Raw genomic sequence first — 72,089 nt, 5'->3', positions numbered from 1 at the left:
ATGGTTACTCTTCTCCAGTCCAACGGCAAGTTAAAGTTAGTTCGCAGCTTGGCGGTGTGTGAGGAACCATCTCCCCCTCCGATCCGAGAACTGCCACATGAACAGGTAAACGTGTGTGTGTGTGTGTGTGTGTGTGTGTGTGTGTGTGTGTGTGTGTGTGTGTGTTCGGAATAGCATACTCCTTACCTTTTAGGACATGTGACCTAGTTTACTTAATTCACATACTGTTTATAATAAAACTAGCATGCAATGTATGAAGCCCCTTAGGGGACACTGTGATGGTAAAAAGAAATGAGATTATTTCGAAATTAGATTATTTCAGAAAAATTATTTCGATGCTTTTGCGTTTTCTTGCAAACCTTTTGCGTTCTCCAGAGAAACTTTGCGTTCCCCTGAGCAACTTTGTATTTGCTCGCAAAACTTTTGTGATGGAAATAATATGAGTTGGGAGGTCAAACTGTATTTCGGTGCTTTTGCGATCAAATGCAGAGTTACTTGGAGGAACGCAAACATTTTTGCGAGAGTGCAAATGTTTGGGAGAGAATGCAGTTTTTCTTGGGGAATGCAATAGTTTTGCGAAAGAACAGGAATTTTCTCTGGGGAACAATAGTTTTGCAAGAAAATGACATTCAGGGGAATACCTTTGTGAGAGGATGCAAATGTTTTGTGTAGGAACAAAGTTTCTTGGGGAACGCAGTAGTTTTGCGAGACAATGCAAATTTTCTCAGGGAAGCGCAATAGTTTTGCAAAACAATGCAAAGTTTCTTAGGGAACACAATAGTTTTGCGAGACAACGCACATTTTCTCAGGTAAACGCAATAGTTTTGCAAAACAACACAAAGTTTCTTGGGGAACGCAATAGTTTTGTGAAAACGCAAAGTTTCTTGGGGAATGCAATAGTTTTGTGAAACAACGCAAAGTTTCTTGTGGAATGCAATAGTTTTGCGAGACAATGCAAATTTTCTCAGGGAAACGCAATAGTTTTGCAAAACAATGCAAAGTTTCTTAGGGAACACAATAGTTTTGCGAGACAACGCAAATTTTCTCAGGGCACACAATAGTTTTGCAAGAAAACACAAATTTACTCAGGAGAACACAATAGTTTTGCGAGACAACGCAAAGTTTCTCTGGGGATATCAATACATTTGCGATATAAGGCAAACGCATTGAAATATAATTTTTTTTCCTCTCATCTTATATTATATCATCATTCCCCTTAAGGGCTTCGCAAAGCACACAGACTATGATCAAACCGATTAACCATTGTCCTTGCTCCAGTGCGTCCCACATCAATAACGCTGTCAAAACATCAGCGCTGCTCTTAGTTATAAAGACTCTTACGCGAGTCGATTGCGCGTGTGCACGTTTAATAGAGCTGTGCGTTTATTAAAGGTGCGCGTGTGCGCGTCCCCAGCACAGGATTGCTTTCATCCATCATCTATACCAAATACAATTTTCCTGTCTCAGCTGCCTAGCTCAGTGGATTGCTATAATTGCCTGTTCTTATCCAAACCCCATTTTTGTTCTATTTATTAGGTTAGTGTGCAGCTCAGAGCCGCTATTAAGAAGCCCAGAGCTCGCTGCAGGCGGTCAGCACCATCAGCTCTTTGTATACGAGGATGTAACTTTCTTTGCACTTTGGTTATTTCATAGGGAGGTTATTGATGGTAATCTGCTAAAATAGGTATTTTGTAAAAAGGGTTGTGTAATTCAATCGCATATGTATATATCACAATTCTTTTTTCACAATGTTACATTAATACTTGTCAACATGAATTTTAAAAATATCTTAATTTACTATTTACTCTTGAAATTATGAAAAAAGGTAGCCTTTATATATATATATATATATATATATATATATATAATTAGCTTTAATATATCACATTCATTCTTCATTTTTATACATTATATTTTATACATTTATTTATAACACTAAATAAATCTATACAGAAATTATAGCCTTTATGTAGATTATATTCATTTATATATTTTCATCATTTTTATATAGATAACATTTATCTATATATTATCTGTTAACACTTGAAATAATAAAAGAAATTATATTTAAATTCTATATAAAGATTTTTATATATATTCGTCATATTTATAGTTTTTCAAAAGTATTGTTAATTTTTTTTAAATTATTATTGATGTAACATTTGTGATGTAAACAAAATACATTGCATGTGCAGATCAATATCATTGTTGACTTGCATTTTAGTTTTCAGTTATTTTTTATCAAGTATGTCAATATTTGACTAAATAATATTTCAGAGAATACGATGAATACAAGAAGCAGACAATGTTGATGTCATTTGACAACCTTGCTTTTTAAAGACGTTTCTGTTATAAAAACGCAACAATCAGCTGTGTTTCTTCTTTTTTTTTAATCAGAAGTCATGCGGTGCAAGAGCAGGTGAGGAAGAAAAGAACTCAAGGTCTTTGTGGACGAACCGTCTGAAAGACGAATAAATGTCCTTAATCAAGTTTACGTCCTTGAACGAGTGAACGAGACTTCCTCCCTGAGGAAAGAGGGTCTCTATTCATAGACCTTTCTCATCTCTCTGTACCTTGTACCCCCCCCCAACAACCTGCTCATTCACGATCTGTCCATTCGTCTTCTCTCTCGCCGTCCCTCGTGTAGCGTGACATTTTTGTCCTCATTCAGGGTGCTCGACAGTTAATTCAGGCCTTTCTTTCTTCTTTGGAGGACAGTGAAGAGAAAAGCTAGAGAATGAAAAACAGTGCCTAACGATTTATAGCGAACATGAAAGGACCCAAAAATGAAACCTGTCATTATTTACTATGTACAAAATCCAAACTTATATGATTTTCTGCCCTCTGTCAAACTGCCATTTTCCTGTAAAATAGAAGTAAATGGTGACAATGAGTTAAAGGGTTAGCACAGAACACGGAAGCCCTGCCGTTACTGCCTATGTGTGGTTCTTAATTTGTGTTGCAAAGATGAACAAAGGTCTTACGGGTTTGGGACGACATGAGGGTGAGTAATTAATGACAGAAAATTCATTTTTGGGTAAATTTACCCTTTAAGCTTTGAGAATTAGCTTAAAATAACCATAAACATAGTACATATGACTCATGCATGATATTCCAAGTCTTCTGAAATTATACGATAGCTTTTTTGTCAGTGTTGGAGCTTAACAGCCCTGTTTCCCGTTCACTTTCATTATATGGAAAAGAGCAGCATGAACATTCAGCTAAACATCTCCTTTTCTGCTCCACGGAAGAAAGACAGTCAAAAGGTTTGGGATCACAAAAGGGTGGATAAATGATGAAAGAATCATAATTTTAGGGTGAACTATCTCTTTAAAGCCACTGCTGTTCATTTGGCTGGCTCTTTCTCTCGCTCTGTTTGAAATGAAGCGAGTTTTAGCATCGGAGTGAAGGATCATGGTGGGATCGAGTCCAAAGCTCACAGAAGGGCAGAATGATCTCATAACCTCCACAATCCTTCGTGGTTCTCCTCAGGGGAGTTTGTAAATCCCATTCATGAAATATAAATTCATGTGCCGTAGAACAGTGTAAAATACCCTCTAAACCCAAAAGCTGTGCACCTGAATGGAATATATTTACTATAATGAACATAAACTGCTTGTACTATCACTATCGAAAGTTTTTAACTGTTATAAGGTCAGTTGAATACAGTTTACTATAACATAATAGAATGAACAATGAGCATCTTTTATGAGCAAAATGAAAATGTGTAAATCGTTTATAAAGTGGGATTGAATATCAATCAGTGGCTTTAATCCTATAAAGGCCTGGCTGATATAACAGAGTATCACTTTTTTTTTTATTTATCTTTTTTTTTTCTTTTCTTTTTTTTGTAAAGTTTAAGTTTTTGTGTTTGAACAAAAAATATTTATTTATTTATTTAGCACTTTGTGAAAGTTATTTATTAATATTATTATTATTATTATTATTATATATTATTATTGTGTAATCATATTATTATGTATGGAATTTGGTGTGTGTGTGTATATGTATATATATTTATTATTGGTATATATTATTGTGATATTTAGCTTTTTATTTACTTATTTATTTATTTTTTCTTTATTTATGGCCAGAATTGTGATCTGTTACTAATCTTTTTTTTTTTTTTTTTTTTTTTTTTTTTTTTGTGCTATTATAGTTTAGGGTTTATGTTGAACTTTTTTGTTCTTTATTGTGATTGTTATGTGAGAGAAGGCAAGTCTTTATTACCTGAAATGATTACAAGTCTTCTGCTAATTCTCTCTGCAAAGTATTTTAATCAAACTCCTGTGATTAGCTGCAGCTAAGGGAAAGAGATCATAATTAACTTTAAATTACCCTCCTCGCTTCATAATGACAAAAAGGAGCTGATGTTTGTCTTCTAATCATCAAAAATGTTTGTTTTTGGGGGTTTTTAAGAAACTTGGGAAATTTGAACGTTAATGTGTTTATATCAAATATATTGTATATAAATAAAACGTTTTGCGATTGTTAATATCTTATTTCTAAATCTGTTTTTTTTGTTTGTTTGTTTGTTTTTACAGGAAAAGATTCATATCGAGCTCAGTCAGTCTTTTGAAAAAGACGAAACGTCCATCAAAATTGAGGACAGTGAGAAAATCTCAGAAAAGCCAGAGAAAACAGACCGACTGTCCAAGAAGACACTCTCAAGAGGTGTGTGTGTGTGTGTGTGTGTGTGTGTGTGTGTGTGTGTGTGTGTGTGTGTGTGTCTTTGTTTTTTTGGCAGAGGAGGTGTTTTCTCACAGGCCAGATGGATGCAACAGAATGTGTGTGATGAATCTCTCTCCATCTCTCTCTCAGATCCCAGTCAGGAATACACAGACTCCACGGGAATAGACCTCCATGAGTTTCTGGTCAACACGCTGAAGAACAACCCCCGGTGTGTGAAAATCCCCCCGCCGTCTCATTAACACACCCTCGTCTGAACGCTACTGCTACTTTCTGTCCATTCACTGAGCTCTTTTTTTAAAATGTGATTTTTATTTCTAGAGTAGGTCACTGTAACACTTTATTTCAATAGTCTACTTTAGACATTCTACTGACTATAAGTAACTTTGCAACTACATGTCAACTACCAGTCATTAGAGTATTAGTAGGTTGTCTGCATAATATCTGCTAACACTTCATTTTGATGCTTCCCCAACAGACACTCTACTGACTGTCTGCAAGTAAGTTTGCAAGTACGTCAACTTATTCTACTAACCCTAACAGTCTACTAATACTCTAGTGAGAGTTAGTTGACTTGTAGTTGCAAAGTTACTTATAGTTAGTTGACATGTAATTGCAAATTTGCTTATTTTTAGCTTACATGTAGTTGCAATTTTACTTATATTTAGTTAATTTTGCCATTACTAATAGTTAGTTGACTTATCTAGGGGTGGGAATCTTTTGGTACCTCATGTTTCAATTAAAATCGTTTTTTGAGGTCATGATTTGATTAAAAATCAATTCTCGCTTTTGAATCAAATTTCGGTTCAGTATAACCATAGATTTGATACTGTTTTGTGTTACGTTTCCTATCTGACTCCGGTAGACAAGTTTAATAGGTCTTAAAGAAAAAAATCCTTTCATATGGCTTTCAATGACATAAATCTCTCAGATTTTATTAAAAATATCTTTATTTGTTTTCTGATGGAACAACATGAGGGTGAGTAGTTGATGACAGAATTTTCATTTTTGGGTGAAGTAACACTTTTAATATTTCTATTATTAAAATGTATAAGAAAAATCCTGTTTTACACAAGTCTTGCATCTCTTCTTGGTTGGTAATGTGGATCAAAGCAGAGCTTGTAGGCACACATTTGAATATTCTGCCACTTGTGTGTTGGATTCTCATCAGGTTGATGAGCTGTGATAAATGCTAATGAACGCTGTTCTTACAGGGACAGAATGATGCTGCTGAAACTCGAGCAAGATATTCTAGACTTCATTAGTAACATTGAGTAAGTTGAGCCAAAAAACTGAAGAACAGTTTATACTGATATGTGTGTGTGTGTTTCATATATATATATATATATATACATATATATATATATATATACATATATACATATATATATATTAAAAATAAGATTCATGTATCAGCTTTTAATTTGAGATATCAGCCATGTTATTTATGCACATCAATATAAAATATTATGTATTATAATATGTAAGTTGGTTGTTTTTTTTTCCACAGAAGTCAGAAGAGGAAGTTCCCCCCGATGACATCATACCACAGGATGCTCCTTCACAGGGTGGCGGCGTATTTTGGGCTGGACCATAATGTCGATCAGACTGGGAAATCAGTAATTATCAACAAAACCAGCAATACTAGAATGTACGTGTGGATTTAATGGTTACTAGCCTCAGTTGTTATAACTATGAAAGTTTTAATGTACCTTTTTTTTTTTTTTCCCTCTCACAGACCAGATCAGAAGTTTTCTGAACACATTAAAGATGATAAAACGGATGATTTTCAAAAGCGGTACATCTTAAAGAGAGATAACTCCAGCTTGGACCAGGATGATGGCAGGGTTAGAAATATATACTAACTTAAATACATTACTTACAAATAAAAACATTTAAATCAATTACTTACAATTTTTCATTGAAATAATCCAACAACCAACAAATAAATACAATAACTTGCATGATACGGCAGTCATGAAGATAAAGTGTATGTGTGTGTTTTTAGCTGCGGATGCGTCTTAAGGATGACAGACGGAGTAAATCAATAGAGGAGCGAGAGGAGGAATACCAGCGTGCCAGAGACAGGATCTTTGCCCAAGACGTGCGTCTCCTTACCAAGATTAAACACATCTTAATATAAACCTATTATTTAGTATTGTTATTTGTTACTTATTATAAACCACAACTTTATGTTAGAAATGTCTATCATTTTTAATATAATAGTTTATTTGGGCACAATTAATGTTTTGTACTTTAACTGCAATATAAATGTTAGAAATTTAGTTTACTCTACTTCATTAGAATTTATTTAGTTTAGATAAAGCTAGAAAAAAATTGTTACAAAACTAGCATTTTAATTCAGTGTTTTTGTTTATACTATACTAATAGACCTTATTGTAAAGCGTTACCTATATATTTATATACGTTTTGTTTTGTTTGTTTTTTTCTGTTTTTTTTAATGCGTGTCTATATTTATCTGCAGGGACAAGAACATTTCCCGTTTGATAAAAGGTAAATATATTACACGCAGTTAATAGTGAGTTATATATGGGAGCTTCTTTGTTGCTTTCTTGTTTGTCTGTTGTCTTATATATCATAATTGTAATGCTTAAATTCCCTCTAGAATTCAAGAGGACATGACTTTCATTAACACTCAGCAAAGACGACAAATATTCAGGTAGTTTTTTTTTGTGTATTTTGTTTATTAGCTTAATTACGTACCATTTATGAGACAACTGGACAACTGACAGATTATACAAAAATTACAATATGCAGATTGACTATGGTCCCTGATATATCGTGCATCCCTAGATGTCTGTGGTTTTTAAATTAGTCAATATAATTTTTACAGACTACAGTTTATGTCAGAATTACCGTAATTAGGAGACATGAGATTCTGCTCCAATCGATTGACTTCATCAAACAAATGCTTTGTTTCTATGGCAATGCTCATAAGGCCTATTCAGTATTGTACTTTATACTTAATTGCTACATATAATTCATACTGTGTATATATATACAAATATATAACACAATGGCATATCAAACAGAAATCATTTAGTATTTTTTAGATTTAGATTTTTTTTATTTTAAGATTTAGATTTTTATAATTTGCTCTTTTGAGTAAACAGTCACCATGTTTATTTATCGCTGGGCTTTAATCCATGAGTTGTTGTTGGGTTTTTTTTGTTTTTTTTTATAGATTGAGAGACGGGCGCTCGGGCAACAGTCGTCAGAGCAGCTCAGAGAACGAGCTGAAATATTCGGATCCTCGGCCCTGGAGCAGCACAGATTCAGACAGCTCCCACAGAAACCTGAAGCCCGCTATGACTAAAGCCAACAGCTTCAGCGGCATCAGCCTGCTGATACGAGGAGACAGTACGGCCAGCAGCAAGAGCATGGGGAAACTGTCTAAAACCAGTAAATAACACACCCTCATTCACCTAGCTGTCTAACTGGGGACTTGGCAATAGACTTTTGTAGGGATGCACGATATAGAAGATTTTGGCTGTTTTGTGTGCTGCTTTGCGTCAACATGAAAACAAAACAAAGCCTGTTTACTTTCTAAGTCATTTTCAAACGATTCATAAATTTATTCCAAAGACAAACACTTCATTAATCTTCCATCAAAATATAATTGTTCCTGCCTCTGAAACGACTTTCCGTTTCCTCTGACATCACCAAAGCCTTATTGTAAGCCCCTCCCCTTCATCTTTTCATCAAAATGTAATAATTGTTTCTGCCTCTAAAATGACAGTTTCCTCTGACATCATCAAGGCCTTATTTTTAAGCCCCTCCCCTTCTTTTCATCAAAATGTAATAATTGTTTCTGCCTCTGAAACGACTTTCCGATTCCTCTGACATCGTCAAGGCCTTATTTTTAAGCCCCTCCCCTTCATCTTTTCATCAAAATGTAATAATTGTTTCTGCCTCTGAAACGACTTTCCGATTCCTCTGACATCAAGGCCTTATTTTTAAGCCCCTCCCCTTCATCTTTTCATCAAAATGTAATAATTGTTTCTGCTTCTGAAATGACTTTCTGTTTCCTCTGACATCATCAAGGCCTTATTTTTAAGCCCCTCCTTTTTAACTTTTCATTAAAATATAATTGTTCCTGCCTTTGAAATGACTTTCCATTTCCTCTGACATAAAGGCATTTTAAGCCCCTCCCCTTCATCTTTTCATCAAAATGTAATAATTGTTCCTGTCTTTAAACCGACTCATCAAGGCCTTATTTTTAACCCTTCAACTTCCTGTTATATTAAAATTAGAGATGCACCAATGTATCGGCTAATTATCGGTATCGGCTGATAAAAGCTATTATTATCACTATCGATTGTTTAAAAACTGCTGATGATCAGGGCCGATTATATCCTGTCAATCAAAAGGGTGCGGAAAGACGTGTTCAGACTGCAACTCATACATACTTTGTGTGAAGAAAATCACTCTTGTGTTGAATTTTAACGCATTAACAGTTTGAAAATAGTGATGTTAAAGCAGGCTCTTTTTGACCCTATGAATCACCTGTAGTTCAAGCCAGGGTTCCCAGGTCTGCGTTTTTTTTCCTACATCAAATATTATTTGTAGCGCCTCCCATCCAATAATCGCAAAAAGATTTGTGCTTTATTACTTCTGATAAGAATTAAAGTTTCAGTTTTCAAATTCTGTCCATTTTATCATGAAAATCAAACAATGAATGGTGTTTTGACGCTCTTAAATGTGACGCGTTAGATCGCTGTAATGACTCAGTTCAGGCGGCAGCTCGGAGCGCGAGTCTTTTCTTCCTCTTTAATAGTTATATCTCGAAAAACATGAATGAACATCAAAGGTATGTTGAAATATATTGTACAACTTACCAGAATGTATTATGGAAAGACGTCAATAAAACAGCTTGTGAACAATATGTCACATCATATCACTTTTACCTCAGGAATGTTTTCCAATGTTCACAGTCCCTTAGCTATCTACATATAAAAAAAAAAAAAACACTAGAGAGGAGCTTATTTACTGTTTGTGCAAATTTGCCATGAAGACAAGTGCTTATGAAAACTACCTTATGTCATACTAAGTTTTATACATTTCAGTTTTTATTTGAATGTAATTATTATATCTGAAAATAAACAGCAGCTGAATATAATAACTCTGCTGTTAATTGTAACCTTTAATATTGTAGTGTACCAAATGAGAGGGTTCCCTGTATAGTTTGCAACATTATTTGGGAGAGATTTTTTTTTTTTTTCCTTGAGAAAAACCAAACTATCGGTATTGGTATCGGCCGATATCATTCTGAATAATCGGCTATCGGTATCGGCAGAGAAATTTAGTATCGGTGCATCTCTAATTAAAATGCTTTTCACCAACCAATGTAATTCTAGATGGATAAAATCAAGTCCATAATTTATTTATTTATTTGCGCTGAATATTGTTTTACTCGGAACATGTCACATTGTGTAATTAAAATAAATTGCGAGCGCCAGTTCGTGTTGATTTTAAAATAAAGTGTTCACGTTAGTGTCGAACGTACATTTAAATTCAGGCATTTACAAGTTTAAAGCTACATTTATAGCTGAAAACATTATAATTAGTTTAATTTGAGTAAAAAAAAAAATAATAATGTCTGCTATGATCCGCTTTTAACATCAGCCTAATCAGACCGATACAGATGGTTTAAAGTTAAAATTTAAAATGACAGATTATACAAAAATTAAAATATGCAGATTGACTATGGTCCCTGATATATCGTGCATCCCTAGATGTCTGTGGTTTTTAAATTGTCAATATAATTTTTACAGACTACAGTTTATGTCAGAATTACCGTAATTAGGAGATATGAGATTCTGCTCCGATCGATTGACTTCATCAAACAAATGCTTTGTTTCTATGGCAATGCTCATAAGGCCTGTTCAGTATTGTACTTGATAATTAATTGCTACATATAATTCATACTGTGTATATATACATAAATATAAACACAATGGCATATCAAACAGAAATCATTTAGTATTTTTATCTTTTTATTATTATTATTATTTGACATCACAGTGGTCAAATACCAGTCAGTAAAGAGTTTCCAACTTCCAAGTTCAACAAAAGTTTTTACTCTTTGGAAATTTACTGTTATTCCAACATGAACCCTAAAATACAAAATTTTAAGACCTTTTTTTATTGTAGTTTTTGAGATCTTATCTAGTTTGTCTTGTTCAAATACTAAACATGAACTGACCATGTGTATTTTCACTTTCACTGTCCCAGTCCTGCTTTCCTATGCTCAGCGTTTGGTTCTTTTGAAGACCTTTTTTTTTTGTTTCATCATTTCGTGTTCATGCTTTAAGTAGCCGTGCATTGAGAGTGTGAATTTCTTGTGTGTGTGTGGTGGAAAGAATCTCTCTGCCCTCTTTTTTTCACCCATTTCATGTCCATCGAGGAACAGCTAAGAGAACACATTCATATTCAGAGCCGTCTGCTCTCGGGGTTCATTGATTATTTATGCTCTGGCATTTAGAAGCTCAAGGACTTGACGCCAATATATATTTATCACTTTTAATATTTAATGACGCAGCTCTTCCGTTAAGCAACCGCTGGATCGCTCCTCATGCCCAGTTACATATGAACAGCCCTCCGAATGATCACAAATTGTGTTGCTGTTATCCATCAGTGGTTTATCCATATATAAACTCATCAGATAAGAAATTTTGTAGTTTTTTATTATTTTTAAAAACATTATTCACTAGCAAAAAATCCCTTTTGTAAATTTTGTTTTATTTATTTATTTAATTCCTACCAAAAAAGTCACTTTTGTGGTTTGCAGACAGATTCATAGTTTGTTTCATTTTATTTTAGTTTTATTTTATTCTAATAAAATTTCAATCAGTAGTAGTAGTAGTAGTAGTAGTAGTAGTAGTAATGAATAACCATTTATTAATAAAAAATATCTGATCAAATTGATTAATAATAAAACAAAATTAATTTAAAAATTCTGATTATTGAAAAGATCTGTAGGTACTAGATGAATCTTTTTTGCCATGATTTTTATTTGGACCACCATGCATGGTTACGTTTCCTACTTCATATCTGTTTTTAGCCCCGCCCATCATCCCCTCTTCATTCATTACCTCATCTCCCACCTTGTATATGCTAGTAAAAACTCTTTCGCTCTTCACCCTCCTTCAGGTTCAGACTCTTCTAGTAGCGTAGGTTCCTCTTCTGGGTCACTCTCTCGGCCTGCTCAGCTGCCGTTACCCGCCCCCGTTCTACCCCAACCCGGTCGGGGCTTCACCGTGGCCCCTACGGCCCCTCTTCCGGCCGCGCCCATCGGGTGCACCGCACCCGCCCCGGCCTCTCAGAGCGCAACTACTAACTCTAACATTAATACTAACGCTAGCTTCTACATCGTTCCTCTGGACACCACCGCCATCCCACCAGGCAGCGTGCTGCTCAATCCACAGACAGGTGGGTACCTCCTGACCAACATTTACTTCAAAGGATGGAGGTTACGCTGCGTATTCGCGATACTAACTTTTCTTACTAATTCATTGTTGAGCGAATGAAGTCAAAATTCAAATTTAGCTGTTTGTTTTTCTAACTGTGTTTGTTGTTTTGTCTCATACAGGTCAGCCTTTTGTTAACCCTGATGGCAGCCCGGTGGTCTACAACCCCGCCATGACATCACAGCAGGGGCGGGGCCAGCAGCCCATGTCTCTCCCGCCCCCTCCTCCTCCACCTCTTCCTCCTCCCCCTCAACCTCAGCCAGCCAATCACCTTCTAGCACAGGTCAGGAAAATATATAATTGTACTTTTTTTTTATATGTATTAAATAATTATTATATTTTATTATTTATTTCAGTTTAATTTCTTATCATTTTTTAAATATTTTTATATTTAAATCATTTTATTTGATTTAGTTTTATTTTTCTTATTTTTAATAATATTTTTGTATTTAACTAAAATAAATGAAAAATTGTTTTTCTTATTTTTAATAAAATTAAACTTATTTAATTTAGTTTAATGTATCATATTATATATATTTTTAATTTTTGTATTTAAATAATTATTTTTTTATTATTTAATTCAGTTTTAATAATTTTTTTTCCATAACATTTAACTTATACAGTCAAAGAAATATTTAAAATATTGGTTATTGGCCATAAATTGTAAAATAACAATCAGCTGTCACTTTCCCTCAAAATTGTAGTATGTTATTAATGATTTATAATTAATTTATTTTTTATTATAATTCTCATTTCTTCTTTTAGTTATTATTTCTGTTTCATTTTATACATAAGTTAGGTTATCATATTGGTTATTGTTTATAACAGAAATTAATATAATTAATAATATAATTAAATATGGTATTTATTATGTTTTGGTAATGTATAGTTTTAATCAGTGATATAACGGACATTTATCACTTAAGGTGCTAGCGAAATTGCATTTTGTAATCTTGAATTTAATCTTTAATTTTTTTTATAATCAGAACGTTGTTTTATTTGCTTTGTTATTGCTCTAAGACGTGATTTCCGTTCTCATTCATTGTCCTTCTTTTCCATTCAGTTCTATTTTGTTCTCTTCCTCTTTGTCGTTGTCCTCTGATCCTGTCGTTCATCCTCTCTTCCTCTCTCTCTCTTTCTCTCCGTGTCTCTGCAGTCGTCTGCTCAGCCTGTGCAGTTTGCTGCGGTTTCTTGTCCTCCTCTCCTGCCTGCTGCTTTCACTCAACAATACACTGTGGTACTTCTCTCTTCCTTCACTAGCACTCCATCATAGCACCTGTCCTTCTGTAAACTTCACTTTTCTCTTCCTTTGATTTATTAAAGAGGCCATATCTTGGAAAGCATGGACAAAAAATATTTTGTAGATTTGAAATAAAAGTTCTATATATACGATACTTGCATACAATTGTGAATAAAAAAGTTTTAAATAATTAATTTACTTTTTAATTTGTTTACATTTTTGATTTTATATTTTATTTATGAATTTACTTATTATGTTTTATTATATTTTTAGATTATTGATTATATAGATTATATTATTGTGTGTGTGTGTATATATATATATATATATATATATATATATATATATATATATATTATATATATATATATATATATATATATATATATTATATATATATTAATTTATCTATTAATTTTTTCTTATGTTGAAGTTAAATATACAATACAAATAAATATTATTACAAAAGTGTAGAATATGGCCCCTTTAATATTTTGTCCTCTTTTTCCTTTTTCTCCCTTTTCTTCTTTTTTCTTTTTTTCTTTTTCTTTTTGAAGGTGGGGGGGGGGTGTTTATTAACTTCCATATTCTGTTGACATCCAGTTTGTGATCTCAGTGTGTCACAGGATACCAAAGAAACTCTGTTCTCGGTTTATGTCTGTTCTGTCAGTTTTATTGATTAATCTCTCCAAAGTTTCAAAACGAGACCCGTGTGAGTTGATGTACCCAGCGGAGCCTAATGACTGAATTGGGTCACTTCTGTCATATATCTCACTGTATGACCTGTTTCTACCAAATATAACACCCTCATTAACAAATTCAGACCACATCAATAATTAACAACACCAGATGTTGTTACTACTTTAATAAAAAGATGTCTGGCAGTGGTGATGCCAAGCAGGGTCTCTGGTCCTGGTGGATGAGGGGCCGGACTTTGATCTGTGCTGGTTTTTAAAGCTTAAAGTCCTCAATGTGATGCCCTGGTTTAGTTTTGATAGACTCCCATCTCATGACACCTTCAGCATGTGATCCACTTCAACTTTTTCAAAAATTTCTCCTTTTGTTGTGTAATCAAATGAAGACAGACTCTTGGGTTTCAAATTAGAGCGTTTTCATGATTTCCTCCTACATAGCTGTGTTAGTTGTAGTCACTTTTTTCTTATTTTTTATATATATATATATATATATATATATAAACTGATCAACTGATCTTTTTTGATCCACAGATGTTGACTACTAGATATATATATATAGTTAGTCACTTGACGCTGGACTTCAGTCTTTTAAAGTAAAATTGACATGTTTTGTGTGTGTGTTTGTACATTAAAACAGCAACAGGATGGTTTAAATACCCAGTTCAGCCAGATGAATCTAGTTCGTCAGCCTTCAGGTGACGCTCCGGACCCCCACACAGGCCTCTACCCACAATCCCTGGTGCTCCAGAACCATCCGTCCAGTGGCTACATGCTTCCATCAGCAGGACAGCCCATGAGCAGCCATGCCTACCCCCATCCCACACCCGTCAATCAACCCGTCCTACAGCCGCACGGATACATACAGCAGCCCATGCAGCAGGTATAAACGCACGTTTATGGTGCATTATAAATTATTTTTGACTTTGGGGGAAAAAAAAAATATATATATATATATATATATATATATATATATATATATATATAATGTGTGTATATATGTATATGTGTGTGTGTATTAAAACCACATTTACAATAGTGTAAATTATAAAATGTTTATATAGTGTTTTTCTCACATAAATAATTTTCTGAAAGTAAATACCATTTATTATAAAATTAAATAACTACATTTTATAGCATTTTTAAGTAGTTTTTTTTTTTTAAATATATGTATAAATGTAAAATGTATTATAAAATCAGATTTTATAGTTCTATAAGTAGTTTTTTTTCTCACATAATTTATTTTTAAATTAAATATTTATTATAAAATTAAAAAACATTTTTAACATTTTATTTGTGTGTGTGTATGTATGTATGTATGTGTATGTACATATATATATATATATATATATATATATATATATAATAATTTTTTTGGAAAATTGAATTTGTAAAATATATTAAATTGCATTTAAAATAATGTAAATTATAACATTTTTATTTAGTGTTTTTGTCTAACATAAATATTTTTTAATTCAATATATATTATAAATGTTAAAAAAAAATACTCTTAAAATATATATAAATGTAAAATCAGTTTTTCTCATATAATTTGATAAAATATGTAATTAAGGATTTACATTTTAAATCATTTCTATATTATTTTTTAATAAAAGTTTTTCAAATAAATGTATAAATGTAATCACATTTAAAATGTAGATTTATATATATTTATATTTATATATATTTATTTATATATATATATATATATATATATATATATATATATATATATATTTATATATATATATATATTTATACCTGTGCAGCAGGAATAAACAGACATTTATGGTATATTGCACGCATGATATGACCACAGACGTGTGTGTGTCTGCAGGTGTCGGCGTGTTACTGTGCTCCGGGTCAGTACTCGCACTCAAGTCAACACTACAGAGCAGTGACGCCGGTACACTACAGCGCCCCCCAGAGTCAGACACTGCCCCCGCAACAGACAGGTACAAACGCAGCTTCTACACGCTCACTACCTTGGGCAGTTATGGGCAGTAGACTGTCAGCAGAAACAGGGCTTTGTGTCGGTGCGTTCTGATTGGAGTGCTGGGAGACGGGGCCGTGTCACTGTATGAGATTCGTAGTCATTCTCACAGTGAACCGGTCTCTTTTCCCAGCCCTCACTCCTCAACTCTGACCTTTCCGCTTTGACCTCTGACCCACCACTCTTCTGTTATCACTGGACATTGTCAATATATTCATAAAGCACATTTAAAATCAACAGGTCTTGAGCCAGAGTGCTGTACAGCAGAAAACAAACAAATCAATAAATAAGTGATTCATTACCCAATCACCAAAGGCTATATTCATTACAAATACATAAATATTTATTGCCATATCACCAAAAGTTATATTGATGACAAACAAAAAATAAATAAATATTCATTACCCCATCACCAAAAGCTATATTCATGACAATAAATAAATAAATACTGTGAATAAATAAATAAATGGAAAAGATAAAAAATTTAATGTTGAATGTTGAAAATGAAAGGTTAAATTTACTGAATGTCAATTTTGTCTGTTTCTACAGGTATATTTTTAGTGTTTCCAAAAACAAATAAATTGTAACAATTTATTGAAATAAGTTATATTTCATTATTTTTAAATTACAATTATGAATTTCTCCCAAGTATTTATAAATATTTAGCTAATTGTTATTACTCTAGATATCAAGCGACATAATTGCCATACATTTTTATTAACATAGTGACATGCTAACAAGCTCTCAGAGCACCTTAGCAACAACCACATAGCAACACCATGGTAACCATGCAGTGCAGAGTGGGCAAGATCACTCACATTTCCTTCTGAAAATGTAAAAAATTGGTTAGAAATGAAATGGGGCATTTAGTTTCTTTAATGGGTGAGTCTGGATGTCTCGTTTCTAACCTGTAAGAACTGTGTGTGTGTGTGTGTGTGTGAGAGAGAGAGAGAGAGAGAGAGAGAGAGAGAGAATAAATCACATCTCGTCCACAATGACATTGAAAGAGCCCCTTTCACAAGCACTTCAGTGTGTGGGGGGGCTTGTATGGTCTAAATCGACAGGCTTTTATTCTCTTCACTTTGGCCTTGCAAGGGCAGGTAAAAATAGCCGTGTACTCACACGCACAGAGGAGGAACGAGCCATCCGTTCATCTGTACTGGATCTGATGAGAGCTGAAGTTAGAGAGGAATGAGAATCACTCAAGTTTAGATGGTCTGTCATTGTCCACCGTAAAGATCTCAGTCTTCACAAAATCCCTACTAGCCTTCTCTTAAAAAAATGAAAGAGCATTATATATTTATAATTTTATTATTTTATTTATATGTGTAAACTGATCATTATAAATCTATATTATATTTTCATATTACATATATTTTAAACATATATATTTTTATGTGTGTGTATATATATATATATATATATATAAGAGAGAGAGAGAGCAGTTTTCCAAAATATCATCTATAAAATGTGTAATTAAATATTGCACGATTAGGTTTTCCATTTTTAATATTACTGTTAGTATTATTGTGTAAAAAACGATCTCTCACACACACACACAATTATTTATTTATAATAAAAATAATTATTATTGATCATTACAAACGTGTGTGTGTGTGTGTGTGTGTGTGTGATTGCAAAAATAAAATTTAAATTATATATATTTAAGTTAATAAAATTAAATATTGTGATATTACATATTATTATTATTATTATTATTATTATTACTATTATTATTATTATTTAAAAATAATACAATGCAAATTTATATTAAATATAAATATTAAAATAATTAAATATTTAGATTTTTTTTTAAATGTATTAAATGGAGATTTTAAGTTACATATTTAAATATTAAATATTACAATAATGATATTATGATGTATAAAACGATTATTATAAACATTATCATGCTGGCTCATAGATATTAATTAGGTGCCACAACAGTTACCCATACGTTCTAACCGATTTGCTGGAAAATGCTGGTAAATAACAGACATTATTATTATTATTATTATTATTATTATTATGACCAACTATTTTGCAGACATCACAAACTTATATATCTAATTTTCTCACTACTTGTATTTGATGCCACAAACTTTACTTCAGAAGCTGTCCTGACTGCCTCAAACTGCAAACGGTCATGCATTAACGTCCATCTGTTCCCGCTCATTTCCACACCAGCCAGGGTCTTTTACTTCATTTCACATATTTCAGTCTTTTGTAATTAAACTGCGAATTTAAAAGTTGTTTACAGCTTTAATGTTGTGTAAAAAACCCTCTTTGTTTTTGCACGTTGTCCTTAATGTTTTACTTCCAGATGTTGTTTGTTCGTCATTTGTCGGATTCGCTGTTTATGCTAATGAATTGCTGTCTGAATGTCATTTTAGGTTTCCAGACGGTCATGCCCGGTCAACCCCCCAGCTACCAGGGCATGATGGGAGTTCAGCAGACTCAGAACCAATCGCTGGTCAGCTCTCAGGGCGGAATGGCCAATCAGATTCAGAGCGTGATGGTGCAGTATCCCACAATGCCTCCATATCAGGTCAGTGCTGCATTTTATAAATTAATTTTTTTTTTCGGTATCTGTGAGTGATTTTGATGAAGTGACGTGTGCATTTGGCAGGTGTCTGTGCAGCAAGGTTCTCAGAGCGTTCCGCAGGCAACCTATCAGCAACAGATCATGCTGCAGGGACAGACCAATCAGGTGCCAGCGCCCTCCGGCAACATGCAGGTGTATTACAGCATGCTGCCGCCAACACAACACTCTAGCATCAGGTAACACACACTGAGATGCATCCAGTGCATGTCAATGCATTTAAAAGTGCTATTTGCTTTCAACCAATCAGATTCAAACATCACTAAATGTGATAAGGCCTCTAGTGTGTCTCATGCGAACTTCCTGTGTGTGTTCAGCTCGACCGTTGGCTTCCTCCCGCCGCCGGGTTCAGAGCAGATGTCGTTTCCCCGAGCGCCCTCCCCCTGCGGCTCTCAGCCAATCACAGGCCAGCAGTGCACAGGTATCACAGCCTTTTTCAGTATATAACTATCCATAAGGTTTCAAATTAATATAAAATCAATTTAATAAATAAAAACAACATATTCCCGCACTTATGCACACGTGTGTGTGTGTGTGTGTGTGTGTGTGTGTGTGTATATATATTTTATTGTTTGTTTTTTCTAAATATTTCTTGATCATGCATGTAAACACTTTTTCTCTTTTTTTTTTTTTTTTTTTTTTTTTTTTAATTGTGAAAACTCAAACTCGCTTCTAAAGGTTAATGTTTATAGCTCAGTGTCATTTACTAACATAACAGCAGGTTTTTTTAATTAGATATTAAGTCTTCGCACATCTCTCGGTTAATAAGTTGAGCACATATAATGAGCTTTGAGCAGTTTATTTCTCATTTTCAAAATGTTTTACTTAGCCGTTTAATTAAATGTTGTTTACAATTCTTGTTTCTGCTCATGCCTTGCGGGCATCTGTAAAGAGTTCATCACACGTTTCAGAAGCTGCGAGAAGAATCAGTGTTTATTTGAATAAACCTCAGTGTTAATGAATGCTCAGCTGGTGTGTGTGTGTGTGTGTGTGTGTGTGTGTGTAGATGCGGTGATGATTATGTTGCTGAAGAAGAGGGTGTTTTTAATGAGGAAGAGGCGATACCCACACACTCTTTGACCTTTCACTGTTTAATAAAGTGCTTTAATTGGCCGGTGTGTGTTGCCTGGTATCGAATAATTCAGTAGCAAGCAGTGTATTTTCAACACCAATGATAAATATATATATAAATATATGTCTGCTATAGTGAAGCTCTTAAAGGTTAATAAGAATAATATTATGTGTGTGTGATAGTGCTATATGATATGTGCAATGATATTAAAAATAATAGAGAACAATGTGACGTCTAAAAGTTTTAATAAGTCATTGGTAACACTTTACAATGAGGTTCATTAGTTAACATTAGTTAACTACATGAACTGCACTTCTACAGCATTTATTTACCTTTATTAATGTTAATTTCAACATTTACTAATACATTAAAATCAAGTGTTGCATTTGTTAACATTAGTTAATGCACTGTGAACTAACATGAACAACTGGATTAACAAATACAGTAACAAATGTATTTCTCATGGTTAGTTCATGTTAATTAATACATTAACTAATGTTTAACTAATGAACCTCATCGTGTTCTTAAGTGTTACCAAGTCGTTTGACTGATGATTGACTTCGATCAGTATTAATAGTGCAATATATTTGTATAGAAATTATATTTATTATATATAATAAAGTATATTTTTTGTTTTATCTACTGTGTGCAATAGTACTATATAAGACATACAGAAAATATAATTATAATAATAGAGAACCATGTGACATTTATAAGTCTGTTTGACTGTATCAGTATTAGAGAAATGTATTCATATAAATATTAATATTTATTAAATAGTATAATTATTATTTTAATAATTTACACACACACATATATATATATATATATATATATATATATACACACACACTACCAGTCAAAAGTTTGGTAACATTACTATTGAATGAAGTCTCTTATGCTCATTAAGGCTGCATTTATTACATAATAAATACAGAAAAAACAATAAAATTGTGAAATATTATTACAATTTAAAATTATGGTTTTCTATTTTAATATACTTTAAAATATATTTATTTCTGTGATGCAAAGCTGAATTGTCAGCATCATTACTCCAGTCTTCAGTGTCACATGATCCTTCAGAAATCATTGTAATATGCTGATTTATTATCAATGTTGGAAACAGTTGTGCTGCTTAATATTATTTTATAACCTGTGATACTTTTTCAGGATTCTTTGATGAATAAAAAGTTAAAAAATATATAAGAGACTTTATGCAAAAACATTAAAAATAGTAATGTTTCCAAACTTTTGACTGGTAGTGTATATATACACACACACACACACAGTGTATATGTATTTTAAAAAAGTTAAACATTTCTATTTTATTGCATTCTGTAATTTAGATTATTAAAACATTACTGTTTTCATTTAAATTTTTACAATCCATAATATATATATATATATATATATATATATATAATCTTAAATTTTCTATTTTTATTATGCATATTATATATTTTAATATGTATTATAATCCCTTCACTTTTCCAGTGGTTTAAGTATGTACTGAAATCTGTAGCATGCATTGCGTCTCTGTGATGTGATTTTCAGCTGTGCCTCCACCGCCTCCTCCTGGTGGAGTGGTGATGATGCAGTTGAGCGTTCCTCCCAGCCAGCAGCCGAGAGCCCCATCTCCACCACACTGGAAACTAAACCGCTACTACAAACCCAGCGATCTTCCCCCACAGGACGCCACGCAGGTACAAACACCTGCGTCAGATCCCATGTGACGTCATTCTTGCATGACGCAACATACATGACCCCTCTCTCTCTCGCATTTTTTAGAATAATCCGCAGCAGCTGCTAAGCCCCTCCCCCTCTCCGGCGCAATCTCCTGTTCCCGCCCATCTGGCCAGTCTGAAGGGTCCTCGTCCTGGCCACGCCCCCTTTCCCATCATGCCCCAGTTTTCCCGCCCTTACGCTCCAGGCCAAGGTGAGCCAATCCGAGTGAATCTAAACCGACTAGCTCATAGCTGGTTATTTTTATTACATTTCTGGCACATTTTGGTATATATCTTAGTATATTGTGGTACATTTTGGTGTAAGTTTAGATTTGGTTCATGTTTGTGTGTTCACAGGTGATGGCAGGTATCCTCCTCTGATTGGGCAGCCGCTCCAGTATAACCCTCCCATCAGACCCCCACTAATGCACGGCTCTCATGTGGTCAACCACCACCATCATCATCATCTTCATCACCACCAGGTTGAACACACATACACACACACTGCTCTCACACTCATGTTCAGGTGATCTAACAACATTACTGTGCATCTACCGTCATCTTCATCACCATCGCCATGTTAAACATGGGTGTTTCTTGTTCTTCACGCACATCAGCTCACGTTCAGCTCTTTCTCAGGGTCCTGTGGGTATCCGGCACAGCGGCCGCAGTCGAAGACCCCCAAAGAAATCACTGTCTACTGACATGAGCACAGGAGAAACAGGTACGAAAATATGAATTATGAAAATACAGATAAATATTCAGTTAAGTAAAGATACATTTTGATACATTGCAATGATTAACCTGATCACTAAAATACAACTTTGCAACTAATTTAAAATATTTAGTCTGTTTTTGAAACATTTTCCCTTTTATTAAATGTTTTTATTTAGTTAAACCTTTGAGGACATTTTTAGCAAATTTGTATTGTACACGTTGGATGACGTATTGAATATTTTTAATCTTTTAATTTTAATGTAAAGTTAAATTAAGTGTGAAAGTGTTATGAAAGATTTTAGCATATATTCAGCATTGGAGTGTGTAAATATGTTCAAACTGTCTGTTTCAGTTTATTCTAAACAATGATTGAATTATCTTATTCAAAATTTAAAAAATAATAATTATAATAATTAATAACTATAAAAAATATTTTTTAATAGTAAAATGCTTTTGATAGAAGTATTCCTTTCAGTGTTTAGTTAAATGTGGAAATTATGGAAAAAGTACATTTTTCTGAATAAATACATAGATCTTATTAAAAAAAAAAATAAAAAAAAAATATATATATATATATTCAAATGTAGTGCAGTAAAATTAATTTAATTAAAAATTGTAATGAAATTTATTTTTGGAGCTGATCCTATATGTATGCATTGTATCACTATGATTTTTGTTATACACCATCAGTTTTTCAATAACATGTTTTTTTGTTTGTGTGTTTTTTGTGTGCATCCAGACACTGGCCGTGTTTTGGAGGTGACGGACCTTCCGGCTGGCATCACTCGAGTGGAAGCAAACTCTTTACTGGCAGAACTGAGCAAAGTTGGCGCTCTCATAAAATGGCTGCCCGAACCTCCATCCCCCAACCAATCAGAGGGAACGGACGTTACGAACTCTGGCCCTCCTAAACCGCCCCCTCACGACCTGGCGTCCACGTACACCATCCTGGCCTTGTTCCCGACGAAATATGCGGCGCAGAGCGCGCTTCAAAAACTCAACAGCTCCATCACCAAATTTAAACTGAGAACTAGCAAGGGACATAATGAACAGCACACGCTCGCCAGATCCAGCTCTCAGTGAGGCCGTGTCCCTCCCTCTCTCCACCAATCACCACCATTGCCTCAGACTCAATTCCTGCCATTTCAGTCACGCTTTCCTGGTTTTGTTTGTTTTTTGTTTGTTTGTTTTTGCACCACTATGGTTTGATCCAAACGGGTTTGTTACTTTCGAATGGGGTTTTCACGCTAGTTTGTTTAAAAAAAAAAAAAAAAAAAAAAAAAAAAAGAGAGAACATTTCGAATGTTGTAGTTGAATTGTTCTTTCACGGTTTCAGAGGAAATTGAATTATCTAGCTTTGTTATTTAAACAAAACCGGAGAATGTTGTTTGGGTTTTTTTATTGCAAATGTCACAAAACACATCATAATGTTCTTACGAAATTTTTGGCCATTTTTTTGTTAAACGAATGGAAACAAGCAACTAAACATGTTACAACTGACCCATGAACAAAGACGGGACACAAGGGAAAACTTCGACCTGTGCCTTTGAGCAGGGACGCGTTGTTTACACTGAACAATGACTAAGCCAGAAAAACAACGTCCAAAAATTTGTAATTTATACTGTAGCCGAATCCAAATAAGCGAGTCATTTTTTTTTTTTTTCCTTCAGCCGAGTGCCAGTTTTTGGCTCTCCAGTATGTGTACTGAGTGTTTTTGAATTTTTAACTTAATTTAAACATTGATGGAAATGACACAGTGGCCAAACAGAAGATTTTACCGCTTTCCTTCTCATTTTCTGTCTTTGGGGCGAAGGACAACAGTCCATTTATGGGTTTTTAGAATTCTTATCTTATTAAAAGTCACTGGAATAAAGGTTTGCACTCTCTCTCTCTCTCTCTCTCTCTCTCTCTCTCTCACATCTCTTTCCCCTTTTTTCTTGCATTTTTTTCCCCCTTATTTTATTTTGGTTGTGAGATGTGTGGACTATGAAAGGCTGTAAAATGTTTGCTGGAGCAAGTTGTTTTTATCTCAGTTTGAAACCAATAAATGTTTACACATAACGTTTTTTCATGTCCTAAATGTTTTTATTGGCTATCGCGAGGGGAAATGAAATAAATTTTTATGTTCTGTAAGCAATTTTTTTTTTTTTAAACATTTATTTCAAATACATTTTATAATTACATGTAAAGTGTAATTATTAAATATTTTATTAACATATATTTTAACATATTTTATAAATTTTAATTATATATATATATATATAGTATTTTATTCCCAATTTATATAAACCGTTTATATATAATTATATGCATCCTAAATTTAAAATTAAAAAATATCTTTTATTTATTGATTACTTAATATATTTTATGAATTTGAATTATATACTATTTAAGTTAGACTAAATTAAAGAAGAAAACATATAATAAAAACTTGTGTTAAATTAGTGTGCTGTTATAGTGCATTGTGGGTATTAAATGTCTTAGGTCCATCTAAGCTGGTGCAATTAATTCCATGTCAAAACTGAGCTCTTTTGGTATACTGGGTTTCCTGTGAAAACGACCAAAACAAAACATTAGGTGAAATCTGAAAAGTATGTTTGTTATAATAAATGACAATAGTTTTAGTTCTTCTAAAGTAGACCTCTTTAGTACACCTCTAAAAGAATCACATGTCTGTTTTGATCCATTATACCAATATATGTATATTATGTATCCACAGTGCATCTCTCTAATAGTGATGTTTGCATTTTGGAGCCTCACAAAATGTGTTGTTGTTGTTCTAGAGTTATTTTTTTCCCCCAAAGGTTTGATCAGCTGTTGAAGGACAGAGATTTAGCCTGGTAAGTCTTGCTTTTCAAGTTAGCCCATAAATGTTTACATTTATGCAGAGCAGATCTTTTATCCAAACCAGTTTACACTGCATTGAAGGTATCAGTTTCTCAGTGATCAGAAGTCATGATTTGAGCTACAGACACAATTAAGCGATGATTGATTCCTGAAGATTCAGGGGAGAACAGGGTGTGTACCAAACATAAAGATAAGTGGCAAGATTGGTTCCCAATGCCAAAATCAACGCTCTGATTAAAAGAGAGAATTACTTATCAAAACAGTGAAAAAGACGTTAATAGAGAAGTGGAAATAAAAGTAATTGGGGGTAAGTTAAGGTAGAATATTAGAGTAGGGGTAGACGCCATTTTGAATTGAACGGGGATGAATACGAGGCTGTGATTGATAGACACGCGCTGTATGAAGGTACTAGCATGTAATTTTCACAACTCAGAACTTTCAAAATTATTTCGTAGAGTTTTGTCTATATTGAACGCACTGTAATCCTATCCCTCACAGCCTCTTTTTCATTCCTGTCAAAAATAATTCGTTAGTGTACAAAATAACCACTTTTTTTTTTTTTTTTTTAAAGGATAGTTATTTATTCATTTATAACTATCATGCTTTTGGCTAAAATGGCTTTAAAAACGTCCAATATTGACCAGGACAAAATACTGCAATTTCTCAAACACCATACATGCGTTCAAAACGGTATAATGACGTTATAACGTAAATAACCGAAACACACGCATGTGCTATATAAGCAGAAAACAGGTGAGGTAAAGACGCTAAGAGAATATCTATATTATATAATATAGCCTATATTGTTCTTGTGCTTGTGATAAGTTGCTAAATGCTGTCAAAGTTCTTGACCCTCATTCTTGAATCCAGATCCACAAAGACGGATGTTTATTCATCATGGAGGCTCACAAAACTCCACGAAGACCTGCTCAGACAGGCTGCGGAGACAAACAGGATGTTCAGTCAAGCCCAGATTACACCGGGGGATCCGCGGAAGTTTTTGTTCACATGCCTGTCTGATATCAAACAAACACGTGCTTTCATTCAGACATCCAGCGGAAGAGCCTGACAGAATGTGGGCGGTTTAACGGAGCAGCTCTTGAACTGAACTGATGATGCAGGTACACGCTTCTGTGTGTCTGACGCGGAAACTTTAACCTGGGATTTTAAAACAGGAAATGCTGATGAATGTGTTTGAAAGGTCTGTTAGCATTATAAACGACTATACAACAGTACCACAGTCAGAAGTGCATATAGGGGTCAATGACAAATAAAGATGTCAGAGTTGATAAAAAGGAGAAAGCGTTTAAAAATCTTGTTTAAACGTGCCATGTTCAGAGAAATGTAGTTTTTTAATTAAATAACATCACACATCAAGTAAGAATAAAATAATTAAATTTATGTGTGTGTGTGCGTGTGTGTGTGTGTATATATATATATATATATATATATAATGCATATGCATATTTTACTATTTTAAATATTTCATAAAATATAACAAAATCTGATAATATCTGCATTTTATGATTTTATATAAATGAACGCATGTATAATATAATTAACAATAATCATATTTTAATAATTTCAATGTTTTAAAACATTTTTATTGTTTTAAAAGAAAATAAAAGAATTAAGAAATTTGATAATAATAATAATAAAAATAATAATAAAAGACTATGCCAAACTAATAATATTTTTAAATATTTCATCATTATTTTGCCTATATTACATAGACCCAAAATCTTAAATTTACTTTTAATACTTTTAAAAACGTTATCAAAGACATTTTGGTAATTTCGGAATAACAATTGAATAACTTATAATAAAAAAAAAATCGAGAATCATGTCATTGACCCTTAAACAAAATAGATGCACTATACCTATCCACCTATTTATGAATCAGAAAGCTACAATAGAGAGACTAGACAGAAGAAAAGAGCTGAATTCAGAGGCACGCAGTACATTATACTGTAACTCTTCAACGAAACACCAGAGGACGCCATTGTACTAACATTGAGACGTTACACCGCTGTTTACTGCATAGGCTACTGCACACTAAATTGTACAGGAATAATATGAGAAACTGTAGCAGTAATTGTTTCACGCGATATTTTATTGTTACACGACGTTGCATGTTTAATTCAGCGCGTGACGCCCGTCATTAAATACAGATATTTTGTGTTTTTAATGTAATGTTGTGTTAACCTGTCTTAACTTTTGGCAGCAGAATCGCATAATGAGTCACGAAGGACATCGATCCAGCTTATTCATCACATCGATGGATATGGTAGCTATATATTTAAGTATGTTCTGCTTTGACAAATGAGTCATTATGGCCACTTTTATTTTCTAATATCATAGAAATGCAGTACTAGTATCTTTCTCAAACACATTTAAGAATCATAATCTTTGTTTAGGCTGTTTTATTATGTCTGTGTTTGGCTCATTTACATGTGATTAAGACAGTAGGTGTTGGATACAAACGACCTCATCACTCAGAACTAATAAGATTTTAATAACACCCCATTATTAATTGTCATAACAGTTTTGTGACTTAAAATTGTCTTTCCATGTTCTAAATATGCTGTTTTTCTTTTACAAATTACACTAAAGCTAAAACTAAATTGTATATTAGGATCATAAATGGGTAATATCACTGTTTATATGAGCACAAAGTGTTTAAACCTCTATTCCCTGGTTTTCTGTCATATAATTGATGCCAGATGGAGAATTTGTCAGGACAAAATATGGGGCAGCGGCTCCCTGCCAGTCGAGAGCAAGTGTGTGTCCCGCATAAATTAAGCGACAAGCCTGTCTTGCCATTATAGCAGGTGTCAGGAAAGATGTTTGCATGGGACGAGATCAGAAAAGCGATGTTTAGAGCTCAGAATAATTGGTTTGGGCCCGGACGGTGTTCACGGTCTGTATTTTTCAGGATTGAAGTGTTGTTTATTTGGATTTGATGGATAGTTGTGCCACGCCAGTGGCTGTGGGCCCAGAGGAAGAGGACGAGGGTGTGATGACAGACCAGCTGTCGTACGCGCTCCTGTCGGTCAGAGCCAATGGCAGGACGTGTTTCTACATGCCCAGACATGTTCACCTGATACTCAGTGTGGCCGGCGTATTTCAGTTCTCACTGATAAAGATGATAGAAACGCTTAAATAAAAAATCACATTTGAAATTCACCTTATATTCTTGTAATTATGAGAGAGAGAGACAGACAGATAGATAGATAGATAGATAGATAGATAGATAGATAGATAAATAGACTGAACCTGTCGTTGTAATCAGTGTAGTGCTTTAGCTTCACCAGATAATTACTTGTAGCTTGACCCTCTGTGACCCTGTTGACCTTTGACCCTGGTTCCACAGGGGTCACATGTCAACTGTCCACCTTGCTGCAGGACAGCTCAGGCATCTTGCTCACAGCTGTCCAGAAGCGTGCATTTCAGCACGCAGCTGAATATCAAATTCAGTTTAGAAATAGACTGTTATGTCTTTAATAAGATAAATATTGTCATTTGAAAAATGAACCACATAAAAAACAAAGCTAGGAAACTGACTCTTTGTTGACCTCAAAATAAAAATTAAACATAATTTTTTTTTTTTTTTTTTTATAGAGATAAAGAATAGATAACATCTATCTGTCTGTCTATCTATCTATCTATGTATCTATCTGTCTGTCTGTCTATCATAGGTCCATCAGTCTGTGCTCTGTGACTCTCAAATACTGTTACAAGCCCTTCATCGGGCCACTCCATGTTGCCATAGCAACGTGATGGAAGCCATCCCAGCTATACAATTTTAAGGGGGAGGGGGGTAATCATAAGAGGTTTAGGGCCAATATTGGACACAGAAATAACCCCCGCGCGCACACTCCAGTGCCGAGGGTCCTGTTGTTCGGGGGCCTCTCCTTCACTCTGGGGGTCTTTCATCTCACTCAAGGCCTCCACCCCATTGATATGTTTCTCCCTCTCTCAAATGTTGAACAACCATTGCTGCCCCCACCATCATCCTAATTGCTTTTGTCTGTCCAAGGCTCTCATCATTTCTCCATTTCTTTGACTTCCTCTCCAACATTTTTGTCCCTTTTCAAAACCAGTAGATTCTTTGTGCTGTAGTCCCCTTTTTTCTTTAAAAAAAAGAATCAGATATGGACATGGGGCCTCTCGGATGATTGTGTAGGTCAGAGGTCTTAATTCACTGTTCCTGAAGGTAACCAGCAGAAAAAACGTATTGTTAATTTATTATTTATTTACTCACATTGATTTTTGAAGGGAGAGGTCGCACTTAACTGCAGAAAGGACATTAAAGGTTTTAAAAATCAATATTTGCGTTAGGTTGTGGAAATTGCCTTTGGTGCTTTTATATATATATATATATATATATATATATATATATATATATATATGTATATATAAAATGCTTATTCAGTGCTTCAGATTGCCTTGGCTTTGTGCGGTGCTGCCTTAGAGTTTGGACAAAATTAGGAGTACCTTCTGTTTTGAGACACCTTTATGTAAGGCGAATATTGATCCCTGCTATGAATTGGGTAGAGTGTGCGACCACACAGGGATTTGCGCCAAAGTAAAGTGACAGCTGACTTGATGATGTGAAGCAAATAGTTAAAGTTCATGTTTTTGTCCTTGAAATACTATAATACTGTAATAGTTAAAAGACATAGCTAAAAGTGAGACTATGTGTATCGTAACTGTATTATTCTGCTTGGTAAAAATGTATTATCAAAGTTCCTTTAAGACAAGTCATTTCACTCGGCGGCCATCTTTGAAACGCCTCTCGGGCATTCAAGTGCAGCTCTTATCTCTTTGAATGGGGAAACATCAAATTTTCCAAAGCTGTTTGCCAAGTTTTCGATTAAATTTCATATTTGAAATCAATGAAATCTGACAACAACTGTCTCATAAATTTTGTTTCTAAACGCTCAAATCATGACAAAAAATGGTATTTTTCAGGCTGGATCAAGCTAATGCGCATGCGCAGTTGTAAGCGCGCGTCTTTATAGGAAGCACACGTCTGTTTCTGTAGGAACCGGAGCTTCTAACGGCCACTGCAGTGACGCGATGACTACCAATCAGCGATTGGCTCTTATTTAGAAGGCGGGACTTAGTTCGTATTGCGCGTCACACTTTCTCCCATTTAAAACAATACGAGTGACACGTCTTGTGTTATTCTATAGTCTTTGGTATTATGCAGTAACTTACAATATTGCTCTGAGCGTGTGACCGTGATTCGTGCGCATACATGTCAGTCAGTGTGGCATCGCATGTCAAGTTCGTAGAGAGCTTTATTAAGTCCATTTTAAATTCTGATTTCGGCCGCCTCTGGAATAGGTCAACTCATAGATATTACCCGAGACGTTCAAGTAAATCCGCTAGAAATTCGCACTAATTCAAAGATGTGCATTTATTGCATGGACGGAGAAAGCACGGGCGCCTGCAGGATTTCATCTGACTGTACGCACAAAGGGTTTTTTATTTAACACTAAAAAGTTAATTAAGCATATATAGTCTAACTATTACGCACCTTTCGGACCATCAGTGACAACAACGGTATCACAGAACGAGTGTAGCCTACTCTATCTCTAGACGTTTTAAACATTCTGAAAACTCCAAAAAGCAACAAAATTGTCAGACATCCATTTAGCGCATGTTCACGAAGGAAAACAACTGAAAAACAGCGCTGGTTGTTCTCTCGATACTGTATGTTTGTTTTACTGACTGAGAAATCACTTCAGGTGATTCAGTGAGAGAGCAGTCCAAACAGATGCGAGTGGATTCAGACCGTTTTGCAAACACGTTTGACCAGTTCAAAATTTAGAACATAGGCTAATTTAAGCATCAAAAATATGTGTGCATTTCAGTTACACAGCTGTTAAAGTGAATGTACGAAGCGGAGCAAACTTTTTTCTTAAATATCCACAATACAAACAAATTGTTCATCACTACAGCAACAGTAGACCCCCGTTACTATAGCAACACCCCCCTCCCAAACCGGGCCTTGCACATCAAGTTCGCTCAAGGCCTCGCACCCCCTTGCGACGGGCATGGGTAGAGTTATTAGGTTGGTCCTGCTCTCACTCAGGTCCTCTTTTTGGGGTAAATGCACTTGCTGCAGCCACTGTCTCAATGTGCAACGGCAGGTCACAGATCAGCTGCAGGGGCTGCAATTTATCTGCTGTGGTTACTCTACCTGCCATATCTCTCTATCTTTCTTTCTCACGAGCCATGACGGTTTTTCAATAGGTTTGATAAATTAAATGATTGATAGATCAGAGGTAGTTTGAACATCTTCTCCTCTCAGGTTTTGATAGATGCAATCCCCCAGGTGCTGGTGTTTATTGGACTGAGTGATGGCACACTCTCCTCATTGCCTCAGTTTTTTTCCACTCAGTCTGCACGGAAATCCCGCAGAGGAAAAAAGAGAAATGAAACTGTTCCCTGAGGTAACAGATGGGTAAAGATGATAGGAACCATTTCTTTCTGGGTCGTAATACATCTAAAAGTCCATATATCAAAAGCACATACAAATGTCCTGAAGCCCTTCACAACAATACAGCTCCTGAAGTTTATACTGCTTTCCTAACAGCTTTTGGCTCAATCAACCACCTCTCCAGAAGAGATTTCATCTGAGACATCACTAGTTGCTTGGAAAACAGCTCCCACTGATGCATTTGCAGGCAACTGGCAGCTGGCCTGGATGGACAGGATTTTCCTGCTATGCTAATGTCCATAGCTGCAGGCTAACAGTTCTAGTATAATGATGCTAACACGCCAAAGCCATATGGAAAAACAAAGGCAGGAGTTTTACAGAGAATACCAAGCACAGTATGCATCAGTACAAAGGGGTGTGATTCAGATGACAGATTTTAATGAGAATTCCTGACAGAGCACAAACACATTTTGGCATTTTGTTTTGCCATACAAGGTACGACTAGAACATGTTTGGAAAGGATTGCAAGCTTACGACTTAGCAGATGTGTTTCAGTGCACGGTGTATACATATAAAATATGGTTATTTAGCATTTTTAATTAAAGTTTGTGTCAAATATCTACATTGGAAGTGCGATCAAATAGAAAATGATAACATTGTGGCTGTAATTTCTTCGGAAATGTGAGGTAGTCTACATAGTATAAGCCTACTCTTGTGTAATTCACATTTTGACTAAACAAACAGGAAATTTGGGTATTTCATGCTTATAAAAAATTAGCATATTGCGCAGAGTATTACAACTGCAGAAATGGTAAATGTAGCATCTGAAAAATGTGCCTCTGAAATCGCATACTAAGTAGTACATTTGATGAGGAACGAACCTCTCGACTGCTAAAAGAGTATATTCTATGTAGTATGAATGAAATCTGGATGTACTACATCCGCCATGTTCTCATTGTCATGTGACTTGTGGAGTCAGTTGTGTCACTTCACTGCAATTAACAAATCCTGTTTTGTGGCCTCATGGGATAGTAAAGTGTTTATCAGATGCGCACTTTGGAATCTCGTAAGTCATCCGCGTTTTTTTTATCTACCATTTTATGAATACGTATTCGGACTTACTACTCCTTTCACACACTGTTTTTCACCTACTATATAGTAGGAAAGTAGGTATATTTGGTCGCAGAGATTTTTTTTTTCTCGTTAGCAATAGTCTCATTAGTCATTGCAACAAAAACAACCTATGAGTGTTAAATATTGACACAATATGGAGTAACGGACCTTGGCCAGTAGGAGCCATGCATGTAAACCTCAGTCCCCTTATCTCAAGAGGCGCTCTAGCGACTGATGCTAGAGACTGTGGCCTTTAGCCTCCTTGTTAGAGCACCCGACTCCATGCAGGTGGACCCGGGTTCGAGTCCTGCTTAGAGTGGGTGGTTCGAATAGGAGGGGTTAAATTGGTGCCATGTCCCGGATGGGAGTGAGGTTTAGAGGGGTGAGTGTAACAGACGTTAGCCAGTAGGAGCCATGCGTGTAAACCTCACTCACCTGATCTAAAGAGACACTCTAGCATCTGATGCTAGAGACTGTGGCCTTTAGCCTCCTTGTTAGAGTGCCCGACTCCCATGCGGGCAGACCCGGGTTCGAGTCCTGCTTAGAGCGGGTGGTTTGAACAGAAGGGTTTACAGTGGCACAACACTTAGGCTGAAATGTTATGCTAAAACCATATTCACAAAACAAACTTCAAGATTAAAGTGATAGGTAAGGTAAGGAAAGGTAATTTGATTAGGGTCAAGTTAAGACACGTGTTGAAAACACGTTACAGCCTACAGTTCTTTAGGGTACTTTTCTGAGTAAAAAGTTTCAGTGCATATTTAAAACGGCGGTGTTTTGGTGACTTGCAGTTTGCTGTTGTAATGTTTTCTCCCAAATGGTCTGTAAATGGGACAGAGTTATTAAAAGTACTCCTTATATGAGTTTAAAAGCAGCAAGCAACAGCGCGTATTTGCATAAAAGCATCATTTTTGCGTGGTTCATCTCTCTTGAGGCTGGTTCTGTGTGTGTGCTGTTCATAAGGTGTCTCTCAGAACTATTAGCCCATGGAAAAAAGAAACATTAAGAGTTCTGTTATTTATCACGAGCAAAACTCGCCCACGCAGCGGCACCCTCACATGTACACAGAATTCATAACTGCAAATTCAATAAATGATTATATGCTTGCTAATTGGCCTATGATTAAATATTCGGTGTGAGAGAGTGAGTGCTACTTGGGGAGAAGTTAATGGCTGACATGTTGTCCATACCTATTTTTGTTAAAAGAAAATGTAACGTAAGACTAGATCTGTAAACTTACTTTTGGATTGATTCATTTAGCAGATGCTTTTATAATTCAAGCCATTCTGTTGCTTAAATGTAAGGTTTGCACTGACAGTTTTTGCTCTCAACAACATCTTTTTGTGGGTGGGTCCCACACAGGAGGGCCTTAGGGGGTCCCAGCCCTAGTAATTGGCCTTGGCCCAGGCCCCGGGACAGCTTTCCCGGTTGTCCCCCGCTGTTGATGGCCCAGATTGGATGTTGCAAGAGCCAAGTGACCAAATGTTTGGAGATAATCCAGAAATTGTTGTATTGGCTTATATATTTGGATTGAAACATGGATTGTCCAGCCATAGCTTTGGAACAAACACTCAACCTTAGAAATTATTATAGAATTTTTGTGGAAACTATGCTGCTATTTCTGATGTTTTATTTGGTTTAGGAACAATATGTGGCAAAGACCAAAGTAAGGTATCCATTAAGCCTGGCAATCATCTGAATTAGGTCAGAACCCAGTGTGAACTGCTAAAGTCCCTGTTTGAGTGAAGCTCAGACGTTTTAAATCATAATCACGTTCATTTGGTCACTGGGCCTGCGGGAGGACCTCCGTTAAGACCCTGTGAGGTGAAATACTGAGGAATGGCACGCGGAAGTGCTAATCGGATGAATAGATTGGTGATAGATTTCCGGCTTTGTGGAGTTAGCTGCTTAGCTAACAGGCAAAAGGTAAGTGCTAATGTTAGTATTGTGGCATTATGTATAGGCCTGTTCTTTTCTTTCTTTTTTTCATTTCTTTTTTGCCATTTCTTCTTAATCTATCTATAGGAAAGTAGGACAGGAAAGCACTGGGAGAAGATGGAATGGTATTAGATTTAAGCTAAGGAAAAAAAAGCTATATTGATGATACCATTGTTGCCACATTTTGAAGAGTTCCCGTTCAAGTTCATGAAAGCTGTACTTGTGAGCTGCCCTGGATGTTAACAAGATGGTCGGAGCAAGATGGCGATGTACATTTTCTACCAAAAATACAAATATTTTGAATAGTTCTACAACATGAAGAATAAAGAATGCATTTTTTCACTGTTTTTATTCAATCTATGAAGGTGCTGTACACTCAATCATTATATATACTATCATACTTGTACAGTACTATCATATTTTGCACATGTAACACTGCTAGTTTTATAGTAAATTAACAAATTTTCAACTACAGACAATGCATCCCTTGCATCCACTCTTTTCTCGCTAACAAAATCCTGAGTTTCCAACTCGTAATTACGACTTGTGGTTCCATTCATGTGCGTTCAACTTATAAATACAATCTTTTTGAATGCACCATTTGTCTTTGCGCTATGTAAATTTGTGAAGGTTTGGTCCATAGACTGTAAAAAAAGATGGACAACGTGACGTTAAAATTCTGCCTATAAAATAATAGGCTATTCTGTTTCTAGAGCAATAATATTTTTGAAATAGCAAATTCAGTAGATAAACTCAATATAATATGCCACTAAAAACAACTCTAAAATGCCATTAACGGTCCTGCCATTTTAAATAAAGTTGAACTAACGTTACAGGAGATCGTTTGCTGTAGACAGTGCTCTACAATTAATTAGAGTAGGCTATCATTGGTTTTGTATTATTTATTTGTATTTTTTGTATAATTATTATTTTATACCCATAAAAATAATTAGCAACTGCCAGATAACAATCACCTGCTTTTTCCCGACATGGCTAACGTTAGCCGTGTTATCTTAACTAATAACATTTATTAATTCGCTTATAAAGCCCACATTTACCGTTACCGAAATAAGTTCAGTGATTCGTCAGATCCTGTAGGTCGGTTAGTACAGTTTACTGCTGAACAACTCATTTTGTCAGTGTGAAATAACACAGGAATCAAAAATTATTAGTTAGTTATATATCTTCAGTCTCCCCTCGAAGCTCCGACAGTCCTCAGAGAAGCTGTCAATCACAACTGTCAATCGTGATGACACGCCCCGTTTCTATAGCATCAAATTGCTAGCTAAAATCAAACTTATCACAAAAACGAACAATTGAATATATATCAGCGTGATAACAACTACCTTAAATGACCAAAACCCTCTTTCGGAAAATTTTTTTGAAGCGTAATTTTTTTTTTTTTTTTGACTCAAGTCCCGTTCGCTTGCATGGAGAGGCGCTTTGGTTTCACTTTTCAGGACTCATGTGGCACACTTGGTTCCTACACTATTGACATAATAGTTGGAGGCCTTTTTGCCCATGAAATTTTGCTAATGTGAATGCACCATAAGTCAAACTTTTATTTAAAGCTGCAGTCTGTAAGTTTTGCCTCTTTGTCGCCATCTCTGTTTAAAACCCGCAATTGCAGTTGTTTGCGGAATTATCGTCTTTACGTGGGTTGTGCATCGGCACGGCTCCTCAGCGCAGATGAATCTAATGCTTTGAGGAGAATGTGTGGCTGTCAGTCACCGCACCAGTGGATACTGTACTTCGAAATCACAGATTGTAGTCTTGGAAGGATGACCAAAATAAGAATTTTCACCGGAAAATGTCATCTGAACAAGAAGGTAACAAATCTGCCACTTTTGTTCTGACCAACTGAGAAAAAAAGCATTACAATAAATTGCGCTACCAATGGTGATTAAATCTAAAGATCGCTTAGCTCATATCATTATTATAATTGTTATACTTTGTTCTCAAATTGTTAATGTTAACAACATCAGCATTGCGTGACTATGTGTATTTAGTGTGTATTAGCGTTACCTGTAGATTTCAAAAGCTCTAATTGTCCATTTGTCATACCATACAATCCGCCATCAAAAATGACAAGTTTAATTATTGCAGCTGCTGTGAGAAAAGGCTATAAATGATCCACTGCCTGCAGCATCCTCTACTAGCTGGGACTCCTCCTTTATGTAAACAGATGTGACGTAATGACGCAAAGACGAATGGCTGCATGCTCGAATTTCCCGCGGAAACCTACCAGTACCGATTTTATTAGAAAACATTATTACAAGCTTACCGTTGTGAATCGGGCTAAGGTAAGGGGATAGTTAGTTTTGAACACTGGCTGGTTATGTACTTGCTCAAAAATTGATTTTGGATGATTATTAACCAAAAAAAGTTACAGACTGCAGCTTTAAATATAAACCCTGAAGTTTTTACCAGCTTTTGACAACTCTTGACTTTTAAAACAATAAAAATAAATGATTAATTAAAAAATAAATCATTAAAATATTGTAAACTATTAAAATGCTACAAAATAACTTTTCACACTAAAGTTTCACACAAAATAACTAATTGCACTACTCTAGTCAAATTTTTGTATTTCTCTCTTCCAGAAAAGCTGCTACACCTTTCGTACAGGGCTCAGAGCCAGCGTGTAAAGACGAGCTGTTTGAGTAAACTGTTTGGCTTGTGAAGGCGGCTACAGGAAATGTCAGTGAAATCATTAAATGAGGAACTTCCATCATAAAGAGGAGTTCAAAGGGATTCCTGCTGAAGTGCCTTTATTAAAACGGCCCTGACAGCGTGCGGCGTCAGCATCTGTATCGCAGCATGGAGTTTATGGAGAGAATTACAGAGAGTGTGACACTGTTCCAAAACCTAGCGTGCTGCCTTGCTGTCCACCGCCTTATAAGACAGCAACAACTTAACTTGAAATGTAGAAACATACATAAGCAGCAACTTTACACAGTTATGTCTGCAATTAGCATTTATCACAGGAATCTTGATTTCAATAGATTTGAAATTGTGTTAGCATGTTGCTAAGCTAACTACATAAAAACAAAGCATAAGCATAAAAACACAAAGATTGGGTAAAATAGTTGCATTTTTTTGCATTTTAATTGGATTGAACTATTGTTTTATGAATTTTGCAAATCAGATTGTCTCTTATCTTAGAATGCTGCCTATGTAGTGAGCTCTCTAGGGTTTGGAACAGAGTTTCAGAGCTTGTTTCATTGAGGTTTGTATGCTGACAGAATTGTGTGAGAAACTCTTCTCGTAGAAGAACCCAAAACCGTGACCCTGTTGCCCCTTTCAATTGTGAACCATAACTTAATTATATTAACGCACACACACTAACACACTTGCCTAAAAGCAGAGGACGCTCTGAGAACCCTCAAAGGATCAAAGGCTGCATGCCAATGCGATCTCCCGGTGTGTGAACCGCAACTGAGCCCCTTAAACACACGCAGACCGCCACCGTCGTCAACGGGGACTGGCACGCTGTTGCTCCAGAGGGAACGCCCCCCTCTGCAGCTCACAGAAAGAGGGGGAAACAAAAGACTGATACAAACAAAGACAGATGGATAGAAAGAAAAGCACTAGAATGAGAATAGAGCGTTAAGAAGACTTGTGTCACCCACTATTAGAATAGCAGAAGGATGGATGGAGAAATTGTTATTCAGAATTACTACAAATATCAAAAAACAAGTTACTAAATGTGAATTAGAAACTGCAGTGTAAATAAAGCTGTGCAACTAGTATCACAACTACACTACACAAACCTTGTACAACCTTCATAACCACAATGTAACAATTTACTTTTCTGATATGATTTAAATGAGGACAAATTTAGAATTGCTTACTATATTAAAATTTCTGTTGAATATCCCCAGTCTTTATCGACATTCATTGAATGAAAGAAAGAGAGAAACCTAGACGTTCTACTAATCATCCTCTTTTACTGTATATTTAACAGATGAAATAAAATCATGCCGGTTTGGAATGACATGTGGGTTATTAAACGATCACAATTTTCAATTTCAAAACTACTAATTTATTAAGTGTTGAAAGCACTATATTTTTTCTTGCTGCATTTATTGAATCCCATTTCTTGTGTGCCAGGGTGGAAGCGGGCCACGCTCCCTTCCGTCTCTGTTATCTGAGTGTGTGGCATCGCAAATCTGCATTGCAGCTGTCAACTTGCTCTCTCATGGGCTGCAGTTTTATGACATTTACCACAGACGTTTCCTTTCGCATAGTTTTCTGGAGTACCTCAAGGTTCAATCTTGGGCTCCCAGATTTGTGGAGGAAATGCTGGGCCAACAAATGCCAGTTTGATGTAGTCTACTTTCTACAGTGAGATCTGAATGGGCCTGTAATGAGATTTGGCTCTTATTGTTGTGACACTGACAAACGACACATCTTTGACTCCACATCAAAGACCTCAGGGATAGATTTACCACAAAAGACTTTCCCCTCTGTCACTACTGTCCACACCCAGGGAATTATGAGACTCTTGTCACACAAGCATAACTCACAAGCAATAAAGTCTCCAATCAGTTTGTCACACATTTTGTGGATCAAAAGCGTAAAATACCATATATGTAGCCAATCATGGGGAACTTGCACAAACCAGCCGCCAACAGAGACACAGTTTAAGCACTTCTGTGACAAATCCTGATGGTTTTATTTAGCTTTTTCTTTATTTTTATGAGACTTGAAGTGAAGTGTATCATTTTGGGGAATTTAAAATGCTTTCTTTTTCTCAGGGACTTGATCATTTGACAGTGATTTGCTCAGTCTGATTTGTGAATGAATGGTTCAGTACAATTAGTGAACGATTCATTCAGTCTGATTTTTGACCAAATTGTTCACTCTAATGTGAATGATTCGTTCAGTCTAATTTGTGAACAAATTGTTCAGTCTGACTCGTGAACAGATCATTCATTGTGATTTGTGAATGTTTCGTTCAGTCTGACTTGTGAACAGATCATTCAGTGCATCTTATGAATAATTTTGTTCAGTCCTATTTGTAAACAAATGCTTTAATTTGTTAATTAATCATTCTATCCAGTTTATCAACGAATCGTTCTGTCCAGTTTGTCAACGAAATCTTCATTCCAGTTTGTGAACAATTTGTGAACGCAAATAACTTTTGGAACTACATCTAAACATAGTCTTTGCAAGGATAAACTGTAGTTATTGTTATTTACTTCATTCACCCTGGGGGATTTTTGGAGTTACTCATATGTCAAGCAGACATGTTGTCTTTAATTTCATTAGACAGGTTTTTACAGCAGCGTTCACTAATTTATAATGTGTTTTATGTCTTGACAAAACATGACTTCATGTTAATGACCTTTAAATAAACAGTTCAGCCTCTGAGGACAGATTTAAAACTGAGCGTAGGGACTGGTTTTGGGCTTTTGTTCTTACCCTGTGATTGACAGGTGGAATAATTAGCCAGTGAAATGCTTCTGGGTTAATTCCACTGTCACAGGTGAGTTCTAAACTCCCTAAAAATACAAACAAGTGTAAAAGCATAAGATTATATCCTAGTAATCCCCATAAATGGTCATTTAAAGTGAGTAGAATGTATGTTGAAATTTTTCTTCATTATATTTTCTGTCTCAACAACATGAAGCGTAACAGCATTAACTTCCATTTGTAACAAATAAATTCCGTATTTGACATTTTTCTGAGGTAAAATTCAGTGGAAAATTAAATAGGATGTACTAAGGTTATATACTTGTGTAGAAAGTAAATGGTGCCGGATTTGATCTCATGTTTCACTACTAATTCTGTGCGTTTAAGACTGGATGGCCCACTGACAAACCTCTGAAGTGATATATAAGATCTGTTTCCCATTCCCAGTGCAAGCTGACACTTTTTAAAGTTGACCGGCCCCAGCAAGTGTGTGTGTGTGTGTGTGTGTGAGTTGAAAGGGTCTTGCTCAGGGGAAATGTCAAATGGCAACATCTTTCCCGCAGTTCTCTCTTTCACTCTCATTTTGACTGTATTAACTTGTCGCTCACTGATGTATGTTTGAAATTCTCCCTTCAATGTGCCTCAGTTCCTGATCTTATTTGCGCTCTCTCTCTCTCTCACAGTCACCTCCACTTGAGGAAAATGAATCTTCAGTTTAAAGCGAGCAGGATTTGAGCAGTGTTAGTCGGAGGAAAATGTCAGCGTGTCTGCCTGAATGACTATTGACAGAAAGATCTGTGAAGCAGAAAGCAATTTAAGAAGAAAAGGGCCATTTTACTGTCACTCCGCGTCGCAGAATGACCATGACAATCAGCCATTATCGCTAAACACGAGTCAATGAACATGCCGCATAAACAAACAAATAACAGTATGAGGTTTGTTAAGTCGCTTACTGTGATAAAACCAACAAAAAGGTGTTTAAATTGGACAGATAGTCAGTCAAATCACTTCTTTTGTGGAAATGCTAGCTTCACTATTGCTAAAAGTTATCGTTAGCGATCTCTTCTGAGTTTGGCTAGTAAACAACCACCTATAAATACACAGAATGTCCTGACAACCACCCAGAACACCTTAGCAATCACATAGCAACACCCTAGAACACGTTAGCATAGTGGTGTAAGTTTGGCATGGGTTAGCATTGCTAACATTTTGTTCAGGAAAGAGTTAAAACTTTTCAGTACACTGAAAAAATATTAAAATACACTAAAATCTTGACCTTCCCAACCTTATTTGATACGAATACAAATATTTATAAATTTGATAGCAAATGGATTAGCTTGATAAAGATGTCTACCAAGTTGTTTAGCGTTACTGATAATTGTGCTAATTGTTATAGTTTGAATACTCAGTTTTGTGAAAATGTAGATTGTTTTATGTGTTTCAGCTTGGATGGCTAAGCGGGTTTATTTCAGTGCTCTCAGACTTTGACCTTTGAACTGTAGGAAGAACATGACATTACCAAGTGCGTAGGTGGTTTCATTAGACTCTCAAATTCATAATTTAATTGGCGTCATTGCTGACACATATAATGATCTTTTTGCTGGGATGTGCAGAGACAGGTCAGACTGCTCCGCTTCACCTCACAGAGCCACGTGAGATGATACATCTGTGTGACGGCTGCTACAGATGAGGGTTTTCATGCAGTAACTATTGGATACAGGGGCAAGGTAGATTTCAAATTATTAGCTGTACATTGGGTCAATATTTGCTCCCATTTCACAGAACAAACTTGAAGGAATGTGTGTCAATATACAATGACCTTCCCTCAACACACAGACGCACATCAGCAGCTACAGTCATCATCTTTCTGACGGCCTCAGGGGTTTGTGTGGTGTTGTGGGTGAGCAGATTCACAGGGCTGATTGTAGGCCTGTTATATATTGGCTGTATATCTGCACAGAGAATAAATTATATCTATAAACTGAAGATAATAGAAAATCTATCTATCTATCTATCTATCTATCTATCTGTCTGTCTATCTATCTGTCTGTCTATCTGTCAGTATCTGTCTATCTGGCTCTCTTTCTATTATCTATCTGCAATATTTATCTGTTTGTCTACAAAAATGGTATGTCTGACTGTATTACTATGGTGCATGTCCAAACGAGCATAGTAGTACGCAGTACTTTTTGGTACTTTGGTCTGTTAGTAATCTCTCTCTCTCTCTTTCTCTCTCTCTCTCACCCTCTTTCACTTTCTCTCTCAGTTCACAGAATCTACTATAAGAGCCGATGACTTGCTGATGTAATGTGCAGCAGATAAATATATGCTGGCTCTGTGTCTTCCAGAAGGGCTGTTTCTGCTCCAGTGCCTCCACACCTGGGCAACTGCTCTACAGCCAACATGATATGATTATTAGATCAGTTTACTGCGTGTGTTTATGTCTCATTTAAACATACACCTGCTCCTGTGATCAAATTTATATTCATGATTTTTTGATTACTTGAAATCTGAACAAATCAACTCGGTAGATGGCATGCAGTACTACATCTAAAGAGAATTTTTGTAATTATTTTACTGAGGGAAAATGTACATGGAGTATTTGTACTCTTAAAAATTAATTTGTCAAACCACAGAAATTCTGGACAATATACTGTCAACTAATCAGTCAGACACATTCACAGCATCTACTGTAAGAATCAATGACTTGCTGATGGAATGAATGTGTAGTGGATAAATATATAAGATAGATATCAGAAGATATTATAGGTAAATTTGGGTAAATTTGAACATTTTACTCTAGTCAGTATTTCTCAGTGTAGGTTTATATTTTAGCACATAAAACAGCAAAAATGGCATATGTCATATGTTGTTTTGGCATTATTATTATTATATTTTATTACAGCATTAAAAATGTGGCAACTTGCCCCAAACTGGCATTTATATATAAAATAAAACTTCTGTTTGATGATGATGGAATTATGTAGTTTCAAGGGCAAAAATATATGTATATATTAAAGACAGTCGGAACGAGATATTTGAAATCATACTAAACTATTGCTAAAAAAAAAAAAAAAAAAAAGCATTTTTGTCATTGGAGATGCACCATCACACCTTCTCGTCATAGAGTAAAAAGCAAAGTCATATTTATTAAGGCCTGTAGGGTGCGCTCTTTCCCTCTCCCTGCTGAAGGAAAGGGGAGGATCTCAGGATGTCTTCAAGGACAGCCATTGGTTTACCGGGCGCATATAAAACACAGCACATACCCAAAAAGTGAGAGGGCTGTAATTCAAGCAGTTGATGTATATCCCTGCAGGAGAGGGAGGGAGAGAGAGAGATCAGGATACGGACAGAGGGAATCCGCACCTTTCTCAAAGTGATTACAGAAAGCTTTACGTTGTGCTCCTCCGCGGACTTGCGCTTAAAGACAATCAATGAAGGAGAGAAGATCTATACAGAAACTGTCCCTTCAGCCCGGAATGGATCCGAGTCAGAGCCTCAAATGTAAGATCGTGGTCGTGGGGGACAGTCAGTGTGGGAAAACCGCTCTGCTCCACGTTTTTGCTAAGGACTGCTTCCCAGAGGTGAGATGCGTAAAATCCAGTGGGCGCGCAACTGAGTCTTACGATATAGGCATTAGATTTTAGCATGTGTTTTCATTTATATAGCCTATCTATCTACATTTTAATCTCTTAAAATAAACATGTTTGATCATATTTGCAATTTTCTTCCATGTTTCTTTATCCTAGAATTACGTGCCCACTGTGTTTGAGAATTACACAGCAAGTTTTGAGATTGACAAGCAGAGAATAGAGCTCAGCCTGTGGGACACCTCAGGTGAGTCTCAAATAATGTTTTTGTCCTGTATGCATCTGTACCATAATTGTGTATACACTAAATATATACTGTAGTACAGGGGTCTTCAACCCTTTTCAGGACCCTTTGGTGAATAGAGAACCAGAGTGGGACCCCCTTGTTACATACTTTATAAAACAAAAGTGTTGCATGTTAAGCCTGGCCTTCAATAATATGCAAATATTAGCATATTCATGTATTAATGCTGAACTTTAGCTTCTTTAGTTTGGTTGGATTTGTATAAGTTAATATATAATAATAAAAATGTGTTTTTGATATAATAAAACACATAATAATTTGCAGACTCCCTTAAGTAGCATCTAATGATGTATATAAATGATTTAAATGATATGCAGATTAAATATACTACATGCACTATATAATGCTATAATGTTGTGAACATTGTGGCTGTTAATATACAATTAAGTCAGTAAATGCAGGTCTTGTTACAATTTAAAAAGTCAAAGTTTGACCTATGTAATGATCGTATTACCTTCAGAAGTTCCTAATTTGGTGTGTTTTATGTCCATTTAGTTAATTTATGAGACATTGGTTCAAGACATGTCCAAACTTGTTTTGTTCCTTAATAAAGCCAGTGAACATTTCATCATATTGATGCATCAGTGTGTTGTGCAGGGTAATGATGTGATTGTTAGCGCTTACGTTTACGCCTGGAGGAAAATCTGGGTTTGTTTAATAGCTTTTCTTTCCTTTTCTGAGCGGTTGAGCGATTCTTGGTTGTTGAGTCAGTACGACAGCCTGCCAAGCATTTAATCACACACGTGCACACACACACCCTGCTAATACACTCTCACACACTCCACCCATCTGTGGAATATGATCCACGGACACCTCACTTTTAAGGAATGTTAGGATAACATCACTGGGAATGTTGCTATGAAGGAAACCAATACTGTTGCCACAGCTGGGGTCGTGCTGCAATTCACACGTTTAACAAAACCAAACAGCCGTGACCACTCAGGCAAATTAGAGTAGGGTCTTGACTCGCTCTGTCTGAATGTGGGGTATTGGTACGTTTCCAGAGCTTGTGCCCGGATCACGCAGGAGAGATCAGACCTGCTGTCTGGAGGTAATCACAGGCCCTGTAAAGCATCCAGCCAGACAGACTGCTTTAGATGGTGGCCTCTTTGGAGCTTAGCTATGATCTGGGGTAAACTGCATTCAGACCTGAACCTGGGGCTCTAAATTGTTTGGTGCTGTGTGTGGTCTGAAATGTACAGTTATGTGCTAAATATTTCCTCCACCATGTATATGTTAAGCCACCAAGCTTCTAGGTAAACCAGGAAGGGTATGCTGTTTGATCAACTTTACCAGCTGGGTTTTGCAGCCTGGCCAGGAAGACCAACACCAAATCAGCTAAGCTGGTCTTTTTCAGGAGGGTCTTTTCAGCCATTTGCAAATAGTAATTTTCAAAATTCAGAGTTATATTCTCAATCTGAATCAATTTCTTGCATCCAAAACTATGTGCAAGTCTTGAGTAATTTCCTAAATCAAGAACCATGTGCTAATTTGACCTGCTGAAAGGCTAGCACAGCAGGTCACTAGCTTATGTTGTGCTTTGAATGCTGGTATGCTAGAGTCTAGGCTTCTTATCTATCTTAACCAGCAAAACTTGATACTTGTGAACAGTATGACTATGCTGGTTCATTAGCTAGACCAGCACTAAACCAGCCTTGGCCAAAAAGGACATTCATGCTTATTGATCGCATAGTAGAATCAGTCCTAGATCTAGAGAACAGAACTAACCTAAAATCAAAATTGTGGCCATTTTCTGAATATGAATCGTGCTAAATATGAATGAATATTATAAATCTAAATGTTAAATTTTGAGATATATCCTAAAACTAGAGGAATGTGCTACAATCTTGAGAGCAAATTCCAACAATTGGACTCAATCTGGATCAATTTCCTGAATCAGAGTCTGTCCTAAATTGGAAGTACTTGCCTAAATTTTGTGCCAAGTGCTACATCTAGAGTTAATGCTTAAATCCAGAATCATTTTCTCAATCTAGAACCATTTTAAAGCTCAAACTAGAGCTGTATCTGATGATAATTCAATGCGTGGTGGTTCAGTTTGTAATGTAGGTAGGTACAGGAAAGTGTTCAGCTGACAGATGTCTGCGGTGGGCGTCTGCGGGCAGGACCGCCCGTCTGGTACTGACGTTTGGATATGTAGTTAGTTGCTTGTGTCAGGCTGTGGGCTTCCAGTCTGCTGTTCATTACTGTGTAAGTTATTGTGTCAGAGCCAGGCTCCAAGGTCTCCCCAGTGTGTGTGCGGTCTTCTCTCTCAAAAGCCTAAGTCCAGGATTTAACAAGTTCCAAACACACCTGAGCACATTCCAGATAATGAGAGAAAGAGACATGTGGACTAGGCAACCTTGTGTATTTTTTTTGCCCTCAAATAATCTAACATTTATTTCCTTGAGTGTTTCTGAACAGTCGATAAATTCGGGGGTTGCTCCTAGAATTGCCCGAATGGATAGTTTCTTGGCATCTCTTCTTTTTGCTGCTTTGTTTCCAACAGCTGCCACCCCCGTCAACCAAGAGGGTGGCTGCTCCTGTCATTGTCCACCAATCAGCTGTTGAGTCACGACCCCATTCACCATTCAGCTGGCAATATCCGTCACTGACCGCCATGGAACCTATTGATACAGTAGAATACATGCGTACCACCCCGAATTCAAACAGTTCGCTTCCGAAAAAGTACGACCAAGAGTTTTTGTGTCAAGTACAAAAGAGGGGAATGCAATCTTGTTTCTTTTTGTTTGTTTTAGTTTTGATTGAACTCAACTCTTGGGGAACATCTTTTTTAGGACTGTAGCCCATTGTTGTGTTTGTTAAAATGATTCCTGTTCACCGCAATGAAAATCCAGGCAATCTTTTGGTCATTATTTCAATGTCAAAGTGCCGTTGCCAGTCCACTGCATGAATGTTTCATTAGGGGTTTCTTGTGTATATTGATTCTGGGCTTAGTAAGTCCTTCTAAATCTGAAACCCAATTGTGTATGTGCATGTATTGTGTGTTATATGACACACAAGAAGCCAAGTGTCAAGATAACACTACCGGAGACGAGGGACCACATGCTCTCTGATCTTCTCGATGGCCATGAGCATGCGTGTGTATATCCCCTAATAGCCAATCCTCTGTGGAATCAGACCCCCTTCCCCCATCTCAGCTCTTCCAGACACTTATTGACCAGAAACCCCCTGCAGATATGAAGCCAGGATCTTGACATGCCTGTCTCAAAGGTTCCTTATCCACCAGTCAGACCATGATCAATCAATATACACGCACACTGCTCTGGGATCGTTTTGTTCCTTTGTGACTTGTACGTTTTACAATAAGCATATTGTTTTGGATAACTATAGCGCCAAATTCAGTCCATTGTTCCTCAAGCGTCCTATCTCTTTGCTCCCCTAGGGCTGGTGACAGATACGCTGTCATGATGAGTTCGATTGGATGGTGTCTTTGAATTGGCAAGTTTGACTGGATGACCTTGTGAGATGTCACTTGTTTGCAGCTGAAATATTTTATCAGACTCCTTGATCAGATTGCTGAGGTTGTGGGCTGAAAGCTGGAATAGATATTTCCTTACAAAAATGTAATGGGAATATCTAGCACAGAGCCTAAAGACTTGCCTAACACATTTAAACTATTTAACTATTATTTAAAATGTAATTTACACTAAAATAGGCTATTAATTGGGAAAACAATGAAAGGTGTGGCTTGATATTCATTGAAATTTGATTGGATCTTGAAAAGTGGCCATTTATGGTCAAGAATCACTACTAGTAGAATATCCTAGAGGCTTAGGGTGGGGGGCTTTGGCCAATAAGATACCACCTAGCAACTACCCAGAACACCCTAGCAACCACTTAGCAGTTTTATAGAAACCATGCCAGGGACATTTATTAAGAAGGTAAATAGTCAGTTTTTGATTTTCATGTCTTTAGAGTTGAACTAAAGAGAAATCTTAAGCATTTGAGGGTTGCTTTCGGAATTTGTAGATTCAGAGAGGTTAAATTACAAATTAAGTGTTTGCTAATTGCTTCTTAATCTTGATTGTACGTTCAAAAAGTCCTTTGAACTTAATTTTATTTTGTAAAAAAGTATCATTCAGCTATTGCATTTTTTTTTCAAAGTCTTGACCTAAAATGTTGTTATCTAACCTTCTTAATCCAACCCTTGACTATTATCAGCAAGGGGAGACCTCATTATCAACTAACCCCCGAAAACAAAACGTTCCCGGGATCATTTGAATGGGCTCCTGCCGGGACAGGCTCTCTCAGACCTACTTCTCAAAGCTGGTCAAAGCTGTCGGTTGGATCATATTTCAACCTCTGCGATTTGGGCCCGCATGCCTCACATTCCTGTGAGGAAAGGTTTGCTCTCTTTCTCCACAAAGCAGCTATTGTGTGGTTGGACATCAGGGGGAAAAAAAGCACCATGTGAACCATTATGTTCTCTGAAATTTTTCCTACCTTGTTAGTCAAGGAGGAAATGAAATTCAGGAGGAACTTGTGGACTGATGTGGAGTTCGAAAAGACCTTTTTGTAAAAGTTTGTAATAGTAGTTTAGGAATTTATCAAAACATAAGGGATTTTCTGTAGCGTAGTTTACGGGTTATATTTACTTTGCAGAGTTGGAGAATTGTGTGTTTATTGCTTTATGATGTAGATCAAGAAGACAGTGAGGGATCTAAGCCTCCCTCCCAAAAAAAAGGCCAGTGGCCAAGAATTATTTACTGTGTGTGTGTGTGTGTGTGTGTGTGTTTACGTGGTCACATGTTTAGAGAAGCATTTGAACACTCAGGGGAATCCATCAGCTGTCAGTATCCTTCACACACACACACACACACACACACACAGAGGGAAAGAGAGATGTATGTGTATTAAGGAATCTAGTGTGTGTTGTGATGGTTTCCTACAAGTGTGTTTCACTGCAGTTAGCTATTACTTACACAAATACTTTACAGACACACACTCTGCAGGGTTTGGGTTTGTTATGTGTACACTGGACAGAGAAATAAAATAATGTTTAGTGAGCTGTTTAGAGAGAAAACTGAGAGTGTGTATATTCATGTATGTGTGTGTTTGTGGGCAACTGTTGTGTGTCTTAGAAAAGGCAGAAGGCCACACAAAATACTTTCAAAACAACTTTGATATTTAGATCTAGATACAGATGTAGTTACTACTTGACATTGCAAATTAGTGATTAAAAGATTAACCATAATAAAAAGCAAATGTCTCATGTGAAACAGTGAAATGTTGTCCGAGTTGTTTTCTTGTTTTTTGGCCTGTAGCTGTGGCTGGAATATGAGCTGTAAAGTCCTGCGGCTGCATGTGTTTTCAACTTCACATTTTTCTACTTAACTTCTGGCACTGTGAATTATCATTCTGTCAAACTAAACAGCCCTCCCTTCTCTCTCTCTCTCTCGTAAACACCACTTCTGTCCTGGAATCTGGCACGATATAAATGTGTTTGTCCTATGTGGATTTTACATACCATGTCTGGCAGAGTTAGCGGTGGGCGGTAATGCTTCGTTCTGTCAGAGTAAATCCTGGATTGTACCGTCCTCACAAAGAAAAACATCTCCGGTTTTAGCCAGGAGGGAAATGCTACATCTGGCAAGGGTCTAGTTATTAGCTCTGTTAGCTAAGGCAAGCATTAGTATTTTTATTGCTCATACTTTGAGTTATGGATTTGAAGAACTGTCTTGTGCTTGTGTAAATCATTATGAATCATAATTTAGCACTAGCTAAACTAATCCACATTGCACCAGTGACAAAGAACTGGAAGTGTTCTGTGTACTGAGATTTTTTTTTTTTTTTTTTTTTTTTTTTTATGAATAAACTTTTTTAAAGGCTATTTCATTCCTTCTGGAAAGCAAAAGTGTGCATTTATGTGTAAAAGTTTCATGTTTAGTTTGTCTGAAAAGGGGCTTCAGTGGTTTAAAAATTCATGAATGCTTTCAAATTACTGTCTGTACTGCATCGCCGAGTGAAAGTTAAATGAGGTTAAGTAATATATCGAGCCCTCCAGACAGAACCACTATCCTTGTCTAGTTCTTAATGCATGCGTATGTTCAAGTGAACTTTCTGACCAATCCACCTTTTTGTGTTACAGGCTCCCCATATTATGACAACGTCAGACCACTCTCGTATCCAGATTCGGACGCTGTCATCATATGTTTTGACATCAGCCGACCGGAGACCCTGGACAGCGTCCTAAAGAAGGTGAACATTTTTACACCATGCAGTAACTGAGCTGACACACTTAATGTGAGCTAAACAAGTAGGATATTCCTTTATTAACATCAATTGTTGTTCCTGGAATGATATTGATATCAACCAATCGTATTTTAGGACTGGGGTTGGGGTCTTGAAGAACATTCCCATCAACTTGTCAGAATTTAGGATTAGAGCTAGGTTTCAGGGATTGAATGACATTGCTATCAACCAATCACATTTTAGGACTGGGGTTGGGGTCTTGAAGAACATTCCCATCAACTCGTCAGAATTTAGGATTAGAGCTAGGTTTCAGGGATTGAAAGACATTGCTATCAACCAATCAGATTTTAGGGCTCCAAAATGACCACCTGAGGTTCTTGATTGAAGACATGCATTCTTGACAAAGGAAAAATGTTTTATTGTCTAAGTAGTTGACGTCTTGGTGCAAAATACGGGTGTGGTGCACTGAATTTGAGTTTCTTGGATATCGAACTGTAGGCTTGACCTTACTGGTTCCCGACAGTCTAATTGGCTTTTAAATGCTTTACTGTGATTCAGAGAAATTCTTCTACAAGTCTTTTGTGATCTGCCCTTTCTTTGTTGCATCCCAATAAAGTAATCCTTTGTTTGGTAGGGTTGGATGTCTTCTCGTAGACTCTCAGTCTGGGGTCAGGTGTCTGAAATGGCCTGTGGCACTGTTTCACTCGGTTAGGCCCCCCTTGATAGTATTATGCAGGCATTAACTAGACCATGTGAGTGGAAGTTCAGCCCGATAGATTGATAGACTTAAAACGGTTGAAATCTGGGACACAGAATCGGAAATACGATCAGGCTACACGTGGGTCCCTGCTTGGAATAAGCTAGTGCTGTCTCCCGGGACTTTGAGGCCTCTGGGAGCCAGAGGTGAGCACAAAAGGATCATGGGAACGAGGGAATGTAGGGTGTCGGTGTTCCTGTGTGAACAATCGTATGGCTGTGTCGTACCCGCCTGTCTCCTTGCCAGATTAAATCCGATGATTTAATGCCACACCAACACAAAAAATGCTTTGTTTGGGAAGGACAGGAATGCAGATCACCTGTAGCATTGTTGGGAAGACGCGCACACACGGATACACACCCTGAAAAGCAGCCATTTCAGTGCAAGCTTATCCCCGCAGGAAGCATGTGCCTCACCTCTATCAAGGAAGATTAATACTCTTGTGAAAAAAAAGGGATGGGATGGAACGTGATACGCTAAGAGAATGGGAACAGGAAACACTTGTTCTTGTCTTTTGTCCTCTCTCAGACAGGGATGGATCAAGGCCATCTGGTTTCATCTTTCTGTGTTGGTTTTGTGTCTTTCTCTCACAGTGGAAAGGAGAGATCCAGGAATTCTGTCCCAACACAAAGATGCTCCTCGTCGGATGCAAGTCAGACCTTAGGACGGACCTCACGACTTTAGTGGAGCTGTCCAATCACAGACAGACGCCGGTGTCTTACGATCAGGTGGGTGGTTCTCATATAAACTGCATTTGCAATTTGGATGGATGGCATTGAGACACTCAACTTCAGGTCTTTAATTTGCCTTATCTAACGCCTATCTTATTACTTTACCAGTAATTACGTTTATCAGCAAAGGCAGTTCAGCAACATTGCAACGGTTTAGGTTACTAATCTAATCCGTGATAAAGAGCTAAATCTTCCTGTGCACAAAGCTAAACTTAATTTTGATGAAATTGCAAGCAGTAATCGCAGCACTATATACTGCGAATCGCGGTTTAACTGTTAATTGCTGATTTCGGTTCACATCAAAGCTCATTATGTCCTCTTTCTCTTTTAGGGTTCAGCTATGGCTAAGCAGATATCCGCACCTTATATCGAATGCTCCGCAGTGCAGTCGGAGAACAGCGTGCGGGACATTTTCCACGTCGCAACACTGGCTTGTGTAAATAAGAACAACAAAAACATCAAGCGCAACAAATCTGCACGCTCAACCAAACGCATATCACATATGCCTAGTCGACCGGATCTTGCTGCCGTGTCAACAGACCTACGCAAAGACAAAGCAAAGAGTTGCACGGTCATGTAACGCAAGGTGTTTGGGGGGAAAGATTCATTCTGGGAAACGGTGAGGGTGGACTGTGGAAGCAAGAAAGGTCTGGAATTGCCTCCAAAGACAAAGCAAAAGTGGAGAGCGGGAGTGTTTACTCAGTGTCCCTGAAGGTCTCTCCGGTTTGAGGGTTCCACTTGTTGCCAGAACTCGACAAACTTGTGGACGTAAACCCATAGTACGGCCCCAACCACCTCTCCTAAACTTATCCTCTCAGCAGGAGGATGTCACCACCCTCTCGGCCGATGGGAGGCCTTCCTTCCTGCTCCTGGATGTGAAACTGCTTCCTCTCTGGAGGGTTCCTTCTGGAAGCTTCTGCTGCAGGAAAGGAAGGAGGAAGTAGAATCACATAACCATTGAGTCCAGAGTTCCGCTGAGCTTTGGTTCACAGCTATTTTTAAAAGATGCACGTCGTTTCAGTTGGTATTAATGGTTGCACAATGAAACAGCGAAGGGGAAGATGACTTCCATAATGGCGAAATTTGGACAAGGACAACTCTCGCTTCTTTCTTTTTGAGTCTGTACAGCTAAATGAGGATACGAAACGAGAGTGTATCACTGTGGTTACGGATCACTTCCTCCTTCGATCCTTCTCGGTCTGTTTTGTTTCTTCTGTAGACCAAGAGCACGAGTTTGTGTGTGTGTGCGTGGTTTTCGTTTTCTTATGCTAAGCTCAGCTAAAACTGTCACCATGGATACGCCGCTGGTATATTTGAACTCACACTGTTTTCTGTATAATTCCTCATAATCACATTACGGTTCATTAGGATTCAGAAAAAGAAAAACCAAAGAACTGAAAGGTTTTCAAGTCGGATGACTCAATGTTTGACGTTCTGGAGTGCATGATGGATGTGTATTTGAGGGCTTTTAGTGGATCAGTGATCTTTCACGGTTCTGTAAGAACATGGTTCCGCTTGTCTTTATAGACCGGTTATATGGAAGCGCAAATAACGACATTTGAGAATTGACCTGATCATTTAGTAGTCATTTGCATTCGGTTTATCCCTGAAGGGGCATTTACATTGACAGAGATTTGCAGCGACAAAGCATCTGGAAGTCTTTAATTTGCAATGAGAGTTGGTGATTTGAGGCCACATGAGCAACAGAGACCGTTTACAATGCAATGCAGTTTAAAGTTCAACTTCATGCAAATCTGGAACAAAACTAATGCCAGGACACATAAAAAACAGTGCAAAATGCTGTTAGCATGCTAATTTCTGGTGAAAATGTCAAATATAAGGCTAAAAAAAAGTTTTTAAAACAGACAAAATCTTACTAAAGTAGACAATCTCTCTAAACAACCAGTCAGTTTTTGGACATCTAATTGATCATTGTGTAGAAACGCGTACTAGAATTCAATAGTAGGCGAAATCCAATGATTTAATCTCTGTCAGTGTGAACGCTGCATAAGAATATCACTATTGCTGTAACAAATGATTGTTGAACAAGCACAGAACTAAACTGTTGTTATCTGTAAAATGTTAAATGAACATTTGTGCCTTTTGTGACATCTTTGAAATTCTTTTGTTAAAGCACAATTGTTTGAAATGATAAATAAACAATCAAACATGAAATTCAAGGTCATATTAAACCTGCGCTTCTATCTGCCCAGTCCAAGAAAGGAACTAATGGATTTCGAAGGATGTTAAGAAAAAAATTCTCTCCTCTCTCTACTAAACTATGCAGTCTGTTTCTGAACACACGTGAGAGGATTGAGGAAAATGATTAATGGACATTCTTTCTCTTTCAAAACAAAAATTTGTTGCGACTCAGTATATTGCCTTGCAGAGCCATGGGAGGATATGCGTTCCACTATTGTAGTGCTTAAAGTTTCTCAAAAGAAAATCTTCAGAAGTTTGAAGCTAGCTGCAAAATCTCATTTGCTGCATGTTTGTAGTTGCACTTTTTGTTTAAACTTGTGCAAAACAAATTTTTTTACATTCGTTTTTAATGGGTCAGAGAGAAATTTCTCAACTGTGTCACAAATTTGTTTCACATAGGCAGTATTACAAATTTTGGTGTGTGTAAATGTAGGTGCTTATAAAAACAAAACAACAAAATGTTTCCTAATGTAGGATGTCTGTAATATTTTTTTTTAATGCCTTCTGTGTGTTGAGGTCCATGTATGTCTGTTTTGTTGATGTTGCCATAATATTTATTGAATTATATATTTTTTTTTCCCCTTAGAAATAAATCCAAAAATAAAATGAAAAAGGATCTTTTTGATATGAAATGTTTTCCTTTTGTGTGTGTGTGTGTATACATTGTTGGGGAAAGTTACTTTTAAAAGTAATACAATATTGCGTTACTCCCTAAAAAAGTACTTAGTTACTTTTTATGAAAATTAATGCGTTACATTACTTTTGCGTTACTATTTCTATACTGGGCTTCCTTGTTTGTTTTTTAATAAGAACTAAAAAAGAAATATTTTTTGGCAAATGTTAAGGCCCGTTCACACCAAAAGTGAAATGAGCTTCAGGCTGAAGAAAACTGAGTTTGCATTTCAGTTTGTATTCATTTTGAGGAATACTGAATGTTTTCATGCAAGTGAGATGAATAAATGCATATTCACATTTAGTATAGAACTACAATAACCATCAGGTTTACACAGCGCACACAACGCCTCTGCGCTTTATTTCTCTCAACATGGGGACAGGAGAGCTGTCAGTCAATAAATGTGAAAAAGTAATTGCGTTACTTATTTGAAAAGGTAACTTAGATATTTTGTTGTAAATTGAAAAACTAATGCTTTACTAGTTGAAAAAAGTAATCCGATTGCGTAAATCAAGTTACTTGTAATGCGTTACCCCAACACTGTGTGTGTGTGTGTGTATATTATATATATATATATATATATATGTGTGTGTGTGTGTATATATAAGCTGGCAGTTGTTTTGCATGCAGTTGAGATTCATCGTCTCATTCCTAATGACTCATTCCTTATTACATTCCGAGTAAGTGTGACTTTGCCCTGGGCATCAGATCTCTTCCTGTGCGTTCCTTAAATTCATTCATGCGGTTTCGGGTCACTTCCCCCTGCGGAAGGAAATGACCTTCAGATGACCTTCACCCAGCCCTTTCCGGAGTCTCCATTCGCAAACCTCTACGGGACTGTAGTTCAGAGCGTTCTAGCTTGATTTTATGCATTTAGAACTGAAAATATGGGCATAATTTCCCTCATTTCATTTTAGTATTCTGTAGATGAAGTCACACTGATGCAATAAGGAGTTGACCAAACCTCTTTAACTGATTCTATATACATCTATGCAATTCATTTCAAAACATTGAATGTGGCTTTCCTCAGACAAATATTACATCAAATATTCTTCATGTGGTTCGGGATGAACGCTATTCATCATTAACTCTGAATATGAAAGCTGTCGTTCAGGTGTAGAGATACCACATCGACAAGCTTCAGTCAAGGCCGGAATATTCGTTCTTTTATCCTCGCTGTCTTTGTGTGAATGCAGACTAAACACACACTTTTTTACTGTCAAGTGCATCAGGCGATATTTTCCTTTCTGACAGACAGCTATGGCAGAGATGAATCCAGACCATTACAAACACACACTGTGGCCCTGATAAATTGTGTGAGTTGTGAAAGTGCTTTGTTGTTACGTTGAAACAACGCTGAGTGAAAGTGATTCATTACAGCAGCGTCTGACTGGAACACACATTAATAGTGTTTCCTTTATGCATGATAGCTCATATATCACAAGCAGAAACATGGAATATATTCATACAAAACATGATGAATGATAACACAGACCTGTCAGATGGGTGTTTAAGTGCTTTTGTGCATATAAACAAAAGCAAAAGCAGTTGTTGTGAAAATTCCTTACAGACAAGTATTGTGGCAGTATTATGGTATAGTGATGGCATAGGATGACAATACTTTGGTACTTTGAAATATACCACATTACATGGTAATACCGTGGTACTTTTTTGTAAGTGATTCGGATGATTACCATATTCATGTGGTATTAATATTGTATTCCAATATACTTTAAGGAGTACCATGATATTACCAAGCTACAAGTCCAAAAAACATGGTATTTCCATAATACATGTCTAAAATAACTTTGAAACTACCATGGTACAACATCTCAAAAACACAACATCACCACAATCTTTTTAGTGGTGTTTGCAAACGCAACACTTTAGTAACCACATCTCCGGCAGCAACTTTTGCATGCATCATATTTCTTCAGAAAATCCAATCTAGTTCTGGATACAGTGTATCTTTAAACCCTTTTAACATCAAAAAGTTGTTGTTCTGCATCTGTTACTCAAATTTTAGAGTTGTAGCTTCAGCCAACCTGCCCAAATAAGCTAGACAAGCTACAATCATATCTGATGTAGATTTTTAGAGAAAGTGTGTATCTCTGCTGGATGTTTTATGGTTGAACGGATGCTCGAATGTGTGAAAACACGGCTGCAGTCAGGAGAAATGTCAGAGAACAAGTGAGATCTGATAACAAGAACCATCGATGTGTTGTGTCTGGTCTGGGTTTTTGTTTTCTAACACCTCCGAATATTTGACGACATATTGAAATGAAAGCCTGCCGGGTTTTAATACCGTGTGTGCTCAGATACCCGTAAATGTCACTGTCGTTGTTCTCACATTTTGCATTAATCGACCAAGGTTACTGTACGTGACAAATGAAATGTCAAGCAATATGTAGCGCTCAAAACATCTCCTGCATTTTACTCTTGAGTGAATCAGGAAACTCAAAACCATTTAGCACTTTGGGATTCCGGCAAAAAATCAATATGTTCAGACTCGAAACTCTTTGGACGTGTTTTATTGCTTTTGTGAGATGAACAGGGGTTAAAGGTCATATATGTGCGTGTGTGTGTGTCTCAGAGAGGATACAGTGTCATATTGTTCATACAGCTATTTTGAGGCACATATGTGGTAACTTATATAGAGATGACTGTGTGCATTCACACGCATCGCTTTAACACCTGTCAGACAGGGAGGAAATTAAATCATGTCCTGGAAACACAAACACCCCAACGCACATACAGCACTGATAAGACAGGCACTAATTGAAATTCCATTCTTAATGGCCTCTAAGAGCAGATCAGCAATGGGCCGCTTGGGTGATTGACTTTTATTGTGCTTTTGGTGTCTGTCTTGACCCGCCTAACCATGATCCCTTTGGGGAAAGAAGCTTGAAGAAGCTGCTGTGATGAGTTGTAACGCAAGATGTTTTGTTTAGACATTTAGATCAAGTTTTGTTGTGGATTTGTTTAGTTGGGGGCAAAATAGTTTATTAGAACATGTATAACAGTTGCACTCACAGTGGACTTGCAAATCAAGCAAAGTATTGAAATATTAAAATAAGAGAAGGCAGGGAGAACAGATAATATTGACAATTTTATTTACACATTAATTTATTGTTAACAAAAGACCCTGCAATAACAACTGTACTCTAAAACTGATGCATTTATTCATCCCAGTGATGCAAATCTTTAGAAACGGTTCACTAAAAAGATTCGTTCACTGATTCGCGTTCCATGTCTGGAGGCTACTAATTCGGAACATAACTACTCCTACTATTTCTGTCATAGAAAGATATTGTAAAAGTAGCAAAAGTAGTATACTAGTATGCGGTTCCGAATTCAGCATACATCATTACGCAAACAGAGTGACATGTGAGCTTACTAAAATACTACTCTGTGTTTTTAAATGCGAATCCAAATTCAGTTATTGTGTTTTTGTGCATTATAAATGAGTCATTGAATTGATTTGTTCAAAAAGACTTCCCTTATATATAGTAGCCAAAAAACAGTATGTGAAAAGAGTAGTATGTCCGAATTCATAGTTTTCATAAAATAGTGAGTGAAAAGTACCTGGATGACTTACTGCTTCTGAAGTGCACATCCAGTGGACACTTTACTATCCCATGAGACCACGGGGAAAGGAATTATAGGTGTGTTCACCTTGAAGTGGCGCTGCACAGACTGATCGGTGTATGAGATCAAAGTACTGCGAGAGCGAGTCAAAAGCATACAGAACCGTCTGCTCTCTAATCGCTTCTCGAGGTACTTTGATGTCATACACCGATCAGTCTGTGCCACTTCAAGTCGAACACACCTTGGCTGTGTCCCAATTCAGAGGCTGCACCCTTCGTAAGCTGCATTCGAAGGCCCACTGTAGCACGATGAGGGCTGTCTCAATTCGAAGGCTCTTTCAAATGCGGCCTTCCTTTCCCATGAAATGAAGGATACAACAGACAGATCCTTTGCGGCCTTGCCTACCCTAAAATTCATTGGGCACCAGTGACGACAGGATTTTTTTTTGAGAGAAATTGCCGGATTACTGTTTTTAAACACAAGTACTTACTCAAATATCTAATGATACAAATGTAAAAATAATTTTAAAAAAACCTTTAAATTGGTTTAAATGTTAATTTGTATCATACTAAGATGTGATTATATATACTCTTTATTTTATGCAGAAATGGACCATGGTGAACATTTTTAGGCAGTTTGTGAGCCCTGTTTTGTTTTCAGACAGTTTAATATAACTTCCAGTCCAGTCCAGTCCAGTACAAACGTTACTGCTACTCATCAACAGCAGCTGTCACAGTTGCTAAGCGACAAGAACAGTCCTCCGTAGGCTAGACCGTCCCATTAACACTCGTTCCATGGCCTTTGAAGTCTGCATCCTTCAAAGGATGCAGCCTCTGAATTGGGACACAGCCCTAATGAATGGCACTGAAGTGACGCAACTTACGCTGGTACTGAAGGTCACTTGACAATAGACCTTATGTAGCCCCGCTCCTTTTCAGCACTGCGCTCGTTGTCTTTTGACTTCCGGTTTGTATTTCCACAAGCGATCTTACGTATTTATGAATGAACTGCTCATTTTAAAATCTTCCCGGTCAACTGACATTTGTTAAGACGTCTGCTTTAAACATTACAATGCTCATGATAACTTTTGTTAACTCTATATTAAGTAAATCCACTTCACCAGCTAATTATTCTTTGACAGCGATGCCATAGAAATATACAGAGCTACTGCAAAAACGGAAGTTCAAAGACAAAATTCTAAAGATGGCGGCACGCTTGTTTCTCTGGCGCATAAGGTCTATACCACACACATTATAGACCTTATGTAGTCCCGCCCCTTTTCAGCACTTGTTTCTCTGGCACATAAGGTCTGTAAAATGTACTTTTAATGATCAAAAGAATTCAAAAAAGAAGTACCTACAGACAGTATGCGATTTATGACGCAGCCTCCGTGAACCAAAAGAGGTAATTTTCCAATTCCTGTGAAGGGGGCGTGGCCATTCAGTAGATCCAACCAATGGAAACGTTCCTTCACAGCCCACGCTCTAATGCTATTGGTTGTGCAGATTCGAAGATTCGTACACAAACGAAACACCACTAATTAAGAGATCATAAATGCGTTCCGAAACCAAAGCCAAATGGATTTTTATCACATTGACAGTATCTCTTTCAAATTTGATTGAAATCAGGTAAGAGTCCCACATGATTCACACACTATTTGTATGACATCTATATGTAGACTAACAAAATAATTACGAGGTTATATATATCAGTCTGCTTATGTAGGAATAGACAGCAAGGCAGCTTACTGGGTTTTTAAACAGTGATTCTTCCCAAGGAGGAGTCTCTCAAGTGTTAGAAATGTCACTTCCCATTCCGTGTCCCTGTAACCCAGCACACACACACACACACGATGCAAGATCAATAGGTGCTGTCTGCAAAGCTTTGTTCTGTAAATCCTGAGGCTGAGAGAATCAGTCATGCACAGCTGCAGTATACAGACAGAGAGGAAACAGACAATAGCCACTGTGTGTGTGTGTGTGTGTGTGTGTGCGTGTGTGTGTGTGTGTGTGTGTGTGTGATCAAAACCTCTGAACACAATGCAAAACGATCTACAACAGCTACTGTACAATTAAATGCTCACAAAGACTTTCAAAGGCGACTTTAAATTAGATGAATTATTTAAAGGATTAAAGAAACACTTTTTTTTATATCCAAGGTTGAATTGAAATGCATTTTCTATAAATATTTAAAAAAAAAAAAAACAGGTAGAGCTTTCTGGAATACTCGATTCTGACTGGACAAGTGCAACATTTTGCAGTCTGATATTGCTATATTCAACTGTATATTTAAAAAATAGTAGCACGCGCGAGTGACGATTCTCTGTCAACCAATCAACATTCTGCAGTGAGTCTAACTCCACCCTTTAGTACCGGACTACTGTGCTAGGTACCCCAACAGAAGGGTCTCAAAAAAGTGGTATGGAACGGTTCGGTATTTTGGTACCATTCATCTTCTGACAATCAAAAACGGAAATAATTGCGTACCGTACTATACTGTACTTTACCGCTCGGTGGAAACGAGCCATTATACACTATGTACTCAACCGTGTAGTGTATGAACTTTATAAGGTTATTTTGTCATTCAACATCGGAGACTGATAGCCCCTCCCCCCACTATGTAATTAAAGCTGCAACAGTTGAGTGTATGGCCCTGTCCCAAATGGAACAATTCATATGCACTTACGGTCTTGTGGACTTACACGGTCTTACACTAGTGCGTTTTCATTTTAAAACGCATATATTTTGCTACGGTTACGCCTGTCATTTACAGTACGCCGGCGTTTTCGAACCTCAAAAATGCAGACTTTTGAAAATGCTGCAGAGCCCATTTTAGTTTGAAAACGCCGGGGTTGCGTTTCAGGGTAAATGGACCAAAACTGAGACTTTTGAAAACGATGGCGTGGCTGCCCACGTTCGCTCTGCGTATCCTTGACGACCATGTAAACAACATGAGACTCACCTGCAGTCTTTGCTGGCTTTGTTGTCATTTTTAGCAGCCATTGTGCAGTTAAACTCTGCATTTTTTTTAATACTGCAGCTGCCTACATGCGCAAGAGGCAACTGTTTACACTTGTACGCGCATGCCCAGTGTGGATGAACGGTCATGTGACATGCGTTTTCAGTCATGTAGTGTAGACAGAGATCGTTTCTGAAACGCTGTGGAAACGTTAATGTAAAGTTAGATGATGATCGTTTTTAATTTTAAAATGCCGTTTTAAAACGAAAACGCACTAGTGTAGACGGGACCTTACAATGGCTGCTGTTTGCGCATGTCCATTAAGTCCATGAGACCGTAGGGTGTCCCATTTGTCATTTTAGGTTTCAGAAGGGTGCTTGCGAGTGCCCCCTTTGCGGTTTATATGCGCCCTCGACTTTCGCCAAGCCCACACTGAAGCAATCTCCGCATCAGACTTCTTCCCGACAGTCAAATCGATGTTACGTCACGAAAGTGAGAGACCGTAAGTGCCTTTTGGGACAGGGCCCATGAAGTGCTCTGATTTCTTGTTCAGCTTGTCTGGGCACCCACTCTGGTCTATGTGCCCTGGGCACATGCCTGGTACACCCGTGCGGTAATCTGTTCCTGATGTTTGTACGCGTCGATGGAAGAAAGTATGCGTGAGAACCATAACTGCACTGTCAGTAAAAAAGGTACGGTGCTTGTCACTGGGGCAGTACCCTAAGGTACAAAGGTAAAAAGGTACTAATATGTACTTTTAAAGTACTAATATGTACCTTTAAGGTACTAATATGGACCATTTAGGGGTAAGTAAGGTACAAAGATGTACCTTTTCACTTTTGTACCTTAGGGTACTGCCCCAGTGCAGCACTGCACCTTTTTTTCTGACAGTGTGATTCTGAATAAGAACCGGTTCTCAGCTACTACTTCACAGTCACACAACTCCTCTCCACCTGACATTGGGATTTATTTTGCAAAAATAATGACTAATAACCGGCTGACTACATGATGCCTTACATGAGTCATGCTTGTGTTTATGAACCCTTGACTAAAAACAAACACTCTATTTCACACCACTGCACACTGTAAATTACAGAGGATAAAGGACACCAGTACAATAGCTCCATCATTAGCTCACACACAATCGTAAATTCTCTCACAGTGGGCAGTCAGTTGAACATATGCTGAAGTCTCTGCCTTAGTGCCTTTTGCTCTGGCCACACACACTCACTCTCACTCTTTATCTCTGCCATCTGCTATGCTCTTTGGCCTCTGTGTGTGTGAGAGAGACTGTGTTCGGTTGATACACACCTGGCAAACCAGTGTGAGCATGAGCGTTGTGACTATCAAACCAATCATACTCTTTCACGCATCATTTAATTTCCCTTTGATCATTTTGTGATTTTAATAAGGAGTCTATTAATTGTACTTTGTGCAGTTGGAAAGGAAAATTTACATTTGTGTATATTTGTATGTGGTGACACTTGATGTGTGTGGTCCTCACCTTAAAGGTCATGCTAATTTTGCAAATTGTGTGTGTGAAATGTGTTCTTGACCATATATGACTCCGAGAGCTTTGCATTACTTGTTATATCAAACAAACTCACTTTTTTGACTTTTTTTTAAAGTTTCTGTGTTTATAGCTACTGTATAGTTTGGGGACAAATTTGTCCTCATTTAGATAAACTGGAAAGATAAGTTAGTTAGCTAGTTAGTTAGATAGCGAGATAAATGTGTGTGTGGTTCATAAAGGTCATGCTAATTTTGCGATCCATGAACATTAAGCCTTTGGGAGCTCCAATTGTGTATGTTTGTGTCTTGCTATTTGCTGATGTGACCGTGTGTAATTATCTGAGAGACTTGCATGAAATTTTCTTTACCCTTCTGTACAAAACGAATTAATTTCTAAGGTCGTATGTTGGAATAAATAGCGTGTGCGTATGATAATACCAGTCGGTTTTCACTAATGACTCAATTAGCAAAGAGTCTCTTATCATAATGGGATCAGCAGAGAGAGAGATTGTCCAAGAAACAAAGAATTCCCAGGGAAAATCTCACAAAGCCTGTCAAGAACATATCCGGGGTCATATTTTATGCCAAAAACATGATTGTATTTTGCTTAAAGAAAATAAAGACCGTTTTTAGGACCATTACGACATTTTGGAATTGTGATATAAATTTTATTGTAATTAAGCACATACTTTATCCAATTAATCAATGTGTTGTTTTAGTATTATTTTTATATTTTCAGTTTTCATTTATATTTTTGTTTAAGTTTTAGTGATTTTGTTATGTGCTTCTGTCAATTTGATTTGTTTTTTAAAACATTTTTATTTAGCTTTAATTTTAATAATTTTACTACTTCAACTTAAACTTATTTTATTTCATTTAGCTGCCCAGGCAACATTTGTAATTTTTGTTGAAGTATTCGGTTAAGGTTTTTAGTTAAATTTTTAAAAACGTTTTTTATCAAATAGTTAAGTATTTTATTTTTATTTCAGCTTTATTCAATTTAATTAAAACGATTTTTAATAGTTTTAATTAGCAATAACAACATTGAATTCTCATTAGAATAATGTAAAAGAAATCATATAATATAATATAAACATATGTAGGCCTATGTGTGTGTGTGTGTGTGTGTGTGTGTGTGTGTGTGTATATATACATATATATGTGTGTGTGTGTGTGTGTGTTATATTATATGATTATATATATATATATATACATACACACACACACACACACACACACATCTAAATATTTGTACTGCTTATAATTAATGTACTACATTTTGTCTAATATATATTCAACAGAAAATCTCCATTGAGAATTTGGATTTTGCAAAAATAAATAAAAAAAAATAATAAGTCCATTAATAATATTTTTTTGTGGAAAAATATGCTTAATTACCAAGAAAATAATGTCCTAATCGCAAAAATCTTAATGGTCTTAAAATAGTCTTTTTGCAAATATAATTTCTTAATTTTAATAGTGATTTTTTGGTGAAATGACCCGTACCCCAATGAGGAGTGATTGACCAAATTCTAGCGACAGAGAAAAAGCGAGACAGAGACACAGTCGGGTCATTATCAGTCCATCAGCCAGCTGTCTCCAACAATATTCACTATATTCACCTCCATTTCGCCTGTCTGTCGGCCCACCTGTCTTCCTGCTGTAGACGAGCCCGTCTCTCCCCCGCTAATGAATAGGTCCAGTCCAATAATGGACTCTTTAGAAAATGCTGTCAGTGTGAAGAGCTGTTTGGGTGTACTCATGTGACCCTGTAGGGCACGGAAAAGGAGCCCCCGTGTATCCGAAGAGTGCTTTCACATTTAATCCATTCATTAAGCATGGAATGGTGTAATTATGTTGTGTGTTAACCACGAATGAAGATCGTGTGTGTGTGTGCATGTGCGTGTGTGTGTGTATGTGTGTGTCGAGAGAGACATTTGTTTCTGGTGCTGTGCAGGAAACAACACAGACGGTCATGAATATATAATAATGTTTATTGTTATTAAAAGATCAGGCTTACAAGGGAAATGTCTGTGGATGGGAATAATCCAACACAAACATTCCAACTTTCAAGATTCAGGGAGGAATTTGCTAAGAAAAAATGGATAACAATTGTTTATTTGCACATGCATTGTTTAGTACGCAAAGAATTATTTAAATCAGAGGATGGCGCATTTTTGTAGGGTACAATTTCTGATCAAAGGTATTTATTTACCTTTCTGTGAATAGAAAATCATTGGACTTTTGTGGTGTTGGGCTTATTGTATTATTTATGCTCTGTCAAATTGTATTTTCTTAGGTAGAAGTAGGCACAGTTCACTCAAAAATTAAAAAGTTGTTTTTTGCACTTTTTTTTTTTGCATTTTTTGCACGTTCATGAGTTTTTTGATTCCTATTTATGTTGGACTTCTATTTTGAAATGTCATGTCTTAAAAAGTCTTCTATTTTGAAAGTGTTTTGTGTTTCCTTTTGTTGTTAATCAATTAACATTGTGCATTTTACCCTCATTTTGTGCTGTTCTTTGTTGTGCATTAAATATTTTATTTCCTAACCGTTTCGGTGAGTTTTCATGACTGTCATGTTGAACGTTCAGATATGTTTTGTATGTATATGTAAGTATTTTGAACAAGTTTACTTTTGCTTTATGTTTGTTGTTGTTTTCATATCTGAATTTGAGTTTTACACTATATTGTAAGTTTAGCTATCATATTACATGCATTTATGTAAGCAATAAGGTACTCGAGGCTGTGCTGTATCGTGAATAAGTCACGGCTGAAGGGCGTTGTTAGGCATGATGTGAACGGAGTGCCTGCAACCCCCTCAGTCGTGATTTATTCACGATACAGCATTAGCCTTGAGTACCTTATTGCTTTTATAAAACGGTTACTACACAATACAAATATTAAAGCCAAAAATATGTGAAGTGAAGACTTTTACATTGAAAAGACTGAATTGTGGTGAACACAGAACAAGACGCAACTGACAAATGCATTGACTAGCGCTGTCAGTCACGGGAAAACCCCTCAACTGTTAAAAGGACAAGATAATACATCGGACATTTAACATTATTATAAATATGTATATATCTTTTATAACCACAGTTGTAGCTCTCTGATGTCATTTTTTGCTTGTGTTTTGACGTGCCACACCAGGTTTGATGTTAGTGATGGCATACGGCATTGATTATTTTTAGTGCTGTAAAATCGATTAATCACGATTAATCACATTTAACATAAAAGTCTGTAAATAAATAACATCTCATTATTGACTGCAAACCTCATAGTTGTGTTGTCTTCATGTGACATGTATGAATTGAATGGGAGTATATTTTTTTATTCCTTTAATTTCAAAATGATCAGCTAATTATCATTAGCATCAGCTATTCATTTGACTGCAGACTCTTTTCAGTACTGCTTTCATGGGTGGTGTACTTCAACTTGGAACACTTCAACACAGGATATGACCAATCAGGGAGCAAAGAATTCTCAGAGTGGGCGGAGTCTGGAACACTAATGGAACAGGAGCAGTGATTTCATTAACCTAAGACAGATTTCATTAACCCAGGACAGATTTTATTAGTTTAACAGAATTAAAGACATAGGAAGGGGGTCTCTTTCAATCTCTGCCTCTGTTCTCTGAAGAAAAACCCTTTCAGTTAAGTTTATTCGGTTTATGAATGGCTGCCACCATGGTTTGGTATGGTACAGTTTGACAGTGAGAGAAAGAGTGATTATGGTACTTTCCACAAATAGGGCACACAATAGGGCTTATATTTGTATATAAGTTTTTCACCAGAAAATGTAGATTTTTTTTTTTTTTTTTTTTTTTTTTATCTCAGGAAGTTACACTAAATATCTTAATATTTTATATTATAATATATTTAATTAAATAGGTCACAAATTAGAACTATAACTCAACTAAATAAAAAATAAGTGATTTATTTACACTTTATTCATAAACAAATGTTGGTTGTTTACCTTGTGTTACAATAAAAATACACAAAAAATATTACTATTTACATTTAATACACTTAATATGTTTTTAATAAATTATTTAAAATCATTTTTAATATTTAAATTATATATATATATATATATATATATATATTAAATAATTATAACTTTGTAATTATTTTAAAAATAATAAAAATCAAACTATAATTTAAAAATTAAATTATTTAACTTTCTAAAAATAAAAAATAAATTATTTAACATTCTAAAAATAAAAAATAAATTATTTAACATTCTATAATTATCTTTATTGCATTAAGAAAAATCACTTGACAGTTCTTTATACTCAACCAATGAAAAGGGCCCCATAACTCTCATTAACAAACATAATCATCTTGTTTAACCTCTTGTTTTTACAAATATGGATCTGAATCATCTACAGCTTTCTCAGTTGTGATGCTTCCCTCCAGACAGCAGAATATTCTGCATGTTAAAGGGTTAAATATGGTTTTAATTGTGATGCTAATGTGCTCTGAGATGGGAGAGATTATTATGCCCTCAGGGATGGAGAGATTGAGGGAGGATGGAGGAACGAAGAAGAGGAGCAGAGCGATCGAGGCGGGAGGGAACCGGTTGGGGTATTTTAATGAGTGCACCTGAAATAAACAAAGAGATATCAGATTTGTCCATGACATGCTTGCAATATCCCCTTATGCCAACAATGTCAGGGACTCGGAGCGTTCGGGGCACAGACTCAGACTGGTGACTTCCATATTATCGGGCAAGAGTGAACCGGGATGCCATCTGGGCTCAAATCCGTGCTGTCATGGGGTCTTATCAGCTCCTGGCAGCTGCTAATCAATAATCTGATAGCGTTTCTGACATGATTGCGTCTAAATCTGAGCGAATCTGACATCTCCCTCTCTTTTTGTTAGACTGGGCAAACACTGTGTTTTTGAATGTTGATGTCTGCAATGGGGGATTTTGGGTTTAACCTACTGTTTGTTTTATGGATTTTGGCAGCGTTGTGGCAAATCCTCAGAGCCAAGGAAAACTGGATGGATTAGGAGCGAATTCTGGCTCGCTGTGGTCCAGATGTGTTTGGGAACGGTTGGTCGGGGAGCCTCAGCAAGATGTTGGGCAATTTTGTGAAAATTAGAAATAAGCAAGAGGGTTTGTTGACCTCATTTCTGCAGATGTAGAGTTCCACCCTGATACGGACACATTCTTTGCGGTCGGCTCATGCAGCAGAGAACTCCCTATGTCTCATTTTCACTCCGTTTGTTCACTGCTTAAGCTACTAGCTTGCCATTAAAGAAGGGAATTTAGAGATAAAAATGGAGGGATTTAAGCTATAGGATATTTTAAATCCTACAATCTTAAGTGTTCTGTACCTCTTAAAACCTTTGGGAACAGGCCTGAATTTGTCTTCACATCTCAAACGCCCCCTTTTCACCACCAGGGTGCCGATGCTGGTGCCAGAGCCGAATCTGGAACAATTTTGCATGGTTCTGGGCTGGAAAAATTGCTCCTGTTCTTCTAAAACCTGATAGTCTTAAACCAGGAACTGGCAGGTTAGAGGTTGGGGGTGGGACGATATCCAAACCAAGTTTTCAGAACAGCCAATTCTGGCAAGACTAACTGCATAGCAGCTTGTTAAAACCACCCAGAACACCTTAGCAACTGCATAGCAATGCGCTAAATCCACTCAGAACGCACTGGATGTCAGGTTTAACCCAGCAAACAAAATTATGTATCTGAATTATTTCTGAATGTTTTACATAGATGTTTTAAAACATTTTTTTTCTTGGTTAAACAAACGCTAAAGGGAACACTCCATTTGATCATTCTTCAAACAATATTAAAATGTTACTTTTGAATGTTCTCTAAATATTCTAAAATTAGTAATATTTACAAAATGTTAGACAAACATCCAACCAAAACATATCAGAAAAAAATTCCATGTTTCATGAACAATGTGTAAATGTTATTGTGCTAACATTTTGAGAACATTATCAAAGACCAAATAACTTTGAACAAACGTTCTATTAACATTACTGCAAGAAGGTTTGTACTTCATATCTTTTTCTGAGACTCTGGACAGCTGTGCTTCGATCCCAGTTCAGGACAGATTGATGAAGCAGTGCAGCTGGAGTATTGCAGGACTCCAATTTCTGCCACCACACAGAGCAGTAGACTACGCCACATCTCGCCTGAGGAGAACGATTAGGAAATGGCTTTAATGTTCGTGTTTCCAGGGTTTCCGCAGACACATTTTCTTGTTTCCCGAGAGACACAGATGTGATGAAACTGCTGTTAAAGTGCCATTGGACAGTATTTTAATCCATTTATCAGTTTAAAAAGAAATAAAGGCCATTAGAACAGACTGGAAAACATCAGCCGCCGATGAACAACGTCTATCTTTGTTTTTGACAGCTTTAGTGTTTCATAATCAGCAAGACAGAAACGATTAAAAACACCATTTGTGTCTGCAAGTTCCTGTTTTATGGGTGTACAGACATAAATTAAACAAGTTTGTCAGCAATGTTACGTCAGTAAGGGTTATCTTGAAGTCAAACTGAAAACTCTAGCAAATTCCCTGCGATAATGTTTAGAAGATCAAATTCTGAATAATAGTGACGAATCACTCTTCTGAACTGATTCTTATTAGTGATTCATTCAGAATTATTCACAAATTGAAGCACGTTTCGATTAAAACCTGATGTTTTGCTGATGTTATTGCTGTTTTTGTTTATTATATTGATTATGGAGTATGTTTCCATCTATGTGGAAAATATATAACATTATTGTCATGCGTAGTCCAAGGGAAGAAGGTAATCGCAGGAATTCCAATATAAACGTAGTTTAATAATCCAAGTGAAGAAACACAAACGTACGGAGTGCATAACACAAATACAGGAGGTGAGGAACTAAATACACATGGTGATGAGAACATAAACAGCTGTGATGATTAATGAGTGTCCATGGAAACTGATGAGTCGCGGGAAACTTGAACAAAGGAAACGGGGAACTGATGAATACAAACTAAAAGTCCATTAAAATGAATCTAACAGAATATAAATGTGAAAATTATATTCTATGTAATATTTATTTCACTACAAAACAGAACACTATTGAGTGATTCATCAAATTTTCAAATTTTAATTCGCTTTAATTCGATACAGATATGGTGGCCGATATTATTGTGCATCCCTACATAATACCATTTGTATATTTGTTGCATAAAATTAAATGAAAAATAAATAAAAATTAAAATCATATGCTCTTATTAAATTATATTGTTAGGGCCCGAGTACCGATGGTGTGAGGACCCTATTGTAATTGTTTGGTCAATTATTCTTCTTCTCCAAAATGAATTGCATTTTTGAGGGCCTAAACATGCTCGAAAACTCATGAAACTTTGAACACGTGTCAGAAGTGGTGAAAATTTACATCTGATATGGGTTTCAGAATTAGGTGTGGCAAAATGGCTCGATAGCGCCACCTATGAAATTTCAATTAAGCTACACACTACGTTTCACAAACAAGTATGAAATTCGGTAGACACATGTAACAGCCCAGTACCTACAAAAAAGTCCCTGGGAGCAAAATCTGAAAACCAACAGGAAGTCAGATATTTTTAATTTTCTCTGCAAAATTTTTGCAGTTTTTGCCATTTCCAGACATTGTACTTTAACAAACTCCTCATTGAGATTTAACCAGATCAACATCATATTTGGTCAGTCTAATCTTAAGGCCTTAGCGATGTTAAATTGTGAAGATCTAGAGTTTTCGTTGAAGGGTGTGTCCGTGGCGGCCTGACAAAGTCTGATGTTTCGCAGTGAAACAGGAAGTTGTTGTAACTCAAGCATACAATGTCCGATCTGCCCCAAACTTCACATGTGTGATAAGAGTCCTGGCCTAAAGACATCTACATGCAAATATTCAGTTAGTCATAGTGCCACCTGTTAGCAACAGGAAATGGCATGCTTTACACTGTAATTTACTCCCAGAAACACATTTAAATATGCCATGAAGTACCAAATGTGCTAGAAATCATGCAACACTAAGTCTTGGCAAAGTGCTAACGTATGCGATTAACGCCACGAAACAGGAAGTTGTTGTAACTCAGGCATAAAATGTCCAATCTGCCCCAAACTTCACATGTTTGAGAAGAGTCCTGCCCTGAACACATCTACATGACAATATTCAGTTATAGTAATAGCGCCACTCACTGGCAACAGGAAGTGATGTGTTTAACATTGTGATGCACTACTAGCAACATACTAAAACATGCAATTGAGTACTAAACATGCTACAAACATTCTAAAACATGCTAACAACACTTAGCGGAGTGCTAAAAGCATGCTATTATCGCCATGAAACAGGAAGTTATTGTAACTCAAGCATACAATGTCCAATCTGCCTCAAACTTCACATGTTTGATAAGTGCCCTGGCCTGAAGACATCTACACACCAAAATTTAGTTATAGTCATATCGCTTTTCGCTTTTCGCGCTAGTTTTAGATTTTTGAACCAGTACATTGAAACAAATCATCCAAATGAACCATTTCAATAAAATGAATTGGGCTCTGCATATAAAATTGCATTTGCTAGTTATACAAGAGAAGAATATTGGACTGGCTGCATGGCAATTCATCAGTGTTTTATGAAGGTTATGCTAACGTTGTACTGCAATAGTTCTTCTATTGATGCCTGTGGGGATTTATGACGTCAACAGAGGTGATTTTTTGACCCTTATGACCCCTGAGACACACACACTCACGCTTCAAGCGATCTAGGGCACATGTTCTTCTGCCTAATATAGAAACAGTTTCAAATTTTAAGCCTGAAACACTGACTATTCTTCCTTGTTGCTCTCTATCTTACTTCTCTAGTTTTTATGATTTGTTTCTGCTCTTCTCTGGCCAAATTTTTAATCATGCTCTCATTCACGCATCTCAAACGACCTGCTAAAGTGTGTAAGTGTGTGTCTGTGCGCACTTTCTTCATTGTATTTCAGTCTTTTTCAGGCTGGTCTGGTATGTGTCTGCCCTAGATACCCAGCTAGATCCCTCTAATATGCAATGAAATGTGAATTTTAGATACAGTGGCCCTAAAATGTGCTTGGACATTTTTATAAATGCATGAATGTCATTGCAAAATATCAAACCAAGTGGCTTTTCTTTAAAAGAAATTCACTTCAGTTTCTGCCGCTGATTGAATTGAATTGAATTTTATCAGTAAACATGAAATTTGACTTGCTGAGTGTGAATATTTTTTGTTGGCCCTTTCAACTGTAATATTTGTGATTTATTGTCTGATCGTAGACAAATTCATCTTCATCTTTTTGTGGCTGACAGCCACTTTGGAGGAATCTGAGAAAATGCCTCAGATGCATTAATAATTAATCAAAGAATTGCTTGTGTAAGTGTGCTGTGTGTGAATTGTGATAAAAACATCACTAGAATGGTATTATGAAGACGTGTGGCTTGAAAAAAAATATGTATTTTTAGCTACATGTAACAAAAAGTAACAAAAATATCATGGTTTAACCATGCTTGTATGGCACGTACCATAATAAAACCATGTTTTTGGTCATGTATTGTGGTATATTGAACATGT

At 36.5% G+C, this 72,089-nt stretch overlaps 2 protein-coding genes across 8 annotated transcripts in view; both read left to right on the top strand.

The window, feature by feature from the left end:
* The window catches only part of LOC127520625 (R3H domain-containing protein 1), a 43,579-nt gene extending 19,294 nt beyond the window's left edge, over positions 1 to 24,285 (top strand). For 3 of the 7 annotated variants that reach the window (XM_051908925.1, XM_051908926.1, XM_051908924.1), the window contains 23 exons: positions 19 to 105; positions 4,545 to 4,674; positions 4,822 to 4,900; positions 5,904 to 5,963; positions 6,200 to 6,340; positions 6,428 to 6,536; positions 6,698 to 6,793; positions 7,175 to 7,203; positions 7,316 to 7,369; positions 7,895 to 8,112; positions 11,863 to 12,141; positions 12,302 to 12,462; positions 13,336 to 13,416; positions 14,752 to 14,994; positions 15,949 to 16,066; positions 18,498 to 18,652; positions 18,734 to 18,885; positions 19,024 to 19,127; positions 21,333 to 21,481; positions 21,567 to 21,714; positions 21,860 to 21,984; positions 22,142 to 22,226; positions 22,959 to 24,285. In XM_051908925.1, coding sequence (XP_051764885.1) covers positions 19 to 105; positions 4,545 to 4,674; positions 4,822 to 4,900; positions 5,904 to 5,963; positions 6,200 to 6,340; positions 6,428 to 6,536; positions 6,698 to 6,793; positions 7,175 to 7,203; positions 7,316 to 7,369; positions 7,895 to 8,112; positions 11,863 to 12,141; positions 12,302 to 12,462; positions 13,336 to 13,416; positions 14,752 to 14,994; positions 15,949 to 16,066; positions 18,498 to 18,652; positions 18,734 to 18,885; positions 19,024 to 19,127; positions 21,333 to 21,481; positions 21,567 to 21,714; positions 21,860 to 21,984; positions 22,142 to 22,226; positions 22,959 to 23,302 — 3,147 coding nt within the window. In that variant the 3' untranslated portion in view covers positions 23,303 to 24,285. The remainder of the gene's footprint in view (positions 1 to 18; positions 106 to 4,544; positions 4,675 to 4,821; positions 4,901 to 5,903; positions 5,964 to 6,199; positions 6,341 to 6,427; positions 6,537 to 6,697; positions 6,794 to 7,174; positions 7,204 to 7,315; positions 7,370 to 7,894; positions 8,113 to 11,862; positions 12,142 to 12,301; positions 12,463 to 13,335; positions 13,417 to 14,751; positions 14,995 to 15,948; positions 16,067 to 18,497; positions 18,653 to 18,733; positions 18,886 to 19,023; positions 19,128 to 21,332; positions 21,482 to 21,566; positions 21,715 to 21,859; positions 21,985 to 22,141; positions 22,227 to 22,958) is intronic. The other 4 variants (XM_051908927.1, XM_051908928.1, XM_051908929.1 and 1 more) reach the window with 4 other exon arrangements.
* An 18,011-nt stretch (positions 24,286 to 42,296) lies between these two features.
* rnd3a (Rho family GTPase 3a) lies at positions 42,297 to 54,415 on the top strand. Its single transcript, XM_051909912.1, has 5 exons — positions 42,297 to 43,570; positions 43,736 to 43,823; positions 49,990 to 50,099; positions 51,444 to 51,578; positions 51,913 to 54,415. The coding sequence occupies exons 1-5, from the start codon at positions 43,421 to 43,423 to the stop codon at positions 52,159 to 52,161; spliced, it is 732 nt and encodes a 243-aa protein (XP_051765872.1). The 5' UTR covers positions 42,297 to 43,420; the 3' UTR covers positions 52,162 to 54,415.
* The last annotated feature ends 17,674 nt before the right edge of the window (positions 54,416 to 72,089 follow it).

This window comes from Ctenopharyngodon idella, chromosome 10 (assembly GCF_019924925.1).
Source record: "Ctenopharyngodon idella isolate HZGC_01 chromosome 10, HZGC01, whole genome shotgun sequence".
In the NCBI taxonomy this organism is placed as follows: domain Eukaryota; kingdom Metazoa; phylum Chordata; class Actinopteri; order Cypriniformes; family Xenocyprididae; genus Ctenopharyngodon; species Ctenopharyngodon idella.
Note: the sequence above shows the minus strand (reverse complement) of the source record. Positions and strands in the feature narration are given on the sequence as shown.

Bases quoted from the DNA above. Each gene is read 5' to 3' on its own strand.
- rnd3a (XM_051909912.1), top strand. From the start codon at position 43,421: ATGAAGGAGAGAAGATCTATACAGAAACTGTCCCTTCAGCCCGGAATG. The intron at 43,824-49,989 runs GTGAGTCTCAAA...TTTGTGTTACAG, and splicing joins CAGCCTGTGGGACACCTCAG to GCTCCCCATATTATGACAAC. The intron at 51,579-51,912 runs GTGGGTGGTTCT...TTTCTCTTTTAG, and splicing joins CGCCGGTGTCTTACGATCAG to GGTTCAGCTATGGCTAAGCA.